Source organism: Cynocephalus volans, chromosome 13 (genome assembly GCF_027409185.1).
Source record: "Cynocephalus volans isolate mCynVol1 chromosome 13, mCynVol1.pri, whole genome shotgun sequence".
Classification (NCBI taxonomy): Eukaryota; Metazoa; Chordata; class Mammalia; order Dermoptera; family Cynocephalidae; genus Cynocephalus; species Cynocephalus volans.
In genome coordinates, this window is record NC_084472.1 from 2,014,777 (window position 1) to 2,086,865 (window position 72,089).

General features: G+C 38.7%; 1 protein-coding gene and 1 long non-coding RNA gene across 2 annotated transcripts; both read left to right on the plus strand.

Moving 5' to 3' along the window:
- Window positions 1-3,513: 3,513 nt before the first annotated feature.
- Window positions 3,514-15,914, plus strand: LOC134361518 (uncharacterized). The gene is made up of 3 exons (XR_010021465.1): window positions 3,514-3,598; window positions 6,218-6,364; window positions 15,597-15,914. It is a non-coding gene; the product is annotated as an uncharacterized LOC134361518 (long non-coding RNA).
- A 10,883-nt stretch (window positions 15,915-26,797) lies between these two features.
- LOC134362238 (homeobox protein NANOG-like) lies at window positions 26,798-27,709 on the plus strand. Its single transcript, XM_063077552.1, has one exon. It carries the CDS (start codon window positions 26,798-26,800, stop codon window positions 27,707-27,709), a length of 912 nt encoding a protein of 303 aa, XP_062933622.1.
- The last annotated feature ends 44,380 nt before the right edge of the window (window positions 27,710-72,089 follow it).

Below are 72,089 nucleotides of genomic sequence, written 5' to 3' on the forward strand. Positions count from 1 at the left end.
GCCAGTGAAAGGTCACCCAGGTGCTTCTTCCAAGAACTCAAGAGCTTGTCCATGTCTTCAACAAACCAGCACAGTGTCACTAACCTCAGCAAGAAATCACAAAGTGCCCCAATGGCTAGGCCACAGAGGCACTCACACAAAACTACAACACTGAATAGTACCCACAAAGAGACTACACTACTGAATCTACTCAGAACCAATACTAGAAAACACTTCTCAACAGTCAATATGAAACACATCTATAGGAGGAAGTCTCCCTCCTCAAAGTTCACTCCAGAGTAATAGAAGAAGGAACTGCTCTACCTGATGACCAGACATCAATATAAAGATACTATGAATATGAAAATAAAAACAAGAAAATATGACACCACCAAAGGAATATGGTGTTTCTCAAGTACTATGCCCCATAGAGCCAAAATCCTTGAAATGATTGAAAAGGAATTCTGAACAACAATCTTAAGGAAATTGAATGAGATACAAGGACACTCGGTTAGACAACACAATGAAATGAGAAATAGTATCCAGGGTATGAGAAGGAAGTTTGCAAAGAGATTAATACCTTTAAAAAGAATGTGGCAGAACTCCTGGAACTGAAGGATTCATTCAAAGAAATAAAATAAAATAAAATAAAAACATAACCAAGAGCTTAACCAGCAGGTTAGAACAAGCAGAAGAAAGAATTTCTGATGTTGAAGATGGTCTTTTTGAAGTAACCCAGGCAGACAAAAAAAAAAAAAAAAAGGAAAAGAAAAAAAGAATTTAAAAAAATAAAGAAAATCTAAGAGTTCTAGCAAACAACCTTAAGCACACAACCATTCAAATCATGGATGTTCTGGAAGGGGAGAAAAAGGCATTGAAAACCTATTCAATGAAATAATAGTGGAAAACTTCTCAGGTATAGAGATGTGGACCTTCAGATTCAGGAAGCTCAAAGATCCCCAAACAGATTCAATCCAAAAAGTATCCTATTTGAGACACATTACAGTCAAACTGGCAAAGCTAAAAGACAAAGAGAGTATCTTAAAAGTGTCAAGCCACCTAGAAGAGAGTCTCCTTCATATTTACAGCAGACTTCTCAACAGAACCTCTAAAGACCAGAAGAGAATGGGAGGAGATATTCAAAATACTAAAAGAAAAAAACCTGCCAGGCAAGAATACTATACCCAGAAAGGCTATCCCTCAGAAACAAGGGAGAAATAGTGTATTTCTCAAGCAAACAAAAACTGTGGGAGTTCACCATCACACAACCAGCCCTGCAAGAAATCCTCAAGGGAGTGCTGTACCTGGAATGTGAAAAATGAAAATCACTACCATGAATATACAAGGAGAAACAAAACCCACTGGTAGAACAAAAACACAAACAAGAGAGAAAGAAACTAAATCTTACCATCTTAAAAAACCAACAAACATCGAAGACAAAAAATAAAAGGGGAAGAAAGGAATGAAAGATTTTTAAAACATTTAAAGAAAATCAACAAAATGCCAGGAGTAAGACAATACTTTGCAATAGCAACCCTATATGTAAATGGATTAAACTCCCCACTCAAAAGACTCAGATTGATGACTGGATTAATGAGCAACACCCAACTATATCCTGCATTCGAGAGAGTCACTTACCTGTAAAGACACACACAGATTTAATAGTGAAGGGATGGAAAAAATATACCATGCAAATGCAAACCAAAAGCAAGAAGCAGTAGCTATTCTTACATTGAATAAAATAGACTTTAAACCAAAAAACCATAAAAAGAGACAAAGAAGGCCACTATATAATCATAAAGGTATCTATCCAGCAAGAAGACATAAAAGTCATAAATATATACGCATCCGACACCAGACAACACAGCCATATAACACAAGCACTATTAGGCCTGAAGAAAGAGATAGACTCCAATGCAATAACAAGATTGAACCAAGAAAAAATAGAAAATCTGAACAGACCATTAAAAAGCAAGGAGATCAAAGCAGTAGTCAACAATCTCACCACAAGGAAAAGCCCAGGACCAGACTGCTTTACTGCTAAATTCTACTAAACCTTTAAAGAAGAATTAATACCAATTATCTTCAAACTATTCCAAAAAAATTGAAAAAGAAGCCATTCCCCCAAACTCATTCTATGAGGCCAGCATCACCCTGATACCAAAACCAGACAAAGAAACAACAACAACAAAAAAAGAAAACTATAGGCCAGTATTTCTGATGAACAAAGTCACAAAAGTCCTCAATAAAATATTAGCAATCAGAATATGGCAACATACCTATAACACCTAATACAACATAAATGTTATGTAAATGGTTGTTATACTATATATACTGGCTGGTTTTTTTAGTATTACTTTTTATTTACTTATTAATATTTCTGGCCTGCAGTTGGCTGTATCCATACTGCGGATACAGGACCCGCAGGTATGGAGAGCCACCTCTACTGGCCCTTTTGGTGTCACAAGGCCTGACTCTAAACAACGAAGCTAACCAGCCAGCCTCTGTACTGGCCCTTTCGCCTGACCCGAGCCTGGCTGCGCCGACCCCGCCCGCCTCTGAACAAAACGCGCGGGGAGAGCGGAGGAAACCAGGACCGGGGGCGGTGACCGCAGGCACGGGTGGGGCCGGCGGACAGGGGAGCCCGCGCCCGCCCCAGGCCCCGCCCGCCCCGGACCGGCCTGCCTCGGAACAATACCCGCGCGGAGGGTCGGGACCCAGGACCAGTGAGCGGCGGCCCGCGGCGCAGGGACGGTTGGGGGCCGGCGGACAGAGGAGCGTGTGCCTGCCCCAGGCCCGAACCGCGCTGGACCCGCCTGCCTCGGAACAAGACGCGCGCGGAGGGTCGGGACCCAGGACCAGTGAGCGGCGGCCCACGGCGCAGGGACGGTTGGGGGCCGGCGGACAGAGGAGCGCGTGCCCGCCCCAGGCCCGAACCGCCCTGGACCCGCCTGCCTCGGAACAAGACGCGCGCGAAGGGTCGGGACCCAGGACCAGTGAGCGGCGGCCCGCGGCGCAGGGACGGTTGGGGGCCGGCGGATAGAGGAGCGCGTGCCCGCCCCAGGCCCGGGCCTGACCTACCCCGGACCCGCCGCCCGCCGCCCGCCGTGACCCCCAGCCTGCCCGCGCCTCTCACGGCCCACGCCCGCCCCGCATGGGCCTCACCTGCCGGCCACCGAGGCCGCCGTCCGCAGACCCCCGAGGGCTCCACCGTCGATCCCTCACCTCCCGCCAGTCCTGGCACCAGCGAGACAGCGCATCCCTGGGTCGGCTCCATCGTCGTTGATCTAGTCGTCGTCGCTGCTGCAGCCTCCAGCTCCCAGGTCTTCACTGCACTAACGGACACCTCGGAACTGGAACTGCCGCTGCCGAGCCTTCCAGGCGCCCACGTCCACACTGCGCAGGTGCTATGGGGCGGAGCCTAGCGCAGCTCACCTGGAGACAGAAGATTGACAGCGGGTCTGGGCAGCCACGCCCCCAGCGGTAATGGCGGCAGTGGAACCGGCCGCAGCGGAGCCCACGGCAGCATCCTGAGCGGCGGCAGCGGCGGCGGCGGCGGCGGCGGCGGCGGCAGCGACCGACGGGGTACACTGGTGAGGGGAACGGCGCGGCGGAGCAGGTAGGGCCCGGGTGAGGGGTACTATAGGTATTTGGTAGTGTCAATTACTTGCTGTTCAGCTTTGAGAAGATTATACAATTTATAGTTCTTTTCAAGGAAAGGTATTTTACACTTTTTCACTATTAAAGTAACAGAAATACATTTCAGGGAATCTGAGAGTACGAATGTCTGTAATTTCACAGCATTCTAATGTGGCTATTCTAGGATTTCACCATATTCTGCTTATTTCTTTCTCACCTTTTCCTTTATATATTTTTAATAGTTTTATTTCTTGCTTTAAAAAGAACACCTTTACTCAGAATTTTTCATACCTTAGAAGTCATAAATTTTAATTTACAGTCTTAAACATGCAGTTGTACAGACATCACCACAATCCAGTTTTAGAACACTTCCATCAACTCGGAAATTTTCCTTGTGCCCATTTGTATTTGATCCGTCTTCCTACCCCCAAGCCACAGGCAACCACTGATCGATTTTTTTATAGTTTTTAATCTTTTCTAGAAGTTTTATATAAATGGAATCCTATAATATGTAGTCTTTTGTGTCTGGCTCCTTTCCCTTAGCATATTTTTAAGGTTTATCCATGTTGTATTCCATGTCTGTAGTTTGTTCCTTTGTACTGCTCAGTAGTGCATTGTATGGATATGTCCCATTTTGTTTCTCCATATGTTTTCCTTTCTCTCGGATAGATACCAGGAGTGGAATTTCTAGATTGCGTATGTTTAACTTTCTAAGAAACTGCCAAACTCTTTTCCAAAGTGGCTGTACCGTTTTCCATTCCCACCAGCTGTATATAAGGGTTCCAGTTTCTCTGTATCCTCATCTGCACTTGTTATTATCTGCCTTTGTTACAGCCATTTTCGTGGGTGTGAGGTGGTGTCTCATTGGATTTTTATGTGTTTCCTTAATGACTAATGATGTTGATTATCTTTTCACATGCCTATTTGCCACTATTCATATATCTTCTTTGGTGAAGGGTCTATCCAAATTTTTTGCCCCCCCCCCACGCTTTTTTAATTGGGGTGAGATTCACATAGCATAAAATCAATTATTTTAAAGTAAACAATTAAGTGGCATTTACTCCATTCCCAATATTGTGTAACTACCCACCTCTTTCTAGTTCAAAAACAATTTTATCATTCCGAAGGGAAACCCCTATTTCTTGCTTTTTAGCCTAACAGCATATTTCCTAAGTACTTTCCTATGTCTTTAAAGTCTCTTTATAAACATCCAATAAATACACCATTTTGCTTAACTGAAAATACCATTGATGAACATTTTTGGGCAAATCTTATTCTTTAGTTAGATTCTGTTTTACTGGGAATCTAACAGTTTATAAAACCTCTCAGCCTTAGTGCCTTTTTTACTTAATAGCCCTGTATAAGAATTAAGGTGGAACACAAAAAACTGGACAAAACAAAGGATACAAAATAAGGGTACATAGATTAGCTTTGGTTGGTGACATTGTTACCATGAAGAGTTATCAGGTTAACAACGTGTTCTTATGTTGTTGCGTGTAAAAAATGTTAGATATACAGAAGTGTGAAACACATTTGTAAATGTGATTGGTGAACTCATGTTTATTTTCAGACAGTGTTTTTCCTGGGAGGCACCTAGCAAATTCTTTTGATGTTGAAATGCTTTCGGGCCTTTTCATCCTTTTTTTTTTTTTTTTGGTGTGGTGAACATGAAGAGGGTGTAGAATAGTAATTGACATTTTTCGTATATAAAGATAATGAGATACTTAGTTTTACGTTATTTTCTCAGGATATAAGTGTTTGGGCTTCTCTGTATTTGCTCACTGAATGCCTCTTTTCCTCAAATAGTCCATTGTCTAAGATCCATTGGTTAGGATCTTCTAAGCATTTTGCTGCTGTAGTTTCTATGTACTGTTAGGCTTTTGAAGCAGATAATTTTTTTTTAAATAGAAGAGTGCTTTTTAAAATTGAGCTATATTTTACATCCCATTATGTTCAGCCATTTAAAATATACAATTTAGTGATTTTAAGTTATTCAAAAAGTTCTGCTAACGTCACTATTATCTAATTTCAGGACATTTTCATCACCCCAAAAGGAAACCCATTTAGCAGTCACTTCCCATGTCTCCCCTTTCCCAGCCGCTGGTAACCACTAATCTACTTTCTTTCTTTATGGACTTTGAAGCAAATAATTTTGATTAATCTGATTTTATTTATTTTGTTAGGTAGATGTTTCCTGTAGAAAGAATTTGCAAGTTAAGAAAAATTGTGGACTCATAGAATATCTGTTGCAAAGCTTGGTTAGGCTAAACTCTGAAGCAAGTCTCCAACTGTTATCCCTGGAAGTAGTCAACTTTATTTGAATCGATTTTTCTTTATTAGTAAAATAATCGAAGAACTTGATTCTAGAAAGAGTGCAATCCTCAGTATAGAATATCCTCAAAAGGTTAAAGAATTCTGGAATTTAACTTTTTATTTAAATACTAAATTGAGTTTTACTTCTCCTTTAAAGAAGTAAAGATATCTGTATTCTTTTTCAAGTAAAACCTTTTATGTGTGAAATGTGAATGAATTCAGTTTCCACCCCCCTAGAATAAACAGGGCTATTGAATATGTGTTCTTTTTTTTTGTAATTCCCCAGACACACAGTGGATCTGTATGGCGTGTGACATGGGCACATCCTGAATTCGGACAGGTTTTGGCTTCCTGTTCTTTTGACCGAACAGCTGCTGTGTGGGAAGAAATAGTAGGAGAATCAAATGATAAACTGCGAGGACAGAGTCACTGGGTGAGACATTTGTTAGTATTCTGAGGGTGGGGAGGAGGAGATGTGAGCAGCCAGGGAGCATTAGTGTCATAACACCGTGCTCTAACCAACATAGCTAACAGGCCAGCAGGAGCATTAGTGCTTCTAAGAATACCTCAGGCACTTGCTAAAATGTCCCCTCTTTACTTACCAGTTCCACTTTTCTTTTTTCCATATTTTCCTCATACTTGTCTTTTAGTTTTGTCTTGGGCCTGAAGTGGTACTCGGGAGCACCCATGGCATTGTTTAATTGTAACTTTCATGATGAATCCAGAGTATTTACTTTGTATATGATTTTATATACTATATGTCTTATATGATGTTAATGTATGATTTATTTATTACTTTTTTTTTAACTTTTTTGCCTTTTTCTTTTTTGTCTTGTTTTTTTCTGGTTTGTTTTTGGTGGCTGGCTGTACAGGGATCTGAACCCTTGATGTTGGTGTATACGATCATAAGGATATGGTTTTAGAGTACCCTCTCAAATCCTTTAAAAACTTGCTCTGTTTTGTTTTCTTTTGCTTTCTTACAAAATGCGCTCTCCTTTATCTGCGCCTACTTTAAGCTCTAGCTCTGCCCTCATTGCTTGTTTGAGTTTGGGCAAGAACACACGTTGTGTGCTGCTCAAGTTCCTCGTCTGTGAGTGAGAGAACCGAGCTAGGTGATCTTTAAGACCTTTCCAGTGTTTTCATTTTAAGATTTTATCATCCGTATGCTTGTTCTTTCCCTCTGTAATTAGTTTTTTGTAATAATCATACACATGGTATAAAATCCAAAAGTGACAAAATGGTGTACACAGTGAGAAAATGCTCTCCTTCCCTCACCACCTTGGTCTCTCCCTAGAGGCAGCCGCTACTGCAGCTTTTTGTGTGTTCTTCTGGAATGTTTTTTTCTCCCGCCTTTTCATCCCACTTCCCCTCTAATGCATGCTATTGACACTTTTTTCTGATGCATTTTTTTTATTTCTGTAAATATACCTAATATAATAGTCATCATTTTAACTATTTATTTATTTTGGCATCGGGCTGGTACTGAGGATCCAAGCCATTGACCCTGGTGTTATAACACTGTGCTCTAACCAACCAAGCTAACCAGCACACCCCCATTTTAACTATTTGTAAGTGGTGTACTTCAGTGGCAGTAATTGTCCTTTTGTGACTGACTTATTTCACTAAGCAAAATGTTTTCAAGGTCCAACCATGTTCATATATCATGTTCATATATCAAGCATACATCAAGTTCATTCCTTTTTATAGCTAAATAATACTTCATTGTGTGTATGTATACCACCAATGGACATTTATGTTGGTTCTGTACCTTTGCTATTGTAAACAGAGCTGCAGTGAACATGGGAGTGCAGGTATCCCTTTGGCATGATGATTTCCATTCCTCTGGGTACATACCCAGAAGTGGGATGGCTGGATTGTATGGAAGATCTATCTGTAGTTGTTTGAGAAACCTCCATGCTGTTTTCCATAGTGATTGTACTAATTTACAGTCCCACCAACAGTGAGGGGCATTTCCCTTCTCTCCACACCCTCACCAGCATTTATTATTCTCTGTTTTTGATTATAGCCAGTCTAACTGGGGTGAGGTGGTATCTCAATGTGGTTTAATTTGCATTTCCTTGATGACAGTGATGTTGAGCATTCTTTCATGTACCTGTTGGCCATTTGTATGTATTCCTATGAAAAATGTCTGTTCAGCTCCATCGCCCATTTTTTACTTGGGTTATTTGTGTTTTTTACTGTGTATTGCTTGAGTTCCTTGTATACTATGGATATTAATACCTTGTTAGATGCATAGTTACCAAAAATTTTCTCCCACTCTGCAGGTTGTCATTTCACTCTGTTGATTGTTTCCTTTGCAGTGCAGAAGATTTTGAGTTAGATATAGTCCCTTTTATTTTTTTTCTTTTGATGCTTGTGCTTTCAGGCTCATGTTCATAAAATCTGTGCCCAGACCTAGTTCCTGAAGTTTTTCTCCTATATTTTCCCTTAGTAATTTTACAGTTTCAGGTCTTATACTTAAGTCTTTAATCCATTTTGAGCTGACTTTAGTGTATGGTGAGAGGTGCACATCTAGTTTCATTCTTCTACATATGGATATCCAGTTTTCCCAGCATCACTTATTGAAGAGGCAGTCTTTTCCCAAATGTAGGTTTTTGTTGCTTTTGTCCAATATCAGATGGCTGTAAGCCTGAGGGGTGATTTCTGGGTTCTGTATTCTGCTCCACTGGTCTAAGTGTCTATTTTTATGCCAGTACCATGTTGTTTTGGCTAGTATAGCTTTGTCATATAATTTGAAGTCAGGTAGTGTTATGCCCCTGGCTTTGTTTTTTTTGCTCAGGATTGCTTTGGCTGTTTGGGGTCTTTTGTTGTTCCATATCAATGTCAGGATTGTTTTTTATCAATTTCTGTGAAGAATGACACTGGCATTTTGATGGGATTGCATTGAATCTGTAGATTGCTTTGGGTAGCATAGACATTTTCACAATATTCTTCCAATCCAAGAGCATGGAATATCTTTCCATCTTTTTCTGTCTTCTTTAATTCCTTTCAGTAATGGTTTGTAGTTCTCATTGTAGAGATCTTTAACCTCTTTGGTTAAATTTATTTCTAGGTATTTTATTTTTTTCATGACTCTTGTAAATGGGCTTACTTTCATGATTTCTCTTTCTGTTAGTTCATTATTGGAGAATATAAATGCAACTGATTTGGGGGCATTTATTTTGTATTCTGCAATGTTACTGAAATAATTAACCAGCTCTAGGAGTTTTTCGATAGAGTCTTTAGGTTTTTTTCTATATAGAGTATCATGTCATCTGCAAATAGAGACAGTTTGACTTCATCTTTTCCAATCTGGATGCCCTTTATTTCTTTCTCTTGCCTGATTGCTCTGGCTAGTACCTCCAGTACTATGTTAAATAGAAATTTTGAGTGTGGGCATCCTTGTCTTGTTCCTGTTCTTAAGGAAAAAGCCCTCAGTTTTTCCCAATTCAAAACGATTCTGGTTGGTGGGCTTGTCATTGATACCTTTTATTGTGTTGAGATACTTTCCTTCTATACCTAATTTGTTGAGAGTCTTTAACATGAAGGGATGTTGAATTCTGTCAAATGCTTTTTCAGCATCTATTGAGATAATCATATGGTTTTTGCCCTTGAGTTTGTTGATGTGATGTATCATTTATTGATTTTCTTATATGGAAACATCCTTGCATTCCTGGGATGAATCCCACTTGATCATGGTGTATAATTTTTTTATGTGTTGCTGTATTCTGATTGCTAATATTTTGTTGTGGATTTATTCATCTATGTTCATCAAGGGTATTGGCCTGTAATTTTCTTTTTTGTGTGTGGCTTTATCTGGTTTTGGTATCAGAGTTGTGTTGGCCTCATAGATCGAGTTTCGGAGAGTATCTTCTGTTTCAATTTTTTGAATAGTTTGAGGAGAATTGGTATTAATTCCTCTTTAAGGGTTTGATAGAAATAATCTATAAAGCCATCTGGACCTAGAATTTTCTTTGTTGGAAGATTGCTGATTACCACTTCAAACTCTTTGCTTGTTATTGGTCTGTTCAGGTTTTCTGTCTCTTCTTGATTCAGTCTGGGAAGTTTGTAAGTGTATGGAAACATCCATATCTTCCATATTTTCATGTTTGTTGTCATGCACCTGTTTATAACAATCTGTAATGATTCTTCATATTTCTGTGGTATTGGTTGTAATGTCTCCCTTTTCATTTCTGATTTTTGTTATTTGGGTCTTCTCTCTTCTTTGTGTTAACCTAGCTTATGGTTTGTCTATTTTATTTATCTTCCCAAAAAATCAAGTTTTTGTTTCATTCATCTTTATTATTGTTTTTATGGGCCTCTATTTCATTTAGTTCTGCTCTGATCTTAATTATTTCTTTCTGTCTACTACCTTTAGGATTGGTTTGTTGTTGTTTTTCTAGTTCTTTGAGGTGTAGCATTAGGTCATTTATTTGAAGTCTTTTCCATTCTTTTGATGTAAGCATTTATTGCAATAAATTTCCTTCCTAATACTGCTTTTGCAATATCCCACAGGTTTTGGTGTGATGCATCTTCATTTTCATTAGTTTCAAGAAGTTTTTGATTTCCTGTTTAATTTATTCTTGGATCCATAAGTCATTCAGGAGCCTGTTGTATAGTTTCCATGTATTTGTATAGTTTCCAGGGTTTTGCTTGTTATTAATTTCCAGTTTTAGTCTATTGTGGTCTGAAAAGATACTTGGAATGATTTCAATTTTTTAAAATTTGCTGAGACTAGATTTGTGACCTAATATGTGGTCTATCCTGGAGAATGTTCCATGTGCTCATGAGAAGAAAGTATATTCTTTAGTTGTTGGGTGAAATGTTCTGTATATATCTGCCAGGTACAGTTGGTCTAAGGTATAGTTTAAATCCTGTGTCTCTTTGTTGATTTGTTGCCTGGAAAATCTGTCCCATACTGAGAGTGGGGTGTTCAGGTCACCCACTATTAATGTATTAGGGCCTGTTTCTTTCCTTAGGTCTGACAGTGTTTCCTTTATATATCTGCATGCTCCAGTATTGGGTGCATGTATATTTATGATTGTTACATTTTCTAGCTGGATAGATCCTATTATCATTATACAGTGGCCTTCTTTTCTCTTTTTATGTTTTTCGGTTTAAAGTCTATTCTGTCTGATATAAGAATAGCTACTCCTGATTGTTTTTGGTTTTCATTTGCATGGTATATCTTTCTCCATCCCTTCACTTTTAGTCTGTTTGTGTCTCTACAGGTGAAGTGGGTTTCTTGAAGACAGCATTTACTTGGGTCTAGCTTTTTAATCCAATCAGTCAGTTTGTGTCTTTTGAATGGGGAGTTTAATCCATTCACATTTGTGGTAGTTATTGAAAGGTACTGCTTCATTCCTGTCATTTAATCGCTTTTTGTTTAGATGGTTTAAATATCCTTTGATCATTACTTCCCCTTTTATTTGTCTTCTTCAATGTTTGTTGGAAATTTAAGGTGGCATGATTTAGCTTCTTTCTCTTTCTCACTGGCATTTATGTTTTAACAGCAGGTTTTGCTCTTTCTTGTGTATTTGTAGTAGTGGTCATCATTATTCAGTTTCTAGATGAGGTGGTCATCATTATTCAGTTTCTAGATGAGGGGCTCCCTTGAGAATTTCTTGCATGGCTGCCTGTTTGGTGGTAAACTCTCACAATTTTTGTTTGTCTGGGAAATATACTATTTTTCCCTCATTTCCAAAGGAAAGCCTTGTTGGGTAAAGAATTCTAGGCTGGCATTTTTTTTCTTTTAGTGTTTTAAATATACCATTTCATTTTCTTCTGGCCTTTAGGGTTCAGTTGAGAAGTATGCTGTTAGTCTGATGGGGGTTCCCTTACAGGTGATTTGACGTTTTTCTCTTGCTGCTTTTGGAACTCGTCTTTGAGCTTTGCAAGCTTAACTATAATGTGTCTTGGGGAGGATCTTTTTGGATTGAATCTGTTTCGGGACCTTTGAGCTTCCTGTATCTGAAGGTCTGCATCTCTCCCTGCACCTGGGAAGTTTTCTGTTACTATTTCCTTGCATAGGTTTTCAATACCTTTTCCTTTTTCCTCCCCTTCTGGAATACCCACAATTCCGATGTTAGAGTGCTTGAGGTTATCTGCTGTCTCTCTTAGATTTTCCTCATTATTTTAAATTCTTTTTATCCTTTTTTTAGTCTGCCTGGGTTATTTCAAAAAGACCATCTTTGAGATCTGAAATTCTTTCATCTGCTTGCTCTAGCCAACTGCTCAAGCTCTGTATTGTTTTTTTTATTTCATTGAGTGAATCTTTTGTTTTAGGATTTCTGCTACACTCTTTTCTAAGGTATTAATCTCTGTGTAAATTTCCTCCTTTATATTCTGGATATTTTTTCTTGCTCACCTTGGTGCCTGCTGTGGCTGTGGGTGCTTCCCTCTGGGGCCTAGGAGTGGGCCCCTAGTGACATGTGGGTCTCTGCTCACCTTGGTGCCTGCTGCCCTGGGTTGTTTAACTTAGGATAATATTCTCCAGGTTTATCCCTGTTACTGCAAATGGTGGAATTTCACTCTCTTTTATGGCTAAGTAGTATTCCATTGTATATATATACCACAATTTCCTTATCCAGTCATCCCTCAATGGATATTTAGGTTGATTCCATCACCTGGTTATTGTAAATAGAGATGCAATAAACATGTGGGGGCAGGTATCCCTTCGATCTGATGATTTCCAATCCTCTGGATATATCCCCAGTAGTGGGATTGCTGGAACATACAGGAGTTCTATCTGAACTTGTTTGAGGAAACTCCATACTGTTTTCCATAATGGCTGTACTAATTTACAGCCCCATCAATAGTGCAGAAGAGTTCCTCTTTCTCCACATCCTTGCCAGCATTTGTTATTCTCTGTCTTTTTTATAATAACCAGTCTGACTGAGGTGAGGTGATATTTCAAAGTGGTTTTGATTTGCATTTCTCTGATGATTAGTGATGTTGAGCATTTTTTCATATACCTTTTAGCCATTTGTAGGTTTTACTTTAAGAAATATCTATTCAGCTCCATTGCCCATTTTTAAATTGGATTATTTGGGTTTTTTTGCTGTGACCCTGAATAGCCAAAGCAATCCTGGGCAAAAAAAGTAAAGCTATAGGCATTACACTTCTTGACTTCAAACTGCATCACAAATCTATAGTAACCAAAGCATCATGGTACTGACATAAAAAGAGACACATGGACTAATGGAACAGAATAGAGAACCCAGAAATCCACCCACATGTTTACAGCAAACTGATCTTTGACAAGGGCACCAAGAACACACTGGGGAAGAGACTGCCTCTTTAATAAATGGGGCTGGGAAAACTGGACATCCATATGTAGAAAATGAAACTTGGTCTGCACCTCTCACCATATACCGTAATCAACTTAAAATGGATTAAAGACTCAAATATAAGATCTAAAATTTTAAAACTCCTAGATGCTGGAAAAAGAAGAACAAACTAAACATATGGCAAGCAGAGAAAAGAAAATATCAAAGATTAGAATGGTGATTAATGGGCCGAGCCCGTGGCGCACTCAGTAGAGTGCGGCGCTGGGAGCGTGGCGACGCTCCCGCCGCGGGTTCGGATCCTATATAGGAATGACCGGTGCACTCACTGGCTGAGTGCCGGTCACGAAAAAACGACAAAAAAAAAAAAAAAAAAAAGAATGGTGATTATGACATAGAAAAGAGAAAAACAATGGAGAACAATCTGTGAATCCAGAAGTTGGTTCTTCGAAAATATAATCAAAATTGAAAAATCTTTAGCTAAACTGACCAGATAGATAGAGACGACTCATATCACTAATATCAGAAAAAGTTGGTTACTACCAACTTTATAGAAACAATGAAAGATTTTAAGGAAAAACTACAAACAAATGTATGACAACATACATTTTAGATGTTGTTTAGATGTATGTTTCTAGAAAGACACAAACTAATGAAACTTATACAAGAAATAGAAAATTTCAATACAAGTTTACCAAGCAAGGACATTGAATTAGTTATTAAAATTTCCCTAAAAGTTCAGCCCAGATTTACTAGTCAATCTACTCAATATTTAAAGAAGAATTAATAGCAATTATTCAAAACTCTTCCAAAACATAGAAGCATAAACACTTTTTGGCTCATTCTATGAGGCTAGTATTACCCTAATACCAAAAGTGAGACAAACACATTGTAAGAAAAGACTACAGGGCTGAGCCCGTGGCGCACTCGGGAGAGTGCGGCACTGGGAGTGAAGGCAGCGACGCTCTCGCCGCGGGTTCGGATCCTATATGGGACTGGTCAGTGCACTCACTGGCTGAGTGCCGGCCACGAAAAAGACAAAAAAAAAAAAAAAAAAGACTACAGACCAATGTCTCTTATAAATATATGCCAAAAATTCCTCAACAAAATGTTAGCACACCTAACTCAATAACATTTAAAAATACTTATACACCATTACCAAGTAGAATTTACCCAAGAAATGCAAGGTTGGTTTAATATCTGAAAATTAATTAATGAAACACTCCATATGCATAAAATAAAGGACAAAACAACACAGTCATCTCAGTGGACAAAGGAAATCATTTGACATAATCCAACACCATTTTATGAAGAGTTTTATTAGATTAGAAATTGAAGAAAACTTCCTTAACCTGAAAAAATATCTACAAAAATCCCACAGTTTACATTGTATTAATGATGAAACAGAATGCTTTCCACATAAGATCAGAAATAAGACAAGACTGTCCACTGTCACCACTTCTATTCAACATTGTTCTGGATATTCAAGCCGGAGCAATTGTGCAAGAAAAAAAATGTCATTCCAATTTGGAAGGAAGAAGTAAAATAATTTCTATTTGCAGATGATATGACTTTGTGTATAGAAAATTCTAAAGAATACACTAAAAGCTTTTAGAACTACTAAATGAGTTAAGCAAGGTTTCAGGGCATAAGATCAATATACAAAAATCAATTGTATATTTATACACTAGCAATGGACAATTCAAAATAAGATTAACAATGGTATCTACATTTATAATAGTATCAAAAAGAATAAATCACTTAGGAATAAATTTAGCCACAAATATTTATGACTTATGCACTGAAAACTGAAAAAATTGCCGAAAGAAATTAATGAAGACCTACATAAATGGAAAACATACCACATTCATGGATGGAAAGTCTTAATATGAGGTGTTGGGCTGGGTCACAGACCCCAGAACCCACTCCTGTGCAGGTTGTGAGTTAGGTAAGCAAAAGAAAACCTGAGTAGACACCAGCAAAGTAGACATGCTTTCTTTCAGACACGAGGTCTGCCACCAGCAGTTTGAAGCTGCTGTCTCATATAACAAAGCACACAATAGTGGCAACGAGCCAAGGGGTAGATGGGCACACATGCGCACTAACACTACTTGTTTGCAACAGATATGCTGAATCATACTCAGCCAATATGAGGTGAAAGGGCCTGACTAAACTAATTCCATTTTCCTCACATGAGGGTACTTTAAAAAGTTCATGAAAAGATTTGTATTATCTTTAAACTATTTTTCCATGAACTTTTTGAAGTACTTTTGTATAGTTAAGATTGCAATACTCCCCAAATTGATCTACGGATTCCAGATTTATCACAATCACTATCAAAATTCCAGCTGTCTGGATGACTTTTTTTTTTTTTTGCAGAAACTGACAAGCTGATCTTAATATTCATGTGAAAATGCAAGGAACCCAGAGGAGCCAAGACAATCTTGAGAAAAAAGAACAAAGTTGGCGGACTCACACTTCCTGATTTCAAAATGTACTACTAAAGTATGGTAGTACTTTAAAGTATAATCCCAAAGGCACAAGGACAAAAGAAAAAACTGATAAGTTGGACTATAATAACATTAAAAACTTTTGTGCTTCAAAGGACACAATTGAGAAAGGGGAGAGACACCACCGAATAAAAGAAAATATTTGCAAATTATATATTTAATAAGGGACATGTATCCATAATATAAAATAAACTCTAACAATTCAATAATAAAAAGACAAATAACACAATCAGAAGTGGGTAATAATCTGAAAAGACATTTCTGCAAAGAATATGTATGTAAATACCAATAAGCACCTTGACATGGTGCTCTACCTCATTAGTCATTAGAGAAAAGTAAATCAAAATTTCATGGAGACACAACACACCAATAATAAAAAAGGACAGATAAAAATCTTGATGCAAATGTGTGGAAATTATAACCCTCATGAATTTATAGTGGGAATGTAAATATTGTAGATGCCTGGAGGACAGCTTAGCAGTTCTCAAAATGTTAAACATGGGCTTACCATGTGTTCCAGCTATTCCACACCTGGGTGCATGTCCAAGAGAAATATAAACATATGTCTACACGACAACTTGTACATGAATGTGTATTGCAGCATTATTTTAATAACCCAACACAATGTCCATTAACTGATGAATGGAGAAATAAAATGTGGTAGTTCTTCACTATGAAATATTAAACAATAAAAATAAATGAAGTATGGACACATGCTACAACAAAGATGAACCTCAAAAACATCATATGAAAGATACCAGTCACAAAAGACCACATATTATATAATTTGATACACATGAAAATCCAAAATAGGCAAATCTATGAAAACAGAAAGCAGATTAGTTGTTGCCTGTATTAGTGGGGAGGGTAGTGGGTGGATAGTGGAGGAATATGTACAGGGTTTCTTTTTGGAGTGATAAAATGCTCTAAAATTAGATTGTACGGACGGTTGCACGACTCTGAACTTACTAGAAGACACTGAATAGTACACTTTGAATGGGTGATGATATGGTAAGTGAATAATATCTCAATAAAGCCATTAAAAGAAAGCAATGTCCAGAGGGAAAGTTGGAATTGAAAGTGAAGTTTTTATTTCAAAGGAAATAATATAAAGGGGTTAACCAGAGAGGCTTCATCCAAAGGCAATGAAGACAGCATACTGTTCAGGGTGAACGCCTGGAGCCTAAAAAGAATACCCTAGGAATGGAACAAAACTGAAATCCCAAAGACCAAAACTGTTAGACACACGAAGTTACTAAGCACCATGTTTTACTAGTGATTAGCAAAGGAAATAAGCCATAAGCAGCAGCATACTTGGGAGGCTTGACTCTTTCAAACAGCTCTTTGAGCTCCTTTTCCAGTATTGGGATGCAGTTTAGTTTTGGGATGAGTAAATCTAACTGTGCATGTAAGGCAAGTTAGCAGAGGGAAGTCATTGAGTTCTGGAATCTCTTACTTTTCATATCTTGCTAGCACATAGACCTGTCTGTTATTCGGCATACCTGCAGCCCATAAATTAGAGGTTAATTTACAATAAATAATCTAGACAGACCAGGTATTTCCAGATAAGAAATCATTACAAAGCAATCCCTCGGGTCTCTCGTAAATCCTTAAGCCAGCAAATTCCATCAGTCATTATTTCTAAGGAGTTCTGATTAGGATCATTATTGCCTTAGGCATCCCTGAGGATAAACAAGTTACAGACTCATGAACCCTTTTCTTTGTTATAACCATAAGGCCTATTTATTAGGATACCTACAACTCTAGGTCGGTGGATAAGAGGTTTGAGCAGTTTGGGTGATTACTCTTCTATCAAATCTTTACTTAAATTTTGCATATGTATGTGTATCAAATAATAATCATTAGAGGATTTCTACATTGGCTCTATATTGTAAGATGGTGTAAACAAACTTGAGAGTCTTCAGATGTGAGCAACTATGATGATGAGAAAACTCAAAACCATGACATAAGACAAATCTTGAAAATCTGAAGGGTGTTTAATTTGGAGGTGAAAAACTTTGACCTCAGAAGAGAAAATGTGGTCACTAAGGCTGGAACGTGTTATATATCTTCAAACATCTGAAGGGCCTGCCTGTGGAAGAGGGTTTATGCTTTTATGTGTGAACTCAAGTAATAATGGGTAGAACTAACAGAGAGTATATTCAAATTGTCAAAAGATCTAAGATGCTGTCTTGGGAGACAAAGAATTTCTCATCATGCAGGTAATGAAGTGTACACTGAACTATTTCTTATCAGAAACACTGTAGATGTATTTAGCATTTGATATGTGGTAGAGTGACCATACCTCTTGGTTTTTCATGACAGTGGCTCTTTACTCTTTAATCCAGGTGTAATTATTAATGGGATCCTTTTCCTCTCAAAAGTTTTCCAGTACATGATATGGTCACTTACTTAGAACAGTGATTTCTCACTCCTGGTTAAATGTTATAGTAACCTGGAAAGCATTTAAAACAGTACTGCTGCCTAGACATTGCGTCTACACCATATAAAATCAGAATCTTGGGGATGAGATGTCAGCACCAGTAATTTTAAAAGCTTCCTGCGTGATTCTAATGTGCAGCAAGGGTTGAGAATCCCTTGCCTGAAGGATCCTTCTTTTCATTCCTACCTTAACTAGATCCTATTATTCTATCTTATCATAATATATATTGCACTCCATTAAGAAAGCAACGCTTAGAATTCTGCTACTATTATAAATACAGTAGGAAATAAAACAAACTGAAACATAAATTGTCAGATTTTTAAAATTCTATGTATATGCTTTTATTTCCAAAAAGCCTGATGATGTTTTTAAGCTTAAATGTTGTCTTATTACGTGGAAAATAGATTATATAAAGCTTTTATTTTCCTTGGGAATATCTGAGTCCATGAAGATTTCTAAACTACACTTGCACTCTTGCTTTAATGAGGTCATTATTTTGTCAAGTGTTAGGCTAAAAGGCTTACCATGTGAGCAGCATTGAATTGAATTGGTGCACAGTAGATATGGCAGTCATTTAGCTTTCTCATTAGTTTATTAGATTTGATCCTTTAAAATGTTTTACCACTTAGCCAAGAGCCTTTGAATTCACTTTAATGAGTCTAGCCCTTTATCAGCGGCTGCTTGAAAATGGTTTTGCTTCTTACTCTGGCCATCAGATGATTGTGGGCTATGTGCTAATAAAGTATTTTTCTTTTGGTAATTCTTCAGAGGAAAAATAAAACCAACTTCAGTCAATCACTTCCATGAAAGTTTCATTTAAATGATTAAAATGTTTGAAGAGGATAGGAAAATACTATGTATAAATCCAAAAGCTGACATTTTTAGAGGTAAAATTCACCAAAGATTTCTGAAATGTTAACATACAAGGATATATTTTCTGAAGTTGATTACATTTGATACACATTTTAAGAGATACTTCGTGCCTCCATTTTATTTTATTATGAAACATATTAGAAAACAGGGGCTAAGATTATTTAATTTTAAAAGAAGATTAATTATTATGTCTAGCTCCCAGGAATCACTCAGGAATCACTGTTCTCTAAGCTGGGGTCTTGGGCTGAAATGCCAAAAATCCTTTGCTTACTAATATTTGGCTTGAAGAATAGGTAACTCAGTCTAGAGAAACCAAGTCTGTTTTCAGTTCCTGACATAGATTATTTGGTTCTAACATCAGACATGGCAGGCAGCTGCCACTCCTCATTTCCTTCTCTGTGTGCTCAAATGTTTCTCATTTGCCCCAGAACCTCAGAAAACACATAAGCAGCCTGCAAATCATATGGTATAATTATTTAACAAAACAGAACAAAATTAGTCACCGAAACAACTGGCACTAAATAAACTCGCATAGGAAAGGAGTTTCATCCATATTTGTCTTTCAGATGCCTTTTCTGGCTCTCTCTGGCTCATCTGATGACAGAATACATCTTCTTCTATAAAAAAGACAAAAAGCCTGGATAACTGTGTGACATGGAGTGAAATAAGTCATGTCCACATGAAAATTCTGTCTTGCTGTTTGGTCCATATCAGTTGCTATAAATTTTGTGCTGAATAGATTTAAGTTAGGTCTTAGTAAAAAAGAATTATCATGACCAGAAAGATCATGCATATTAATGACTATTTCTGTTTTAGTTGGTTGAATAATATCACGTCAGTTCTTTGATTTCATGAACCTCTGGCCAGTAATCCAATATGTTTGTGCTTAGAAATCTCTTAAAGGAGGAATCCCTTTCCTTCTGAACTAATTCTGGAATAAGTACTAAATATCATTCTTGTTTCTTACTGATACCAATTTTCACAATCTTTTGTCAGAATTTTCTTTGACACAGAAACACAGATGAGCCATCTTAAACATTTTCCTTTTTAGTGTTCCAACTAACCCTTCTGTGTTTATGCATGTGTGTATATATGTGTGTATGCATGCATTTATTTAGTGGCTTGGTTATATATTTGTTCCCCCACCTTACTCTGGAATGAATAAAAGGCAGCTTGTGAGAATAAAGAACATATACCAAAATTACAGAAGTAAATAATGGCAATGAAAGAATAAATAAAAGAAAATATGGAACATAGATCGGAACTTAGTGATTATTATATGCATAACCTAATAATCTATAAACTTGTTAATGAGCTATGAATTTGACTGTAAGAAGCCAACTTAAAAAATGAACCTGATTAGTTACACAATTCACAGGGACCATAAGATAAAATCAAAGTAATTTCTCGAGGGGTGCACAATTAATTCTGATGCTGAGACCAGTCTCTTCCTTCTGGAGTTTTTAAAAAAGTGGATATGGTGCAATCAATAAATAATCTTGGGACATTACATCCATAGGTAAGCCTATTTTTTTTTACTTCCTAAAGCAAGAATTTTGGGGGGTATAAATTTATAATGTAGTTGTTAACACTGATGATGTTTCAACATATTATAATGATACTATTGATGATTATGATTCATGTATACATGTATAAATTTTTAAAAATGTAATTGATTATACATATTTGTGGAATATAGGGATGAATATCAATACCTGTATACAATGTGTGATGATCAAATCAAGATAATTAGCTTATTTGTCATTACAAAACTTAAACAGCCAACGTATAATGATCAAGGAAATCTCAAATACCCTAGATATGTGGGAAGTTTTGAGTTAGGATGATCTCTTTTCACCTACCCAAATATTAAATAGCCCTGTGGTATTTTTATGTATCATATTTACTGATATATACTTAAAAGGCCAATATCTAAGTTTCTGTCATCTACACTAACATGATATACAGGTATGAAAAATCCCCACCTTATTTTACTTTACTTCTATGTTTTATTTTGCATCGTACTGATAATGTTTAGGTCACCTCTCCACCTCAAACCAATCAAAGGCAATGCCAATAGGATTTCTTGCCATTTTAGATGTGGGCTGGAAGAGAAAGAAAATAATTGAGGATGACTCAGAGTTTTTGACCTGAGCAATGAGAAGGATGGAGTTACCATTAATGGAGACATGAAAGACAGTGGGGAGTGGGTGGGTGGGGAGCAGATTTTGGAGGGAAGATAGTTTTGGATAAGTCAAGTTTAATATGTTTCTGTGACATCCAAATGGAAAATTTGAGGAGGCAGCTGGATATGAGAATGTAAAGTTCAGGAGAGTAGTCTGGTCAAGAGTTACAAACCTAAGAGTCCTAAGATATAAATAGTATTTAAAGCCGTAGACTAAATAAGTGAGCAGGTGTAATATAGGGAAGAGAAGTGGTCCAAGGTCTGAACTCTGAAGCATTTCACTTTTAGGAGGTTGGACAAATGAGGACAATCAGTAAATGGGACTGAGAAATAACCAATGATGCAGAAACAAAACCAGAAAAGTAAAGCAACTTGGAAGCCAGATGACGAAGGTGTGTTTCAGGAGGTGTGAGTGATCAATTGTGTGAAATATACCAGAAAAATCAAGTGAAAGGAGAGCTGGGAATTAAACATTAAATTGAGCAACCTGGAAGTCATCAGTGACATTGGCAAAAATAGTTTGGGGTGGGGCAGGAAAGGCTGACTGGGAGGAGAGGAATTGAAAGCAGCAAATATCAACAACCTTGAAGGAAGTTATATTATAGAGGTGGCAGAAAGGTGGAGTTATAGTTAAATTTTTATGCTGATAAGGATGTTTTGGTAGAGAGACAATTCATCAAAGGGGAATTTCTGGATGATGTCCTTGAGTAAGTGTGAGGGAATAGGGCTGTAGTGGGGGCATTGTTCTTAGTGGGATACAGTCAGATCATTTGTGTTTCAAAGAGTAAGGGAAGAGAGGGGACTTGTAGATAATAGTGGTGAAATGGGAAACTAAGTCATCACCTGAGAGCAAGGATCTGGGAGGAGATGTTGCATGTTTGAAAAGACGAGGAGATGCGTCCTAGTTACCTAATGAAATAAAGTATGATTGCCTGGTTCCCGTAAGAAACTAATTCAAATTGATACTTGGAAATTTCAAGTGAGAGTAGTCATCCTCCTTGTGTGCCTTTCTCCAGCTGTGTCAACTGTCTGGGTTGGGGATTGAGGCATAGAAAGCAGTTGATTTTAACCAAGGGTGCAGTTTTTAATGTATTTATTTATTATTTTACATTTAGGATTAGTATCTTAGAAAAGTTCAGAAGTGATTTCACATTGTGCTTTACATAGCATCAAGTTATTTGTTTATTCAGTAAATACTAGTGTCAGAATCCATGGTTAGTAAAACAGACATGGCTCCTGCCCTCAGGGGGTTTACACATAGCCCAGGCTAGGTAAGTGTTTGTGGAAGAAAAGTGGCAGCCTGGATGACATAGATTTGTCACGCTGAAGGCAGGAACAATCCAGTTAGACTGGAAAATGAGTAACTGTTTTGAAAACGTTATGCACAGTCACAAATAAATTATACGAATGAGACACAATTATTTCTAATATTTTAAGTCATAAGGTCTCAAACTTTGGTCTCATGACCCTTTTCTACTCTTAAAATTTTTCTGAGGTCCCCACAGAGCCTTTGTTTATGTGAGTTATATCTACTGATAGTTACATATTAGAAATTAAATATAAATCCATTGTATATTATGTATGGTCACACAAATAACATACTTCTTATGAAATATTCTGTTTGTTCCCAAACAGAAAAAGGATCCAGCGTTAAGAGTGGTATTGTTCTACTTTTTTTTTATATATATATATACAAATCTCTGAGTTAGTAGATGCAGCTGGATTCTCATCTCTGCTTCCACACTTAATCTGTCCTGGTAGCATGTATCACATAGCCTCCGGAAAACTCCACTGTACAGCTTAGGAGACCATGAGAGCAATCAAGACCAAAAGCAACTTAGTATTATTATAAAAACTACTGTGACCTGTGGACCCTTCAAAGGGGGTCTCAGTGGTTTCTGGAGCACTTGGATAATGGCTACTATCAACAATATCTAATTAAAAAGTGAAACAAACATGCCCATTAGCTATAACAGTAGCCTTTGAGTGTTGCACAGGAAAACAAAATTGGCCAACAAGAGTAAAAAAGCATTGATTGATAATTTTTTTTTGTTTTATTTTGCCTTTCTTTTAAATTAGTACGTTTCTTAAAAACACGGAATTGTGAAATTTAAGGGAATATGAAATTGAACTATTTCAATTCTTCACTGTGCAAACCTGGAAGCTGAGTTCCAAAGAAGTGACAATCTGTGGTCTCAATGATGGCTAGGGATAACTACATGTTTTAACATAGAAAATGGAAATTGAGTTGTCAAGAGTTACATGCAGTTAGTATGAAAATGGAGTATTTCAAATAATATAATTTAGCATCCAGATTTGATCAACTATCCATTCTGAAACAATTCTAATTTTTTGACAGGCCATACCACTCACGTACTACTAATTACCCAGGGCAGCTGCTTTGAGATGGGGTATAAGGTCCAGAAGGGATTAAGAAGTTGTTCTTGAGTTTTACTAATCATGGTAATAAATATCCTATTGACAACAAATGTTACTTAATGGGCAACACACGGGGCTGCTATAAGTCTTCACTATGTATTGAGTATGTTAATTACAAAGTAAGAAAGCATAAATCCCAACTACATCTTTAAAAGAAATGCAGATTCAATATGGTTATTACCTAATGCTAGAAGCAGTTCTCTCTCTCTCTCTCTCTCTCTCTCTCTCTCTTTCTCACACACACACACACACACACACACACACACACACACACACACACACACACACACACACACACACACACACACACACACACACACACACACAATCCTCTCCTAAACCCCTTGTACATTTCAGGGATATGTCTGGAGAGAGAAGCAAATATTATTTGCTCTATTAAACAAAATGAGCATTCATTATTCAGTATATTATCATAGTGGAGGTAAGGTAGCTAGCTAGAAATTAAAAATGAATTTGAGAAAAAACAAGACAAACATGTCTTCTGTATCCTTTACCCTCAACTTTTTGAGATAGGAAATTTTTCTCATTTTTAAGGCAGTGGTACTTACATGAGCGAGAAAAGAGATAAACTGTAGTCAATTTTGTTCAGCCTTGAGCTCCTTGTCTATTACCATTTGCTTCTTTCAAGGTACAACAGAGTAATGTATCTTATTAAATGGCCACCTATAGGCTTTCCCTAAAGTTACAGTTGCATGTAAATGAAACATTTAGGGGAGTCTTAGAAATGCCTTGTAGAGCAAACAACACTGAACAAATATTTGAGCACCTTGTGGGTGATTCTCGATCCTGGATGCACATTAACCCCACCAGGGAAGATTTTTAAAAAACACCCATGCCCTGGCTACATCCATGGTAGATGAGAGCACAGACAAGTAATAAGCCAGTGCTGTAAACCACTGTGATTTGGGGTTGTTAGTTAGTACCAAATAATGTTGACCCTCCTAATACAACTAGGCATACAGGAGGACCTGCAGGACAGTCAGCATCAGAGACTCTCTCAGTTCTCACTTCTGTTTTCTATGGATGTCTTTTCCTTTCCCTTCATTTGGCAGCAAGCACAGTTCCTAACCTTTCCATCCCCCTGCATCTGTAACCTGAAGGGCACTTTCTTCCTCACTTTTAGGTCAGAAGCCTTGCCTGTGCTCATGTCTAAAGTGGAACAGTGGAAGGCTTTGCCCATTGCAGTCAAATAGGCACCCAGGTGTATGGAGCAGATCCTTCTCACACGAGTTTGCTCACCATACCAGAGAGAAATGAGCAAACTCTGGAGAGTCTCTCACCAATAATTAAATGTGCAAGCCCAGAAATGCCACTTACTTCTTTTCACAAATCATTGGCTGGTAGTAGTTACACTGTTCCCCCTAACCACAAGGGGGCCATGGACTACATACCAAATGGTTAAATTGGGGGACAACTAGAAAGTGGTGGATCTAACAGCATTAAGGACATTAACCTTCCCACAGATTGTTTTTTTTAATCTTTCATATTCCCTGAGAAGTGCTATTATCCTTCATATAAATTCTCCTTTTAATTTTAATTTAGCACATTATTTTTTACTTTCATGAGGTAATAAATGTCTATAAAGTAAATGGTGCTAAAAGGCTATTAAGAAAAATGGGAGTCCTCCCTGTCAGTCCCTGTCCTGATCGCAAGGGACAATCACTTTCAATTCTTTAAGGTGCTTCTTTTCTTTGTTGTGTCAATTACTGCTCCAACAGCTGCCTTCATTCTGCCCCAAATGTTTTGACATCTCTTATGTAAAATACGCTCCTGGGCCAGGAGTTTTCTTTTACTATGGATATGCCTGGCAAGAAATGTGACATCTTTGGTGTTGTCTTCTTTCCCACTTATCTTTGAGTGTTTATCCCTCTCAAAAAATTCTTTTCTATTGTATTGATGGAGTTTCAGGAGGAAACAGAAATATGCCACATACGTTTACATCCCCCACCTCCTGATCTTCCCTATATTCTAATTGGATTTTACTCAACTGAGATCAAAGAAGTCCCAACAAATGTGAAAGTCTTTAAGCCTCTAAGTCTGTAAACTGCAGCAGTAACATGGAGATGTGACAAAATGTTCATAGTTCTGTGGAATAAAATTTATTTAAAAGTGATACAAAAATTCACCCCAGGAACTGTGGTATATTTTCTTTTTGTACTAGAAAAGTCAACCTTGAATTTACAGGTAGAAAATTCAGTTTGGAGAATCTATAAAGTATTCTGAAATTATACTTATTTGTATTTTAGCATTTCTAGAATTCTTTTCACCGAATTCAAGAATTACAATATAAAAGCTCACCTAGCATTGGGACCTAAAGAGAGAAATAACATTTTTAGTCTTGTCAGGTCATTGATTTTATGACACCGACTTATTTTTCCCTAGGCTTCAGAAGTCTTTCCAGATTTTATCCCTCTTTTTCTCTGTTTTGTTTTGAGAATACCTCTGGGGATCTCTCATAGATATTTTTTTCTTCAATAAAGGTTAGAAACCTCTTGAGATTCTTTCAAGAGCACATGAGAATGACTGAGTAAAGGACAGAGTTTGTTCTCAGAGCAGTATACATACTCTATTGTATATACAGAAACTATTATTTAGATTATTATAGGTATTTGTGGATATTGCACAGATGATACTTAAGAGAAATGATATCCTTTTATTATAGTCATTGTGACTCAGAAAAAGTTTCTGTGATTGACTGTTATCCCATTTCTCAGAGAAAATTTTATAGGGCTGGGAATATATTTTTATGTTTTAACTTAGGAGCTTTGTTATGCTGATATGGTGTGTGTTCCTTTCTGTTTCCATTGGGGGTATTGTATTAATAGAAGACTTGAGGCATATGAAATGTAAATATTTATTTGCAACATACTACAATAGATTTTATGCACACCTACAATTGCACTTAATACTTTTATCAAAATATTGAGACACTAGGCTGGATAGGGCCTGTTACCTCCTGTTAGCTGCGGAGGCCACTCACTTCATCCCGGGTTTTGATGGTTTTATGTCTGGAGATCTGATTCTCTAAGATCCTCCATCTAGATATTTGTCTATAAAGGCTTAACCTTCTTTCATGGTCGAACTCTTTGATTTTTCCCCTCCCTTCAACATGAATGTGGATCCATCTTGCCCCCAAAGCCAACCTTGCCCCGAAGCAACAGATTCTAGAGATTCTTCACCAACACCTGTGATCTGTGGGCCTGAAGAAAAGTATCCATCCCTGCAGATGTCTTCTGCTGAGATGCCACATGCAGAGACTGTTTCTCCGCTTCCTTCTTCCACGGATGTGCTTATTCAGGACAGCCCCGGTTCTTCCACCAGTCCCAAAGTAAAACTGCCTGCTTCTGCAGAGAAGAGCACAGTGAAAAAGGAAGAGAAGGTAAAGAAACAGAAGACCAGGACCGTCTTCTCTCCCACCCAGCTGTGTGTTCTCAATGATAGATTCCAGAGACAGAAATACCTCAGTCTCCAGCAGATGCAAGAGCTTTCCAGCGTCCTCAACCTTAGCTACAAACAGGTTAAGAACTGGTTCCAGAACCAGAGAATGAAATGTAAGAGGTGGCAGAAAACCAACTGGCCAAAGAATAGCAACAGTGCGGCTCAGAAGGGCTCTGCACCTACAGAATACCCAAGCCTCTACTCTTCCTATCACCAGGGATGCCTGGTGAACACATCTGGAAACTTTCCTCTGTGGAGCAATCAGCCCTGGAATAATCCAGCTTGGAGCAACCAAACCTGGAACAGCCAGTCTTGGAGCAACCATTCCTGGAACAGTCAGACCTGGTGCACCCAAGCCTGGAACAATCAGGCCTGGAACAACCCGTTTCATAACTGTGGAGAAGAATGTCTGCAGCCCTGCATGCAGTTCCAGCAAAGTTATGCCAGTGATGTGGAGTCCACCATGCAAACCACTGGGGAAAGCCATAATGTAATACAGCAAACCACTAAGTATTTTAGTAACACACAAACCATGGATTTATTTTTAAATTACTGCATGAACATGCAGCCTGAGGCTGTGTGAAGATGGGTCTGTTATTCAGCTGCAGTCTGGGCAGTGGCTGGAACCCACCCTTCCTCATAGGACCTTCCTGATTGTAGAGCTGTGTCCCTCTGTCTTGGTATCCTGGTTCTTGAGCCAATTCTGTCAATCTGGGGGGTGAGGTATGATTGGAATCTAATCCAACCTCAAGTAGAAAGCAAGAAGTACAGAGATGTGTTATATATGAAGGGTTATTACTATTTTCTGGGATGGGGGGGCTTTACTTAAAAAAACTCAATTGTTCAGGTGAAGGGTTGAACTTATAATGTTGATTTCCTCCACCCCTTTTGTCCCTGTTTTACTACAACCTCTAATTTCCTTACTCTAATATTTGTAGAAGGAAGTTTTGTATTTTGCTGCATCATGATAATATCAGCCCCAGTTTGGCTGGTTTAATAAAACATCTATTTTACCTTTAAAAAAAAATATTGAGACACTAGTCTCCTTAAAAATTAAAATAAAATTAATTTAGATCACAAGAATTTCTTTGATCGTTGGACTAGTCCTTTCCTTCTTTCCTCCCTCAACACCTTTGTCAGCTGCTATTAAACTAGTACTTCATATTAAGAGGGCGTAAAAGATTTCTTAAGAATGATAAAACTACTTTTCCACTTTTTGTTGTCTAAATAAGTCTGCGACATTTCAGAGGTGTTGTAATTTTCAGAGTAAGGAAATTGTATTTTAGGAAAGATAAATATGGGTAGCAATCCTACCTGAAATCCCCATTCATCTGTATGAGAACAGTTTTATAAGTGTTACTTCAGGTCCTCCTATAATCATCTCCAAAGAAATAGGTGCCATTTAATTGCAGAACTGCAGCAAACCAAAATGATTTCCCTTTTAAATAAAGGCTTTTGTTATTTGGGTTTTATACACAGAAAAGGAAAAAATAAAGATTGCATCAATTACCCATGTGCTTCTTTCATTTTCACCCTGGCATGCAAGATAAAATGCTCTCATGGTTGGGGGTTTCTCTTTTAGTATGACTGGTAACAAGTGTGACCTCCCTTCTCCTGGACCATGACTTGCCTGCTCTTACTCTCTACCACCACTTGTTTTCTGTATTTTATTCATTGGGTAGATTATGAGGGCTCAAGTTGGAGCTCACAATGTTAGCTGAGCGGGGTGGGGGCCACAGCAGACCACTCGTTTCCGAAGTTCAGACTCACTACAGAGTTCTCCCTGCACACTCACGTCCACCAGAAGTACGTCTCCCTTTCATTGTGCCATTTTCCCAAATCTTCTAAGTCAGAATTACTTGCTTTTCCCCCCATCAGTATATTTATTAAAATTTAGTTGGGGAAGTGGAGAATTAATAAATATGAGCTCTATTGCTTTAACCTATTTAGTGAAACAAAATTTGGGTAATAGCAGAGATCACCAAATTTTCTGGCCAGGTCCTAATGACTGGCTGAAATTGTTATTATTATTATTTTCATTTACTCAATAAATATTCATTGAGGTAACCGTGTATCAGATGCTTTTCTAAGTACCTCGGGGACACAGTTCTGAACAGAAATAGATCCTGTCACCATTCTAAGGAAGATGCATTTTAGTGGGAAAGACTATATACATATATACACACACATATATAAAATGTTTATGAGACTATATACTTTATTTATACATGTATAATGTCAGAATGTGATAAATACTAAAAATAAAAATAGAGCAGGGGAATGGGACCAGACAATGATGTAGTGTATGCTATTTTGAATAACATCACCTGGGAAGGGCTCTTTGATAACTTGTCATTTGAGACAAAACCTTAATGAAGTGAAGAAAGTCATGCAGATATGGGCGGGGGAAGAGTGGTTGGGGGAGGACTCTGACAGCAGGAACAGCAAGTGGAAGGTTCTGAGGCAGGTGATTGTCCTAGTGGAAATACAGCGAGGATGCCAGTGTGGCTGAAGAGGTAAGTGTTAGGGAGATAAGTGTGACGGGTGAGAGGAAGGGGCAGGCAGGTGGGGAGACAGGTCTCATCATGTGGGCCATCATAAGGCTTTAGATTTTATCCTAAGCAGTCAAATGAGATGAGATCGGAAGCTTTTAGATTTGGAATTTCGAGGTCACTATGTCCTTTATAAAAAGTTTCGTGAGGGCCGAGCCCGTGGTGCACTTGGGAGAGTGCGGCAGTGGGAGCGCGGCAACGCTCCCGCCGCGGGTTCCGATCCTATATAGGAATGGCCAGTGCACTCACTGGCTGAGTGCCGGTCACGAAAAAGACAAAAAAAAAAAAGTTTCGTGAGATAATAAGAAAACAGACTGATTAGAGTAGGTTCAAGAGAGAATGGGGTGAATGTAAGTGGAGAAAATGAATATGGGCCATGCTTTGGATAAGTGTTTATTTTTATGATGGGATTATATCACAACACTTGTATTCTGAGGCAAATGAGAATAGTGATATATTGTTATTCTAAGGGAAAGAAGCAATAATTTATGGGGCTAGGCTCTTGGGTGTAGGTGAAATGGAATGGAATTCAGTGACCCAAGTGGAGAGGTTTGCCTTAGGAGTTAGGAAAGTATATCCATTGTAACAAGAGGAAAGGCAGAATATATGAGCATAGATGATGCAGGTTAGTAGTTGTGGGGTTTGGAGCAAGTTTTTAGCTCTTAGATACCTGAAAATAGATTTAAAATTATATTTTCTAGCTTTTCTAGATGTTCATGATGGGAAGGTTTTTATACAATATACAGTCTACCATTGCTGTAAGCTGAACTCCTCATGTATATTCTTTAAAGCATACAAGTCAGTAAAAAATTACGGTTGAAATCTAGAAGAGATGTGAGCCTGGTTGTAGTGCATTGAATTATGTGCCCCCAAACTCACTGAAGCTTGAATTATGTCCCCTAAGTTTTATGTATTAGAAACTTAGCCCCCACTGTGACTATTAAGAGGGTGGGAAATCCTATTATGGTAATTGAAAGGTGGAGGCTTCAAGAGGAGATTGGATTGTAGGACCGTGCAGTAGTGAATAGATTAAAAATGGTGGTCAGGGGCATGGTTCTCAGGGTTTTAAAAGAAGAAGAGTCTCTGTCGGCTCTCTCTGCTTCCACCATCTTGCAATGTGAGACTTCTGGATGGATTCTGGACTTCCCAGACTCAGAAACTGTAAGCGATAAATTTTTTTTTCTTTATAAGTCACCCAGTTGCAGGTATTTTGTAATAAGCAACAAAAATGGACTAATATACTGGTAAACTTGGACTTTGGGCAGATTTTCTCTACAGGGTATCTGTCAGTTCTAAAAGACATGGCCAAAGGGTTGAAACTATGAACAGACCTTTTGGCAATCTCATGAGACTAGGGGGAGTAATAGAGAAGGAGCTCCACTAACTGCTCCCCTTTCCTGTGTCTAATCCCCCAATTTGGGTTGAGACTCTGAAAAACTACACACGAGTAGAAAGGGAAAGCAGAGACAGACTAACTCTCATGGGGACGTAAGTCCAACTTCAAATCACCTCAGTTACAATCTCTATTATTGTATTAAGAACTTACAAGAACCAATTGTAAGTTTTCAGTGGAGGAAGATAACATATTGTGCCTAAAATTATTTCTATAATTTGTCATATAAAACGTCTGGCACTCAATCAAAATATCCAGGCATATGAAAAGATAAGATAATGTGGCTAAAACCAAATAAAAACAATAAAAAATAGGAAAAGATTAAGAGATGATTCAGATAACAATGTTATCATATAAGACTTTAAAACAACAATGCCCAGTATATTAATTGAAATAAAAAAGTTTGAGAACTCTCACAGAGGACTGCAAATAGCAAAAATGAACGAAAAGGAAATTATACAACTGTAAGAGTCACTATTTGACATTCAGAATAAATCTATGTGTTTAAAAACAAATTAATGTTGCTGAAGAGAGAATTAGTGAACTAAATAACAGGTCAAAAGAATGGATGAAATTATCATTCTGAAGCATAGAGAGACCAAATAATAAAATATATGGAAAAAATGTAAGAGATATAGAAAATATAATGAATAGAACCCCAGAAAGAATTTAAGAAATATCAGAAAAATTAGTGACATGTAGGCAGGAGAAACCATAATGAGAGAAAGAAAAAACTGCCTCTAAGCATTTTGGGCCGCGGCTGCTTTAAGGCCAGAGCTGATGAGCGCATGGAGCAGGAGCCCGCAGAAGCCGCAACTGTGCCCTTCAGATCGAGTTACTTGGAGATGGAAGGGGAGAAGAGGGCCTTGGTGGCCCCCAGGACAGCAAGACCACTAATAGGGTTCCCGTGGACCCATGCAGGAGCAAGGAGCCAGAACAGCTGAAAAAGGGGAGCCATTCAGAGGCTGGTGAGTCATCACAAGGGACTGGTGCAAGGCCTGTCCTGTGGGAAGTGTTTGGAGCATGGGCAGTGGGGGAGACAGGCCCACTAGAATACTGGGACACAGCAAGGACAGCCAATCCAACCCCAATCAGCAAAGGACCACTCAGAGGAGACTGGTCAGGAATGGAGAATTGCATGGGGTGCAGTTTGATGAAAAAACCCAGGCCCAAATTGGAGTTTCTACACAACCCAGGTGCACAAGGACTTTGGAGAGCCGGAAGTACCTATAAAGTCAGCTATTAAACCCTGAGCTTCACAAAAAGCTTTCCCTAGGGAAACAGCAGCAAAGCAGCAATTTAACTCAACCACACAGCTCAATTACTGGTTCCCACAGGAAGTTCCCCTGTTTTAGAAGTAAGCAAAGGACAAAAAATTAGTGCTGGCCCAGGCACACCACCAAGTGCCTTGGGGCCCACCAGGAGACACAAGGCTTGGAGTAAGGGACCAGATCCCCCTCACACACCCAGGCACACCATGCCAGCACCTCTGGGCCCATCCAGGGTCCTGAACCATGGAGAAAGGGACCAGACTCCCCTCCCACAACCAGGTACACTGTGCCAGCATCTCTGAGCCCACCCTGGGACCCAAAGTATGAAACAGGGTACCAGACCCTCCTCCCACAAGCAGGCACACTGTGCCGGCACCTTGGGGCCTGCCCAGGGACCCAAGGTATGGAGCCGGGGACCAGACGCCTCTCCTACAGCCAGGCACACTGTGTCAGCACCTTGGAGCCCACCTGGTGACCCAAGGCATGGAGCCAGGGACCGGACCCCCCCTCCCACAACCAGCCACACAGTGCCAGCACCTCAGGGCCTGCCTGGGAATCTGAGGCATGAAGAAGGGGACTGGACCCCCCACCCACAACCAGGCACACGGCCAGTGCCTTGGGGCTCCATCTGGGGGCCCAGGGTATGGAGCCAGGGCCTGGATCCCCTTCCACAACCAGGCACACTGCCAGTGCCTTGGGGCCTTGCTTGGGGACCTGAGGAATGGAGCTGGAGACCAGACACCCATCCCACAACCAGACGCACTGCCAGCACAAAGGAGCATGCCAAAAACAGCACCTCCATGTGGGTGGCCCACCAAAGCCACCACTATAAACATGGTTGCCAAGAAAGCAGCTGGATGCCACAACCACCATGCAGATGGTCCAACAGCCACTGGTGTATATTGACACAAGGAGAGTCACCAGCAGAGATAAAGAAAAGAAAAGCACGTCTCTCTCCACAAAGCCCATTTCCGAGTGACAGAAGAAGGATCTGCTCTATGATAATATTGGGGGACCTGATCACACCTCTCAGCATTGGACAGATCATCTAGGCAACAAATCAACAGAGTAACCATTATTCTTTCAGAAGGAGAGAAGAAATCTAGGGTAATTAGCGGGGGGAGAGGGGAGGGAGAGGGGGATGAGGAGAGGTTGGACAGGGGCATAAAGAATAAGTACGATTTGTAACAATATATATGCTAGTAATATTGATTTGATCAACATATCTCAATGTTGAACCCCCCAAATTTGTATAATCAATTTTGATTCAATAAAATTTTTTTTTTTAAATTAATGATTGGGAATTTAAAAAATATGATCAAGAGCAACAAACTACAAATTTAAGCCCTACAAAAGCTGGCAGAATAAATAAAAAGAAAAATACACCTAGGGATATCATAGCAAAACTTACAAAAAAGAAAAAAAAAAGAAAGAAAACACTTAGGAAAAGAAGAAAAGTATTAATAGTGGCCAAATGGAAAAGGACATATTACAATCAAAGGACAACAGTAAAACTTACTGCTGTTAAAACAAAACAAAACCAAAAAACAATGGAAACCAATTAACTACAAATTGCTGAGAGAAAATAACTGCTGAGTTCAAATTTTATACCCAGTTAAATTAAACTTCAAAAATTATGGCAACATAGATATGTGTTGGGACAAACAGAAGCAGAGAAGCCATCAACAGCAGACATTCCTGTAAGATTCTGTGAAGAATGACATAGGTAGATAGATGTAAGTTGAAACTGATCACACAAACAAAAGTGATAGTGTCTTTTAAGGCTTTAAATATATATGGAATTAAAATAAGCCACAATAAGTAGAAAGAGAGAGTAAATAAAATTAAAGAGTTCTAAAGCCCCTACATTGTTTGGGAAGAGATACAAGTGTTGGTATATATTAGACTTGAATAAGTAAAGGATGCATTTAATAACCTTACAGAAAACAGGTAAAAGATTAATGTAATACCTAAGGCCATGAGGGAAGGATAATAGCAATTATTACAAGAAAGTTACAAAAAAAAATTTACATAAAACAAAGAGAAAACCAATATAAGATATTAGATTTAAAAGTGTAATGTAATTATATTAAATATAAATTGAAGAACAGATACTGTTATATAGGACAATAAAACCAAGTCCAATAATATACTGGTTCGAAGAGATATTTAAAGTATTAGCATATAGAAAGATCAAAATAAAAAGATGGAAAAGGTATAGCATGCAAACATTAGCCAAAGAAAGATGGTTTAGCTATATTAAGATTAGACCAAATGTACTCAAAGGCAAAAATATTACTTATGTGATGCTAAGAGATTTAGGTCACCAGAAGGATTTAACTGTTCTAAATCTGAATGTACCTGATAATAAAATCTCAAAATATACAAAAACAAAGAAATACAAAAAAAAAAAAAAAGAAAGAAAGAAAGAAAGAAATTTGCAATCATAGTGGGGAATTTTAATAAACTTCTCTCAGGATCTGACAGAACAAACAGACCACAAATCAGTAAGGTTATAGACTATTTGAACAAAACAATTAGCGAAATTGATATTACAGAGCAATGATTCTAACAACTATAGCATGCTTAGAAAATTTATCAAAATTGACCAAATGCTGGGTCATAAAGAAAGTCTCAACAAATTTCAAAGTACTAGAAACATTAAATACATGTTCTCTGATCATAAAGGAATTAGTCTAGAAACAAATCACATAGTGATAACTAAAAAGTCAGCATATGCCTGGAAATTAAAAAATAATTCGCCTCTAAATAATTCATGGATCAAAGAAGAAGTCACACTGGTAATTAGAAAATATATTGAAGTAAATGATAATAAGAATAAGGCATCAAATCTTGTGGGTAAAACCAAAACAGTGCTTATAAGGAAACATGTTAGATAAAAGGCAAGACTAAAAATCAACGATCTAATTATCTACATCAAAAACATTAAAGAGGGCAGACTAGAGGTGCCCTGGGAGCATTCCTCTCATCAAAAAAGACCAGAACAACTGGCAAGAGAGCATAGGAGTGTGGCAGGAGACTGGTGAGATCCCTGTGGAGCATGAAAGCCCAGGATGGTGCCATACAGAGGAGAAAAAGGCACACAACCTCAGCTGCCACATCTCCAACACTGGGATTGGCACAGGAAGAATTTTGCTTTGTGTCAGAAAGATAGGCAGAGGATCCGTACCAACCCCACCCTCATCACAGATGCTTGCAGATCCTTTGGCAGACAAGGCTGAAGCCAAGTGTAGGAAGCATCCTAGAACACACACACTGCATCACTCTAGAACACTAGCACAAACTTTGCACTCCCCAGAGTCCACCCTCATGACCCAAGCTGATGCAGGATGTCACCATCCTTAAACCAGAGATGTTGCCAGGAGTACAACCTGCCCTGAGGCAAATAGCCATGGCAGTTCCCTAGCCTTAAGGCTCTCCTCTCATCCCAGTGCACTCACAAGAGAGGCTACAATGGCCTAATCCTGGCATCTTAAAGGCTGGGCTCACAGTAGCTGTGATTCCATTTCTGCAGTTTGGGGAACCAACCATAGTCCTGCTGAACTGACACCACCACCCCCCCATCCGTGGCAAGAGATCAGACAGGCAGACCATCCACAGGTGGACCAACCCCCATTCCTCTCCCTGTGCTCCCAGCCCTCCCAGCTGACTGAGTTGTGTGTGCTTGAGCCTCCAACCCAGAAAAACAGCTCACAGGTCTCTACCTTAATGAATACTCCCTCAGGCCAGTGGACATAAAGTACATCTGCCTCTCCCAGAGAAGTGGCCAGTTGGTTCTGTGCTAAACAATCTCACTTAATAGCCTTTCCAACAGTCCCAGAAGTAGTTACACTAGCCACTTCACTACAGACCTGCTTATTAGCCCCACCCACCACTCAGTAGCAGTTGGATGGGTCACTTCACTGCATGCCTGCCTAGTGACCTTTCCCACCGCTCAGAAGCTGCTGGATGGGTCACTTCATTGCAGGCCTGTCTACCAGTGCCACCCACCACCCAACAGAAGCTGGATGGGCCACTTCACTGCAGGCCTATCTATCAGTACAGCCACAACCCAGAAGCAGCTGGATGGGTCCCTCCACTTTGCAGCCCTGCCTAATGGCCTTGCACACTTCCTCAGAAGCAGCTCAGCAGCTCTGCTCTTGGCAGTCTAGCTCCTGAACTGCAGGGAGAAGCACGACCTCACATTGGGCACCAAGAACTGGTAGAGCAGAAGGGTCACCAGCAGACCTGCACTCAGCTAGCCAAGCCAAAGTGCACCCATGCTCCTGGCTCAGAGAAACAGTGCAGCTGTCGTGGAAGACCCACCCCCAAGTCTTTGAGCCATCACACACACATGCATCTGAGTGAGAAACAGCTTGGCTGATGTGCCTATGGTGGGCCTACCCCTGTTCAGAGAAGCAACACAGTGATCCTGCCACTAGGAAACCAGTCCTGGAGACCTTGACACACCATATATCCATACCACCAGCTTGAGAATTATTCCAGCAACTGCATCCCCAGTGAGCCAGCTGCTGAGACAATTGACCCATTATAAATATTCTCAGCCTGTGAACCAGCCCAGCAATACCTCCCTAGCAAAGCCATGCCACCACTGCCACAAACATTCAGAGCATAGGCCACTGAGTCACGCACAGACATAAGGAAAGTGGAATACAGCTGAGGAAACTATACAGAGTCTACACTACTGCATTGATCTGCATCAAGGCCATTGCATTCTACCCAGTTGACACCTTTGGATGCATTTGCAGGTGAAAGTCTTTTCATATACAAGCCACTCTACAAAACTCAAAGAGGTGACTCTTCCACCAGATGCGTAGATATCAATACCAGGGAAACAAGAAACATGAAACAAACAAGGTAACATGATGCCACTGAAAAAACCAAAATAATGCTTCAGTAACTGATCCCAAAGAATCAGCAATTACCAACTTGCCAAAAAAGGAATTTAAATTAATTATCTTAAGGAAACTCACTGAGATACAAGAGAATACAGACTGATCCCAAAGAAGCAGCAATTTACCAACTTGCCAAAAAAGGAATTCAGATTAATTATCTTAAGGAAACTCACTGAGATACAACAGAATACAGACAAACATTTCAACAAAATCGGAACAACAATTCATGATCTGAATGAGAAATTCGACAAAGAGATAGATATCATTTAAGTCTTAACAACAGACTAGATCAAGCAGAAGGAATAATTTCTGATCTTGAGGAGAGCAGTTTTGTAATAACACAGGAAGACAAGACAAAAAGAAAAGAGAATAAAAAAAGAACAAAGCTTACAAGATCTATGGGGTAGTATTAAGGAGATAGATATTCAAATCATGGGCATTACAGAAGTAGAAGAAAACAAAACAAAACAAAAAAGATGTTGAAAACCTATTTAAAGAAATAATAGCTGAAAACTTCCTTAGTCTTGGGAAAGATGCAAACATCCAAATCCAGGAAGTTAAAACCTCCCCAAATAGATTCAACCCAAATAGGTGATTTCTAAGACACATATAATCAGACTATCCAAAGTTAGAGACAAAGAGAGTATTCTAAAAACAGCAAGAGAAAAGCATCAAGTGACTTCTAAGGGAATCCCCAGCAGACTTCTCAGTAGAAAACCTACAGGCTAGGAAAGAATGGGATGATATATTCAAAGTACTAAAAGAGAAAATAACTCCCAGCAAAGAATATACCCAGCAAAGCTATCTTTCAGAAATGAAGAGGAAATAAAGTCTTTTTCAGACAAGTAAAATGTAAGAGAATTTAGCACTAGCAGACTGGCCTTACAAGAAATGCTTAGAGGAATTCTACATCAAGAAGATAAAGAACAATAACAGCCGTCATAAAAATACCTGAAAATAGAAAACTTACTGGTAGAGTAGATACACAAATTAGAAAGAGAAAGGAACCAAATCAATACAGAAAGACATCAAATTGCAAGGATGAACATTAAAAGAGGAAAAAGGGAACAAAGGATACACAAAATAATCAGAAAACAACCAACAAAATGACAAGAGTAAGACCTCACATATCAGTAATAAGCTTGAATGTAAATGGATTAAATGCTCCAATTAAAATACATAGACTGGCTGTATGGGTGAAAAAACATGACCCATCCGTATGCTGCCTACAAGGAACCTACAAAGACACATTTAGACTAAAAGTGAAGGGATAGAAAAAGATATTCCATGTAAATGTAAAACAAAAAGTTTTATCCCCTATACCAGTATCAGATAAAACAAATTTTAAATCAAAATCTGTACTAAGGGACAAAGAAAGGCACCATATAACAAAATGATCAATATAGCCAAAGGATATAACAATTATAAATATATAAGCACCCAACCCTGGAGCACCCAAATATAGAGAGGAAATATAATCAGATCTAAAGGGAGAGTTAGACACCAGCACATTAATAGTTGGGGACTTTCACACCCCACTGTCAGCACTGGACAGATAATTAAGACAGAAAATCAATAAGGAAACATTGGATTTAAATGGCACCATAGACCAGATGGACCTAATAGGCATATACAGAGTATTTCATCCAACAGCTGCAGAATATGCATTCTTTTTATCAGGACATGGAACATTCTCAAATATTGACAATATGTTAGGTGACAAGATAAGTCCTGACAAATTCAAAAAAATCAAAATCATATCAAATATTTTTTCTGACTATTATAGAATAAAACTAGATATCAATAATAACAGAAACTTGTGAAACTACACAAATACATGGAAATTAAACGTGCTGTTGAACAACCAATGTGTCAAAGAAGAGATTTAAGGAAATCAAAAAATTTCTTGAAACTAATGAAGACAGAAACACAGCATACCAAAACCTGTGGGATATAGCCAAGGCAGTATTAAGACGAAAGTTTATAGAAATAGAGGCTTACATAAAAGAAATAGAAAGATTTCAAATAAACAGCCTATAAATGCACCTCAAAGAGCTAGAAAGGCAAGAGCAAACTAAACCCAAAGTAAGTAGAAGAAAAGAAATACTAAAATCAGAGCAGAAATAAATGAAATTGAGACTAAAAATACAATACCAAAAAGTCAAGCATACAAAAAGTTTGTCCTTTGAAAAGATAAACAAAATCAACAAAACATTAGCTAGAGTAACCAAGAAAAGAAAAAGAGAAAAAACTCAAATAAAATCAGAAATGCAAATGGAGCCATTACAATAGATAGCACCCTGATACAAAGGAGGCTCAGAGACAATCACGAACAGCTATACACCAATAAATATAAAGACCTAGAGGAAATGGATAAATTCCTGGACACGTATGCCCTACCATGACTGAACCAAGAAGAGAGAGAAAACCTAAATAGACCAATAACAAATAATGATACACAGTAAGTAATAAAAATTCTTCCAACACAGAAAAGCCCAGGACCAGACGGCTTTACTGCTGAATTCTACCCCAATTTTAAACAATTAATACTTCTTAAACTATTTCAAAAAATTGAAGTGGATGGAATTCTTCCAATCTCATACTATGAAGCCAGCATTACCCTAATGCCAAAATCAGGCAAAGACACAACTAAAAAAGAAAACTTTAGGCCAATATCCTAAAAAACACAGATGCAAAAATCCTTAACTTGTATTACTGGCAAACTGAACCCAACAGCACATCAAACATATGGTTTAACATACACAAATCAATAAATGTAATACATCACATCAAGAGAATAAAAGAAAAAAAACCAACGATCATTTTGGTAGATGCAGAAAAAGCATTTAATAAAATTCAACATCCCTTAATGATAAAATTTCTCATCAAATTAGATATAGAAGGAAAATATCTTTTTTTCTTTTTTTTTTTTGTCTTTTTTTTCGTGACTGGCACTCAGCCAGTGAGTGCACCGGTCATTCCCATATAGGATCCGAACCTGCGGTGGGAGCGTCGCTGCGCTCCCAGTGCCGCACTCTCCTGAGTGCGCCACGGGCTCAGCCCGGAAAATATCTTAATACAACAAAGTTTATATATGACAAACCCACAGCAACATCGTACTGAATGGGTAAAAGCTAAAAGCTTTTAACTTAAGAACTGGAACAAGACAAGGACCCCTGCTCTCGCCACTTCTATTCAGCATAGTACTGGAAGTCTTAGCCAGAGAAATTAGGTAAGAATAAGAAATAAAGGGTATACAAATTGGAAAGAAGGAAGTCAAGTTATCCCTGTCTGCAGATGACATGATTTCACATATAGACAAACCTAAAGACTCTACCAAAAAGTCTTAGATCTGATAAACAAATTCAGTGAAGTTGCAGGGTACAAAATCAACATACAATAACCAGTAGCACTTCTATATACCAACAGTGAGCTAGTAGAAAAAGAATCAAGAAGGCTATCCCATTTACAATAGCAACAACAAAAAATACCTAGTAATACACTTTACCAAGGAAGTGAAAGATCCCTGCAATGAAAACTATAAAATACCAATTAAAGAAATTAAAGACACACAAAAAGGAAAGATATCCCATGCTCATAGACTGGAAGAATCAATATCCTCAAAATGAGCATACTACCCAAAAAATCTACAGATTCAATGCAATCCCCATCAAACTGCCAATGACATACTTCACAGAAATAGAAAGAACAATTCAAAAAATTCATATGGAACCACAAAAGATCCTGAATAGCCAAAGCAATCCTGATCAAAAAGCACAAATTGGGAGGCATCACTCTTCCTGGCTTCATAATATACTGCAAAGCTATAGTAATGAAAAAAGCATGATACTGGCACAAAAACAGACGCATAGACCAACAGAACAGAGCAGAGAATCCATAAGTAACTCCACATACAGCCATCTGATTTTCAGCAAAGGAGCCAAGAATATACACTGTCCATTAAAAGGTAGAAATTAATGAAGTGGTAATAGAAAAGCAGATCAAAACAATAAGTCAAAATCCTGGGTCCTTGGAAAAATCAAGTAAAAAAAGGCTATAAAATTTAATGAAGAAAGGGGAGAAAAATATATGAAATACAAAATGACAAATGGAAAGTGATGATTGATAAAGATGAAATTTTTAAAAAATCACAAGATACTACTCTGCACATCTCTATGCAAATAAAATGAAAAACTTGGGTGAAAGAGATATTTTCTTGGGAAGAGGCAGTTTGCCAAAATTGATCTCAGTAAAAATAGAGAACTTAAATAGACCCATTTCTATAGAAGAAATAGAGAAACTACCCCATAAAAAAACAGCAGGGCCAGATGATTTCACAGAATAGTTCTAAAAACTTTACAGACCAATTAGTGACAATGGTATATGAATTACTTAAAAGAGAAAATAAAGAAAAACATATATATTCTTCTTACAAGGCAAATATAACATCTATGATTAAATCTGCTAAATGTAACATAAAAAGAAAATTATGGATAAATTTTACTTATAAATATTGATTTAAAAGTTATAAATCATGGGCCAACCCTGTGGCTCACTCGGGAGAGTGCGGCGCTGGTAGCGCCGAGGCCGCGGGTTCGGATCCTATATAGGGACGGCCGGTGCTCACTGGCTGAGCGCGGTGCAGACCACACTGTGCCGAGGGTTATGATCCCCTTACCGGTCAGAAAAAAAAAAAAAAGAGTTATAATTCAAATATGAGCAAAGTACAACACTTCATTTAAAAAGGGATATACTATGACTGAGTGGAATTTATACTAACAATGTAAGGATGGTTAATATTAGAAAATCTACTAGTTTAATTTGCCATTTTAATTGGCTGAGGAAGAAAAATCATATGATTTTCTCACAGATGCTGAAAAAGTCTTTGAGAAAACAAACTCTCATTCCTAACAAACTTTCAAGAAAATAGGAATGGATGTATGGTTCCTTAACACGATAAAATATATATGCTACTCCATCTTAAATGCCATCAAAATGAAAACGAAGTCACAGGGAGAAAATATTTGCAACATATATGTGGCAAAGGAGATAGATCTAAAATATAAAGACCTCTCATGACCACAATGTAATATTAAAAAGATACAGCTTAATAAGAACATTTGCCAAAAATTTGAGCAAATACTATATAAAAACTATATAAAAATGAAGCCTAAAAACATGAAGTGCTCAGCAGCACTGGTCACAGAAAAATGTGAATTGAAAACCACGATGAGATACCATTTATACGCATTAGGATGGCTAAAATTTAAAAAACCTTCTAGCAAATGTTGGTAACATTGTGAAATATCAGGTACTCTATACACTCGGGATAGGGGTGCAAAATGGTAACAATTTTGGAAACAGTTTGGTATTTTCTAATGAAGTGATCATACTCTTGCTATACGACACAACAATTTCATTCCTAGGTATTTATTCAAGAGAAATGAAAACACATGTCTATGCAAACACCTGTTGGTGACATTTCTTTCATCATAGCCCCAAACTAGAAACAGCTTAGGTATTCATTAGGAAAATGGAAAGACAAATTGTGGTATATTTGTACAATAGAATACTACTCAGAATTAAAAGAAACTACTAACACATGCAAAACATGAAAGAATCTAAAACATGTTCTGTTAAGTGAAAGAAGTCAGACACAGAAAGGTACATACATTCCAGCTATGTAATTCTAGAACAGGCAAAACTAACCTATAGGGATAGAAAGCACATCATTAATATATGTTAATAATGGTTATTTTTGGACAGTGTGATTCTTTTTAGTTGGTTAAGTGTTTTCTTATTGTTTTGACTTTTTCAATAGTGATTATATTTAATTCAATACACAAAAGAGGATTACATGTTAAAGTATTTATATATCTGTATTTTCTACAGCATTTTCCTCAGCCAAGTATCAGTGTACTAGCATGTGCTTTAATAGGACAATGAGGCTGAGAATATGTGAGAAATGCTTGAATTTCTCACCACATAGCATCAAACTGTATACAACGTATTTCCAAGGAATTCTTCTTTGCACATAAAAGCTCTCTATTGTCCTTTTTATGTTTTTACTTTTTTCACTTTAACACTTTGTCAGACAATACTCAGGACAAACTGCAGCTACATCAAGGTCAGATTTATTTTAGGTGCAGGTCTAAAGGGTTCAAATATTCTTTACTGATGCTAAGTGTTAAATAGATTAGTTAATAGAGTTGTAGAAAACAGTATCAAATTATATGTCTTCTTACTTGTTAGACTTAAGAACTAATTAGCACATTAAAATTTTTTATTAATCTTCTAACTTGTTCAATTATATTTTACTGAACAGAATCTATGTCAGCTTTCCTACTTGCCTTCTCTTTGTGTTTGTGCTAAAATTGGACCTGGGAAATTTTCTCAGGTATTAATCCTCAGTTATTAAAAACAAAGCAATGGCTGACTGGTTAGCTCAGATGGTTAGAGTACAGCCTTATAACACCAAGGTCAAGTGTTTGGATCCCCTATACTGGCTAGCAGCCCCAAACAAACAAACAAATAAATAAATAAATAAAAACAAAGCAAAACAACGCAAGAGTTTAGACATTACTACTCTCTTACTGTGTGGGGCTGACTAGTCATGAGATTTCAGATAAAGAAGAGCCCTGTAGCAAATTTTGTAACTAATTAGATGGCTTATTTGGGGGTAGGAGAACTTACATTTTCAAAATACTCTTTCAAAAAACCCAAATTATTTTTTCCCATTTGTTTATAGTTTATAAAAATGCTGCTCCCACCATTTTATAATCATTGTAATAATTAGTTTGGAAGATGGGAGAATTTGGTAATTGTGTAAGTTGTACAATATATTGTGATTCCTGTGCTCATCAGCTTAATTTTGTTAATTATATTGCTTCACAACCAAAAATTTAAATATTCATATTTTATTTCCAAGGTTTTACAAAAATCATTATTGCTCTGTCATAGCTCTGCATGCTTTGCATTTACCGTCAATGATCTCCTCTGCACTGAGGCTGAGCATAATATAAACACATTACTCAATGTCTCCGGAGAAAAAGCTTTCCTAGCATGTGAATATTAAGTATATGCTGCATATACTTTTACATAATAAACTTTATTTTTTTTAGAAATTTAATGGAGATATTGTAAAAATAGTATTGTTATTTCTACTTTTTAAGACAAAATGTCCAGAACCTAATTTAATGATGATGCTTATACATAATCCAACGTAACAACTGGTAACATTCTCAAACCAGTCTTTTAAAATTAACATTATCATGATTTCTGTTATGGTTATCATTTGATGCACGGAATGTTATTACTTCAATTTTGATTTTTAATTAATTTTAATTTCAAAAATGAATTTTGAAACTAACTGAAAACTTTTGTTTTTTTTAAATTTCAATTTTATTTGATTAACTTAAAATGTTTTCATTTGTGGTAAAAAACACATAACATAAACTTTAGCATGTTAACCATTTTTAAGAGTTCATTTTTAAATGTACAGTTATACTTCTTAAGAGTACTTAGTGCTAAGCATATTCAACAACAGAGCTCTAGAATTCCTGGAGTTTTTTAATGGCCTCATTATAAAGTCACAACTAAAATCAAAATATTGAGTTTTAATTTAGAGATTTAATAGCCAGTCTAACTGGGATGAAATGATACCTCAAAGTGGTTTTGATTTGCATTTCCCTGATGATTAGTGATGAGCATTTTTTCATATACTTGGTCATTTGTATGTCCTCCATTGAGAAATATCTGTTCAGCTCCTTTGCCCATTTTTTGACTCAATTATTATTATTATTGTTTTTTACTGTAAAGCTGTTTGAGCTCCTTGTATATTCTGGATATTAATCCCTTGTTGGATGCATAGTTTGCAAATATTTTCTTCCATTCTGTAGGTTGTCTTTTCACTCTGTTGATTATTTCCTTTGCTGTACAGAAGCTTTTTAGTTTGATATAAGCCCATTTGTTTATTTTTTCAAAAAGATAGAGAATAACAAATGCTGGCAAGGATTCAGAGAAAGGGGAATCCTTCTGGGACTACCCTTGGTAGGACTGCAAATTAGTACAGCCATTATGGAGAATAGTATGGAGGTTCCTTAAACAACTACAGATAGATCTACCATACGATCCAGCAATCCCTCTACTGCGTATATACCCAAAGGAGTGGAAATCATCATGCCAAATGGATACCCGCACTCCCATGTTTATCACAGCTCAATTTACAATAGTGAGGCTATGGAACCAACCTAAATGTACATTGATGGATGGCTGGACAAAGAAAATGTGGTATATATGCACTATGGAATACTACTCAGCCATAAAAAAGAATGAAATTCTGCCATTCACAGCAATGTGGATGAGCCTGGAGAAAATTATGCTAAGTGAAACAACCAGGAGCAGCAAGAGAAATACTGCATGTCCGCACTCATAAGTGGGAGCTGAACTCATAAATAAATAAATAAAGAATAAAAGAGAGAGAGAAAGAGAAAGAAAGAGGCCAAGGGTTAGGATCCCTACATAGGGATGGCCAGTTAGCTCACTGGCTGAGCGCAGGGCGGCCAGTCACAAAAATGACAATAAATAAATAAATAAATAAATAAAATAAAATAGTTTGCAATAAACATGAGAGGATTTGAAGATTTTAGTATAACAAAATGTTCTTCTTTATACATATCTGAAACAACTAAATTAAGTAGGTTAATCTATATCAAAAAATCTTCATGCAACTAATCGAATTTTGAATATAATTAATCTATTTATTACTTATATTTAAATCGTTATGACTTTCAAAACTAAATAAAGGAAAGTCGGCCAACTAAATGAAATGTTTTTAATGTGTAGAATGATCTATAACCAAATCTTAATTTGTTCCTAAATGTATAATGGTTGCATTTTCAAATATATTTTAAACTGAACTTTTAGGAAAAAGGTTATTGGTTTGGAGCCTGAAGCTGAAAGGTTACATGGACAACATTATATTTTTAAAAATCTAATTTAAGTACTCTATTATTTTCAACAAATAATATAATCCTCTTGAAGCAGAAATAGCATCTTTTATTAAACTGAAGACCTACTATTTCTAGAACATAGTACTATTTTTAAACACCAAAAATGATGTGATCTGTACTGAGCTCTTAATATGTACAAGTATTACGGTACTTAATTTTAATTATTTCTCCCAACACACGTCGAAGAAGGCAATACTATAATATCCTTTCCACGGATGAGAATATTGAAGCTAGAGAGATTAACTATACCAAGATACACAGCTAAGGTGACTTTTGCAAAATGAACATAATAAGACATGTCTTATCATTCAAAGCAGAGGAAAAAAGGAAAGGGATAGAATTTGGAGGCCTTGACTATAAATGCACTTTTAACATCTATGCCATACTAAATTAGTGTTCATTTTTCTATAATTTTTTATTATGAAGTCTAGTATTACTGTAATTAAAGCAAATGCTACCTTTAAATAACATGATAATAGTATAAATATTTTTATTTGTTTTAGTTGGAAAAATGTAAGTTATACAAATAACAAAACTTATATACTTACAATATTTTAAATGGAATTTCCCTATTACAAAAATTATATATTTACAATATTTTAAATGGAATCTCCCTATTACCTGCCAGACCACTAAAATGCATCGGGCAGTTTTACCTATCAAATTTAGGTAAAGCAAATGTAATGTTACATATATGATCACATTTAATAATACATATAATACTTTAATAAAGAAGGTATTAAGAGAGCTACTCAAGACAAAGTGTTCTTACATTATATAAACAAAAATAATTAAAACAAAAATTAATCCAAAGACATAATAGACCATATTCCAACTAACTGATATTTCATCATAGCATATGAAAACCAAACAGGATGTAGGGATCATTTCTTCTTGCTAACTGATTCAAGAAAAACAATGATCAAATGTGATGGATTTAAGAATTAATGCATGTTGGGTAGAATAAAGTTTTATTCTCCAACATACTGAGATTTTGACAACATTGTTCTTGGCTGTTTTAAAGACAATGGACACTTTTATTAATGCTGTCACTTAAACAGGAGTTTACAAAATGTTTGCTTCAGGGATTATTTGGCTCAATTAATGCTTTATAGTTGACACGAATAAATATGATATTACCATAATATTGTCAAATTTAGAAGAAAAATAATTCACTGGGCCAAGGATTAATTGAATTTTATTTAAAGATCAGATTTCATTAACTCGCCCTTGCAGTACATTTTCTTTTTACTAGCGAAAAGGATTTGCAGAGATGCTAACACATACTCTAAAACTATTTTGATATACTATTTTACTTGTCTGTGTTCTTTCACATTCTTATGATATATACACATGTGTATATATGTATGAGAGCAGTTCAGCAGGTGGTGGAAAGATGAAATTAAAAGAGAATACAAGTCTTTCCATGAACGTTTTGTATTGGAAAGATTCATATTCTCTTTCAGTTTTATTTTTTCATGAATGTTTTGAAGTCCCCTCATATAGTCCCCTTATATAGGGGTCTTCAAAAAGTTCATGGACATCACACACACATGCACACACACACACACACACACAGACACACACAGATACACACACAGAGAGAGACACACATACACAAGGGTAGGTACTTCAAAAAGTTCATAGAAACATTTGTATTTTCTTTCAGTTCTATTTTTCCATGAACTTTTTGAAGTACCCTTGTGCGTGTGTGTCTCTCTGTGTGTGTATATTCCACTAAGAAACAAATTTAAAGGACTATATGCATCTTATACACCTTTTTTATATCAGTAGCATCTATTTAGCAACCCAACTTGTCTGAAGTTCTTTTGGTGGGTGTATTTATATGTGTGCTGTGTTTTCTTTTTCTCTCTACCCCCTTCTCTCCTTCCCTCTCTTTTATTATTATTATTTTTTTAAATTTCAGATGTTTCTAACTAGAGAAAAATTCTACTTTTATATTTTCCTTAGGTTTGAGCCTTACTACCTAGTGGCTAATGTAACAGAAACAAAACTTGATGATCTCTTCTATTGACACAAGTAAGGAAATGTGGCAATGCTCCTCATTTGGTTCTTAACTGATGACACCATGCTTATGCAGCAAATATCAACACTTAAAAATAACTCGGGGGTCGACCCTGTGGCTCACTAGGGAGAGTGCGGCACTGGGAGTGCAGCGGTGCTACCGCTGTGGGTTCGGATCCTATATAGGGATGGCGGGTGTGCTCACTGGCTGAGCTCGGTGTGGGCGGCACCAAGCCAAGGGTTGTGATCCCCTTACCGGTCACAAAAAGACAAAAAACAAAAAACAAACAAAAAAACCGTTGGGATTAACATCTGCATTCCAAGGGTTTTTTCTCTATTTATATCAGAAATTAGATGCATAGATTTTAATCTGAAATGTCTGAATTGTGAGATGCACCATTTATCAAATGGAAAAAGTAAAGGAGAAGCACTCTGAGCTTTCTTGAGTCTCTTTATACTTCTTCCACTGACTCACTGTGACTTTCAGCAAATAGAGCTCAGCTGAGCTGGCTGTAAAACGAGGATAGTTTACCTTGTGTGGAGGATTTCCATGGATTTATCCAGAAAGCAGCCAAGCAAAACTGATGTAATGTGAATCAGTAGTCTCCCATATGTGCAAGAAATCCATCGAAAAATTCAGTCTCTCAAGGGTGAATTCAGATTATTTCTCTAATGGATTGAAATAAACTGTGGGCTTCAGTTAATAATAATGTACCAATATTTGTTTGTCATTTGTAACAAATTTACCACATCAATACAATACGTTAATAATAGGGAAACTGAGGATGGGGAAGGGAACTCTGTACTTTCTGCTCAATTTTTCTGTAAACCTAAACCTGCTCTGAAAAATAAAGTCTATTAATTAAAAAAACAAATACAAAAACGTGGGGCTGAGGAACCAAGTAGAGTTAGTAGAACTGTGTTAGTTTGTGAAGTAACTCACATACTAGAAATAGTCTGGCTAAAAACTACTTGAGATATGGAACCATTTGCATATTTTAAACATTCTCTCTTCCTCATAACCTTCCCCACCTACCACCATCACTATAAAAATGCAAATTAAAAAATTCATTGCGACACTGGATGAGAACAGAGCCCTTGTCTTCAGCTGAAGTGCTCAGAGAGCAAACGTGCATGGGGGACCTCCTGAAGGTGGGCTCCTCCTGTACCTGGGCCTGCCTGGCTGCCTGCGCTTTCCTTTCAAGGGATGGGAGGCTGCACTTTGGAGTTCCCTTTTCTCTGAGAGAACTGGGAAAGGTTTTCTTTGTTTTCCACATTGATGGAGGGGATTCATTTCTGCAAATAGTTTTCTCTCAAACCTTAAAACTCCTCCTCCTGAGGGGGTGTAGCCAGCTTCTGGCAGCAATGACTTCATCTTATGGAGTCACCACCGTGTTTTACGGCCATCGTCTTTTCCCAGCTTTCCCACCTCACTCCATGTGGATGTGTAGGAAGCAGAGGTAACTCCATTTTCCCTGCATTTCCCATTGGAATCTTCCTGTTTCTTACTAGCCCTGCATTTTCTGGCCTGCAGTAACCTTTTTTTGACTAAAATTTGGATTCTTATTGAACAAAAAATGGAGAGAGTATAGTAGTGTTTCCGTACATCTACTGTTCCTTTAATAGATGCTTCAAATCACCATATTTACCCTTTGAGTATAGTGTTTGCCAAATTGTTGGCGGGGTTTGGAGGCCTGTGCACTGCTGTGCTGCTATTTGTGGATCTGCCATTGACAGCAGCCAGACTGCAGTGAAGCCCTCAGAGTGACAGTGTAGGGCAGGCATGCTGTTGCCCTGGGCAGACTGACTCGGGACGTTCATTCCTCCTGCAGTGGCTTGTCCTTTCTGATGATAGATTGAGGGAGACAAGCAGCACATGGGTGGACGCCCACCTCACCCCGGCAGTTGGTGCCATTTAGCAGTTTCCTCCACTCTTGACATTTTCATCTCTCTCCTTCACCTCGCTCATCACTAACAGTTTGTGTCTTATTTTCTATACACAGCAGTAATGCAGAGTGACAGAGCCCACACACAAGCTCCATTCCTCATTTCATATGTATACTCTAGTCAGATCATGCAGTGGGTTTACACACTGCTCCATGAGAGGGGCGCACGATGCGATTTTAATTGTACACTGGCCTCATGCAGGGCATCATTCAAGATGGACTGAAATGTTCATGCACCGTCGCTGCTCAGAAATGTGGCGGACAAATGAAATGGTGTTTCATTTATGATTTGCTCATGCCAGCTTGGGCTCGCTCTGTTTATTAGGAACAATGACGATTTTTACCAGGGAATAATGAGGATTTTTAATCCATATTTCTGTGGGAAGAACACTGTCTTGTCACCTGTTCATATTTCCCACAGCTTTATTAAGGTATAATTGATAAATAAAAATTGTAAATATATAAGGTGCACAAAATGATGTCTTGAGCACACAAGACATGATTCCAATGTATCACCTCACATAGTTATCTTTCTTTGTGTGGTAAGGACATTGAAGATCTGTCCTCTCAGCAGATGGCAAGTATACTCATACAATACAGTATGATTAACTATAGTCACCATGCTGTACATCAGGTCCCCAGAAATTATCCTGCATAACTGAAACTTTGTGCCCTTTGACCAGCATCTCCTGACATGTTCATTATTGAGTGCTGTTCTGGGCTCTGGGTGACCCAAATGTAGTAGCTACACAGAATTTGCCTCTTTTTCTCCAGCATGATCCTTAAAAAGCCCGAGAATCTATTTGAAACTTTGTTACTTCCTAAAATAAAGGTTGCTTTTTTAATGCCTGTATGTATGCTTAAAAAATGAATAAGTTTCATGTAGGAGGTGGCAGAATGCTCAGTGATTGATGAAACATTTTTCAATGATTTTAGCTTCAGACTTAGGTGGAATTAACTGGCCTCTCTACTTCCTTTTTTCTATCATATCCAGTCTCCAGCCGTATTAGGGATCATACAACTGAGACCATCGGTTGTATTTTGAGTGGTTGCTTTCTCCTCCTCGTGAGTACTTTTTCGTGGTAGGATGGAAGGTTGGACCTAAAGCCTGACATCACCTACAGAAAGTGCAGCACACAGTGTCTGACTCACAGTGGGTCCTCAGTGTAATATTTGATTGATTTAGTAAACAGCCAAGGGCATGAGAATGTGCTGTTTCACATGAATTTTTTCTGGTAAATAGACTGGTGAATATCAGCAGAAACTTTCTTCTTTCCCTTTTCTGTTTTGGGAGTGCTTTTGTGTTGGTCAATTACTGGTCTCATCTCCTTCCCTAATTCTCCTAATTCTCTTTGCTTCAGTCGCAGTGATGACATTTCCAGCCTTTTAACTTGCCAGCATTGCTTCTCCCTCAGGGACTTTGGACATGCCATCCCTCTGGTGGGAGCTCTCCCCAGTTCCTTTGACAGCCAGTGTTGCCATATGCAAATCTCCACCCAAGTGGGACCTGGTTGCTAATGTGGCCTTATTTGATGAGCTTATTTAAAATTGTAAATGCGCACACACACACACACACACAATCTCATTTTTTCTACACTCTTCTTCATCTTACATACTGAATATTTTCTTTCTTTTTTGTTTGCCTCCTCCTACTAGAAGGTGAGTTCATGAATTCAGAAGTCTCTCTGCTCTGTATTCTCTTCTCTAAACTCACTTCTGTGTTCCCAGTGTCTAGGACAATGCCTGGCTCTAAGGACATTAATAAACCTTTATTGAATAAATGAATGAACGGTGGCCATCCCTGACCACCTGTCTACAGCACCACCACCCTCACCCCAATTCATTTCCGATGCAGGCACTTACCTACAATCTAAACTTACATTATTCATTCGTTTGTTTCCTTAATTATCACCTGCCTCTCCTTTCCCCAAGTGAAAAGTAAGTTCCAAACTGGGATGGGGCCCAGCCTTAAATGACATTCTGGTACCTACAACACTGCTTGGCAGACAGTAGATGCTCAATAAACAGCTTGGCTCAGTGAAGGGTCTACTCTTCCTGCTCCCCATCTTCCTTGTTCAGCAGTTTCCCATCTTGTTCTCCACAGCAGTAGCTCCACTGAATATGTCTTTTTCACATTTGTGACATGTGTTTTCTTTGATTTTGGGATACTCCCTAGACAAGAAAACTCAAGGTTAGTAAGAAGTGGATAGGTTAATGAGAAGGTTAGTGGATACGTTAGTGAGAAGCCTGGTGCCAAAAGAAATGGCCCAGTCTTTGTAGACTAGCTTATCTAGTGGAGAAGACTTAGGTTTTCCCAAAAAGTTAATGTTTTTTGACTCTTCTCATTTCCAAGCTATCTGCTGCGTTTCCTCATTCTGTGGAGGTCAGAGGTCTCTGTGGACAGTTGGGCTTGAAAAGCTTTTCTCCACCTAGCCAGTTTCTTCACCCAGGAGGGCGAAAGTGCATCCCAGGAAGGTGCTATGTGAGCTCACAAGGAGGATTGGTGGCAGAGTGTCTACAGAGGGAGGCTTAGAGGAGAAGCAGGAGCCTTCAGCAGAGACTCACAGGGATGGGCAGCATTCTTGAACATAAGGTTTAGATCATCTTCACCAAATACTGCGAGGCGACCTAACTTCACTGGGCGCAGGAACACAAGGAGGACCTGCAGCTCTGTCGTCACCTCCACTAGAGCCCAATGGCTTTCGTGAGACCATGGCAGACACATCGTCTAACATACCAGAGTTGGCTTGATGGCAGGATGAGTCTCTGGAAGCAGCAGGAGAAGTAGGTTTTTGAAGAGCAGGACTGTCTGCATGGGGCAGAGCTATGACGAGGTAAAGCAAACAATCTGTTGGAGAAATCATTGGTTCATTTGCAACAGAATTAAAAAAACAAAACAAAACTGTGATTTTTCTCATGAGAATTGACGTTTAGGATCCTCATTAGTTTTCCGACATTCTGAATATTCATAATGCCAGCTAATGTGACACTGATGTGGCTTCTAGAAGCTCCCATCACAGATGTGGTTGAATTTCTGAATTCTGCTAAGAAGACCCGAGATGTGTAACTGGTTCTGCACTTGCCTCAGCTGCACCTATGAACCATGTAAACTGCTCCTGTCGGATTCTTGCCTGGGGATTTGCTGTCCTAATGATCTTAGCCTGAGTTCTCAACAGGGAAAGTTTGGGAAGAGTCCTTGGGAAGGCAGTGACAGTGGATGTTCCAAGAGGAGAGAGGAAATGGTCTCTCACCAATTTGCAGGCTAGTAAATGGAAATATAATCCACACCAGGTCATAAGAATGCCTCACCCAACCATTCATAGAAATGGAGTCATGGATAAAAACCATCCAGGTGTTTTAGGAAGACCCAGGAACCCTGTGGAGGTGAGCAGTTTGCGCTGCAAACTTGCAGCTCCTGCTGCATGGAAAACCCTCTGCACTGCCAGCGTGTAATACTCCTGATAGACTCCTGGTGTTTACCTGCTTTGTCCTGGTTGAGTAAGTATTGAGTGACATGTGAGGGTGAGGGACAATGTGGTATCATGGAAAGAAAACTGGGATAAGGCTGAATAATAATTATTACCATTAATGGTTTTATTTTTGAGCAGTAATATAGTTTGGCAAGAAAGTTCACATATATAATCTTAATTGAAGATTAGTGCTGAGGACCATGGCATGGTCATATGAGTTTGTACCTCCTTTAATTGCCCAAGATACTTCTTTGTATCTAGTAGGTGTTTTGTCCGTGTTTTCAGAATAAATGCATTATCCTCTCTGCTACTAAGGGCAGGCTTGTGTAATAGGCACAGTGATCATGGGCAAGGACATTGTGCTCTGAAGGGTGATTGGCTGATCAGGATGGGGAGGGCAGTCCTGTGTGCACACTCATAACTCGGTGCCCTCTTGCCAGAACCACCAGACCACTACCAGACGTGGAAAAAGACCACTCCCTTACCATGCATGCTAGCCGTCAGCCACTTTTCAACTACTTACTCTCAGTATGGTAAACTAGTAAAGTTTCCTATACTGGTGACCCACTTATTTATAGCCTTACCTAAAGTTTAATCAAAATGGGACTTCAGTTTCTTGAACAAATATTTATTGGGTGAGTACTATGGGCAAGGCAGTGTTCTAGGTACTGGGAACCCAACAGTGAACAAAACAGCCTCACAATCACTGCCCTCATGGAGCTTCCAGTCGACCACATGCATTTGCATGCACGTGTGTTGGGAGGAGTAAGAAAAGAAACAGTTAACTACCTTTTGCACTACAAGCCATCTCCAGACTTAGTGACTTGCAAAAATAGCTGCCTTTTCTTTTGCTCACAAATCTGCAGTTTGGACAAGGCTGTGGGAAAGGCTTGTCTTGGCTTCAGGTGGCATCAGCTGAGTACTGGAGCAGGGTCCCACTCACAATGAAAAGTAGGGGGAAAGTGTCATTAATGGTAAAATATGAGGATACTTCAGAAAGTTTGTGGAAAAATGGAATTAAAAGATAATACAAATCTTTCCATGAATTTTTTGAGGACCCTTCATATAAAACATTTTTTCTTCCTTCCATGGTCTCTTTCTGGAAATGTTGTCTATTTGCTTTGTAATGATGGGTTCCCTTGGGCAAGGGGATACTTGCTGGGCAGTGCAGACCTTCACACGTACCTGGGGGCCCTGCCTTAGTGCACGCAGCCCACCAGCCGCCAGGTCCTCCTCCCACCAGATCATCAGCTCTGGGACAGATGATCCTTGCCCCACCTGGGGGTGGGGTGGTCAAACCAGACTTCTCCCCTTCCCTTGGGCCTGCCACCTCACCCACAGTAGACTGGTGACCCTGGAGGGATTGCACCCTCCTTGCAGGATGTGCTCAGTACCTGTGTTGGGGGTGGGTGAGGGCTTTCTCACACCTGCTTGGGTGCTGCTAGTCCAAGGTGGGGATGGTCCCCACCATGCTGCACCCAGAAACTCCAATGGACGTGTATACCCAACCTTTCCTCTGTTTGCACCTAGGCCTCTGCCAGGAGCAGAGGACACAGCAGTCACTGTGGGGGAGCCAGATTTGGGCCAGGGGACCAAGAGGTAGGCAGCTGAAAACCTGTCTCAGGGAGCAGCATCATGCAGGAGCTGAGGCTCCAAGTCCCCAGCTCATGCTCCATTGGCCCATTGGTATTAACTTACAGAACACATATTCAAAGATAAAATTGTTAGGGATTTTAGGACCGTGACCATAGAGTGTTAAAATCTCAGACACCAGCCCTTGTGAGCACAGAGCCCTGGTGACATCCCTGGTCCCACATCTGCGGCCCTCTGCTCGAGGAGGTGTTTCCAGAGGACCCACTTCCACGGCCGGCATACTGGTGCTGGCTGTGGGCTGGGAGCTCAGCCTGGGCGAGCATTGAGAGGATTGGCTTTCCTCCATAGGGGCCTCTTCATGTGGCTTGGCCTTCCTTGCTGTCTGGTGGCTGGGTCTAAGCGAGTGTCCCTGGAGACCCAGGCAGAGACCCACTGCATATATATTCTAGCTATGGAAATCACAGTCACTTCCAACATTCTCTTGTTTGTTGAGGCAATCACAGGCCCACCGGGATTCAAGGGCAGAAGGTATAGACATCTGGACTTATTGTTGAAGCTATATTTTTAGAAAATCAATCTGCCACCATAAGATATTATGTGATGGGGATAATGTTACAGAAATAAAATAAAGCCAAGAAGAGCAGAAAAGGTGCATTGGTGGCGGTGAGGTGGCTTGCAGCTTTGAATAGCCTGGTCATTTACTGCCTCCAACATTTGAAGAACGTTAGGGATGGAGCCATTAGGTATTTGGGAAAAAGTGTTTGAGGCAGAGGGAAGAGCCTGTCTGGAGGGGGTTAGGACACCCAGGCAGCAGCAAAGTGAGGGTGCAGGGAATAGCAGGAGAGGGAGGGATCCAAAAGGGCACAGCACCAGTCATCTCAAGTCTAGTAGGACACTGTAGGCTTTTACTCACATATGGAAAGGCTTTGAAGGTTTTTGAGTCATGGTGTTACATGGACTGACTCACTTTTTAAAAAGTCACTCTGCCTTCTTTTTATAGAATAGACTGTACAGAGACAAAGATGGAAGCTATTGGAATGGTCAGTATAAGGTCAACAGTTGTTTGGACCAGGTGGTGACAGTGGAGGCGACGAGGAGTGATTAGTCTCTGGATATGTTTTTAAAGGTAGAACCAGTAAGATTTGGTGACAGATTGGATTTGAGTTTTGAGAGGACTCCAAGGCTTTTGGCCTGAGCAACTGGATTGTTGGCGCTGCCATTGATGGAGATACAGACGTTTGTGCGAGGAATAGGTTTGGGAGATGGGGTGTGGTGGGAAAAAGGAGTTTGGCTTGTACATATTAAATTTGAGATGTAACAGACACCTAAGTGGAGACACTGGATGTGCACTCGGACCTACAGGTTGGGTCTATGGAAGAGGTCTGTGTTGGAGATAAAAATTAGGGAGTCATCACCATGAGGTCAGTAAGAGAGTGAATGTATTTCCTCATAGGAAATGCCGTTGAAGATGAGACTTTTTTTTACAATTATATTGATGAGTAGGTGTTATTATCACATTTCCTCAACTTAGTTGGATAAAAATGACATTCAGTCAGCCAATTTTCCTTCTGTGGGGTGTGTGCGTGTGTTTGTGTGTTCCTGTGCATGTCTGTATATGTATTGCATTTTAGACATTTCAGCCATGATCTTTCCTTTGTGATGTTGTACAGTAGTTTATGGTTTTGTTTTAGCTTATCAAGATGTTTAAGATATTCAAATTTTTATTTAAATAGGTGTTTTGTATACATTTTATTTATTACCTTGTAAATTTGGTCAGGTATAATGTATAGAACTCAGATTCCAGCTTAAATGGTGCTTCAGAGATTGGGAGACCAAGTTATTCAAATCCCTCTGTCTTCCAGTGATCTGACTTTTTTTATGGAAGTATCATAATTTAAAAGAGCTCTTAAATTAGGATGTTTGGAGTTATTCTTTGGATCAGTATGCTTACCCTACTTTTACTTGAATCAGGGTTTTATGGATTTATTTAATTTCATTTATGAATCATAAGTTGCAAATGTTCTATTAGATTCAAATGAGATAAATTAATAGCAAAATGATAGGATGTGTTTTGATCTTAGGAGAAAGACATGCCATCATAAAATATTTTAAATGTATATCATTAAAATACATTTCATTTAGTAAAAATATTTTCATCAAAAACAACTTGATGAGAGGCAAAGCTATTAATGAGAGATCTGGTTAAAAACTTTTTATTCCTAAATTCAGCATTCCCTTTTACTTGGGGCTCTGTTCTCCTTTCACAAACCTTTTCCCCTTTAGTCTCCTATATATTCCCTTCCTTTCCTTTTCCTTCTTTTCCCTTCCTTGGCCTTCTCTTATTAGAACAAAGACCTGGGTTTTTGCTCGCAAGGGGGAGATTGAAAGCCGATGGAAAGGGAAACACACGTGATGTCAGGAGTAGCACTCCTATCTGTGTGACCCCCACCACTCCCACTGTAAATGAGCCTGAGGAGGGCAGCGCTGCTGGGCGCTTTTGCTAGGATGGACACCGTGGCCTTATGCCTTGGCTAACAGGGCTGTTTTAGTTTTATTAAGGGAAAGGCTCAAATGCCTGAAGAATCTTCACAACACTTTGTCCCAACACTCAGGGCTATTATATAGATTTAATTCCACCCCCACTGGTTCCAGGATCAGTTTTCTAGAAATCCAACAGGTTGTTCTGTCCTGGTCTTTCTACTTCTCGGTGCCCTATATCAGTAATGCAGTCTTCAGCCTAAGGCCCTGGTGTTCTTGGCTAAGCACTCTCATTTTTATTTATTCCCTTCAACTAGCATATTCCTCAGTATTTCCGACAAACAGTTTGCATGGCAGTTACAAAAGACTTGTAAACATTGTATTTGGACATTCCAAGAAAACCAGCAGACATCTGGAGGGGACAGGGTGTTTGGCAGGGTGAGTGGGAAGGTATTAAGAGGAAGTAAAAAGCTGTGAGTAATGATTTCGTCTTTGGGGTGGCCTGGGAGGCTGATGCTGGAGGAGAGTCTGCAGTTCTGGGCCGCAGCTCAGGGGCACGTTAATTGTTTCATATTGAAGCACATGTTTGGTAAATGATACTAGGGATCAACTCTATTAATATGTCCAGCTGAGAGAAAATTAAGCAGTTACTTGACTGATAATCATGCCAAATGGTTTCAGGTGTTGGAATTTTATTAATACGGTTTGTTGTCTCTCACTGTACTGTTTACATTTTGTGTCAGGCATTTCAAATTAATCATGAGCATAACTAATAGTCATAATAATTAGATTCCAATTTTATGATGATCTACAACATTACAGAATGTGAAGAAGCAAGAAGAATGAGGGGGACCACTCATGTCTACATAACCGGTGTTCTTCTGTGCTGTTTGACTTCAGAACCGCTCATCTCTGAGGATTAATGTATTTACTGATGCTTCACTACAAGTTGGCTTCTTATTATAACAGCTAAAAATGGAGACAATTTCAATGTGAAGTAGGACTCTCCTAGGACCATTCGGTACCAAAGCACCAAAACTGAACTGTTTTATGAGGATGGTATTTTAACAATGGTTCTAGCTGAAGTGTAGGTTACTTTTGATAAGTGTAAAGAAACCAGGAAATAAATATATGGTTTTACATTCTGTAAAATTCCTTAATTGAGCTAAGGATCAGTATGTGTAATAAGTTAAGGAAAAAGGAAGTTGGCATTTTAGAACTTTAATGAATTATTGAACATATTTCAGAAAGAAGATTTTTAAATAGATTTTTGAATAGCTCTTGTTAATTTAAAGATAGTAAAACTATCCATAGGCTGACAGGAAAAGGACATTTGCATGGAAGTTAGTTTTCAGCTATGGCTTGCCCTGGAATGATTTCAAATAATTGCATAATGAGGGCAAAAAGTTGCAAAACTGCATGCTACTTAATAAATTATTCATATTAGCCCAAAGGTATAATTATTCAGTGAAATGGGAACTAAGAAAATTAGTTCTGTATTAATGTTTATTTATACTGATACTTTTTTTTTCTTCACATGCTCACATTTTCCTGCTAGTAGAGGTTATTGAAAGGCAATCCACATACCTTCCACCTTTCCTGCCTAACTGTTGAATCAGTGTGGAAGTCCCAGGGCTAATTGTGTTCACCCTTTTTTCATTCTGTTGTTGTTGTAATGTGTTTGCTTTTGGAGAAATAGTTTCTTTCACGTAAAAGGGAAAGTCGAACTCTTGTGAAAGCAGCCCTTCTTCAAAGACAGGGTTGGTAAGGAACCGTGCCGCAGTCCTGTCCGCAGATGGTGCCGAGTGGCTTCCACACCTGCCCTTGCAGGAAGAGTCACAAGGACAGCATTTGGGGTCCTGGTAATGGTGGGCTTTCCCCACTTCTCTCTCACTCTCCCCACAGCCATCCTTTTTAGTCCAGATCAGAAGCCATCGTTTTATCCTTCTGTGTCTTGATGGTTATTATTTAGCTTCCAGTTGCAAGAGTATTTAACACGTTTTGGTTAAATAGTCCTTGTTTCTACCCTTGACGCCTGGAGTCGATGCTCAGAACAGCAGGCAGAGTGATTCTTTCGGAAGGCAGAGCAAATCAGTCCTCCAGGCCTAAGTCTTTCCAGGGGTTCTTATCTCAGTAAAAACTGCAGTCCTGATGGCCTCTGAGTCCTACGCGGTGACCTGGCCCTGTTACTTCTGTGACCTTCTGTTGCTCTGTCCCTCCCCCAGCCGCCTCCTGCTTGGGCCTCCTCCCTGCATGGGGACCTTGCCAGCTAGGTCCCCACCCGGGCCCTAATACCTCAGCTCCCTCCCCTGGAGGCGGCATCCTCTTCCTTTCAGGGACCTTCTCAGGGTGTGGCCACCCCACCGAACCTCTGCTCCTGCAAAGAGAACCTCAGGACTCCTTTTGTCTTCTTTTAGCACTTACCATCTTCTTGAACTCTATAATTTACCTTTTTATTGTATTTGTTGTTTATCATCTGTCTCTGCTTCAACAGGAGGTCTTTGTCTCTTGTTTAATAATGTGTGCTAAATGCCTTAGAACAATGCCTGGCACATATTAGGAACTCTGTGAGTATTTGCTGATGAATAAATGAATGAATGTCTTGGAACTCTTTGGTGCAAACACTGAATCTGCTGCCCCCAAGGTGTATTAGAGAGTGTCTCAGCCCATGTTGTGAATGCTCAGGGATCAAGAGGAGTCTCCAGTTATCCTGAAACCTAGGGAAGTAAGGGCTGGAAGGTGTGAGTGAAGCAGTGGAAAGCTTTAGTAGGCTCGAGGTGGAATTCAGCGGGGGGACCCTACCATTCATAGCACAGAATCCACTCCCCCATCTCTTTGTGGTTCCTGATCCACCTCTGCTTGGTGGTAGTGGTAATACATGGAGAACCACACACATGGCTTGGGTGTTGAGTGGGGTGGCCTGGTTTGTGTTGAAGCCCTGCTTATATTTAACCCGAGAGGGTTTCATGCAGTCCCACCAGTGTCTGCTAGTTGAGTACCTGTGAGGGTACCCGGTTTCTGGAGCAGTGGTGATGATTGCCATAGCTCAGCTGGTCTGTAAAGCATTTGCTTACTTCCTGGGAGACTGGGGTCATGGATTGCCTGGAAACTCTTCACAGCAGGAAGTAGTGGAGCAGAGGAAATTTTTGGAAGAGTTAAATGTCAGGGATAAGGCTCAAGGCAATGAGCCGAATCTTTTATTTCAGTAACCCCTCTGATGGACAGCCATGCTGTTCCTCTCCCCCTGCATGGCACACAGGATGAGAGTTAGGAGAGAATGCATGTTATCTTACATCTTAATTTTAATTTAATGGATGGTTGAACTGACTCATAGGTATTTCAACATTAGTTGTTAAAACCACACTGTCCAATAGAACTATAATGTAAGCCACAATTTTAATTTAACATTTTTTAGTAGCCAGAGTAAAAAAATAATAGTAAAAAGTTTTAATATATTTTAATGTTTTATTCAACTTAAAAATACAAAATATTATTATTTCATTATGCCATCAATATAAAATTTATTAATGAGATATTTTACTTTTTTACTAAGCTTTCAAAATTTGAGGTGCATTTTATACTTACATCTCAATTTGCATTTTAATTTATTTTTTAGAAATTTTATTTTTTAATTGACACATTGATTGTACATATTTATGGGGTACAGAATTATATTTCAGTACATGTATACAACGGGTGATGATCAAATCAGGGTAATTAGCATACTCATCATTGCAAAAATTTATCTTTTCTTTCTTTACATCTCAATTTGGACTACACACTTTTTCAAGCCACATGTGGCTGTTGGCTAATGTATTGGACAGTGCAGCTATACAGAGTTCCATGATAAGATAAAAAGCTTACTGTACACAGATTGTTTCTCTCTTCATTTAAACAGTTTGCTTTGATTCAAAGTATTTATTTAGTCTATAAATTATGTTGTAGCATGCTTGTTATTATGGAATTGGACTATAGAGCACAGAAAGAAAATGTGTATTACTCTAAAGATGATCATGAACATAATTTTTAGTTGTGACAATTGTATTTCCTCCTTAATAATTGGTGAATCATGTAGCTGTAGAGGTGAAGAGAATTTTTTCTCCCCTTCTGAAGGTTTGAGTACAGTAGACAGATTAACAGGAGGAAAGGCATTTAAATTTATTAACATGCCTAGGCATGGGAGTCATAGAAAATATGGAACTCACAGAAGGGCCAGATGTCATAAAGAAGCCATCATCGTTGGCCCCTAAGGTCTATTATGACCCTTCACCAATTCAATAGAGCTGTTTATTAAGGAACCATTACAACCACTAACATCTTCTGTACTTCTTATGCATTATTGCACCCACCCTCGCCCTCACTGTAGCGCTTACTATGTGAATCCCACTACCTCAAGATTTAAAACGAAAAATTGTTGCTTAAAAAAAGACGCTAAAATAAAGATTTAAAATGTTAATATTGAAGGAATCCCCGAGTTTCAGCTCTCTTTCTCATCAGGTCTTTAGTTTATTGCCTTCTTTAAACACTGTGCATCTCCTTGTGCTGGTTTCCACTCCCTCCCCAAATCAGAGAGACAAGTAATTATATACACACACCAGCTAAATGTCTGGTAAAATCTCCAGGCAAGACTGAGCTGACTTGTGTGGAACTGAATTTAAAAATACTTGATGGAATATTGCTCCAGTCTCTGAATACTTGTCAGGTTGCATTTATTGCAGCGGCCTCCATTTCCAGGATGTGTGCTTTGGTCCTGAGAGACACTTTCCCTGCCTTTCCCCTTTCTTCTTCCTCCTGACTATATAACTCTAGCTGCGCAGGAGTCACAATCTAGCAGTTATTCATTTTGTCACTCTCACTTAAAAAAAAAAATAGCCTAGCTGATATTTTTGTTTTATAACTAGACAACTTTTTATGAAGAAAATGTTTAAATTATAAAATAGAGGAATGTTTCAATACTTGTATAAATGGAATATATAATAATATGAACTATATGGCCATTATTATTTATAAAGTGTTCTTCCAAAAGCAAATAATTGGATTTAGAGAAAATTAGTGATTCACTTATGTCAATTAAATTTATAGTTAGCCATTGTAGTTGGTTGTGATTTTGCATTTGGGCTTGTGATAGCTCAGTGAGGGGGAAGGGGTGGGGGGAGAAAGACAGATTTTTAAAAGCCTATAGGATTGCTTTCGTTTTACATTTTTTTTTTTGTTTGTTTAAAAAAGACATAAATAAAATACTTGCAACAAGAGCTGGCTGGTTAGCTCAGTTGGTTAGAAAGTGGCATTATAAGCACCAGGGTCTAATCCCCATATGGCTGGCCACCAAGAAAAAAACCAAAAACCAAAAAACTTAAAACATAAATGGAGGCAGGATTTGAATTTTATATGATAAACTTTTTTTGGCTGGTGTACCGAAGTCTAAACTGCACAAGTGCTGCAGTTTATAAACGCTTCATTCCTACTTAGCAAGGTTAAGAGAGGAAGGTGGTCATCTAGAATAAACATATATTAACTTTTAAATTTCTTAGGGAAGAAGCTTCTTCCTCAAAGCACTCAGCCAATTTATTTAGGATTAACTTAAATAAAAGATAGTGGCATTGGTAAGAATCATAATTTTCTAAGCATCTCTTTCAATAACTCATTTTTTAAAATGAAGTTCATAATCTCTTAACAAATGTAGGGATCCATAGTCACTGAAATGGGTGGAGTGCTTTCTCATGAGGATAATCAGTAGAAAGCGAAATATATATTTATGATTTACATATAAGGTAATACAATGAAATTTAGCAAAAATAATATTCTGTCTTTTAAAATGATTCCAGTCTTTGGAAATATTAAGAATAGTGATTTGCAGGTTAAGCTTTTTATTTTTCATAATTTAATCAGATTAATATGAATTTTGGGAAAGCTAATATTTACTTGGCTTTACTAAAAGAAAAATGTTCATTGGCCTTACTTTAAACTGTTTAAAATTAAAGTCTTAGTTAAAGATAATGGTGTAAAGGCATCTTTCATTCAATTTTTTTTGCCTGGAAGCCCACAAAAGGAACAAATAGTAAAAAAAGGAGAAAACTCAAATGCTTTCTTTTGTTAAATAGCTACAACCTCAAGCCACAAACTATAATGAATTTCTGCCACATAGAATGAAATTTGGACCAAAGGAGAGAGGATGCTGTGAGCTTATACAGCCCTCACATTTGGGGCAGGATACAGTTTTCTCAAGGAGCCAGGCCTATAGAAATTAAGTGGCTTCACTGAAACAGTAGATAGTAGTGGTGGGACTGTCACTCTGCACCTTGGTCATGCACCACAGAAAACTGGTGGACATGGAGCTGGTAGAGAAGAGCCACTGTGTAGCTGGTAGGTTGTGAACTAAACAACGCTAAGGACTCGATGAACATCAAAGTGTAGGCAGTGCAGTCCCCTGAAGTCTGTCCAACTCGTGTGCCCACCTTGGCCACCATGGTGACTGTGTACCATCTTAATATCTAGTACAGGTTCCTAAAAGTGGGGACTCCTCCCAGTGAGGCTGGAAGAAAGGTCAGGTAGGTGGTGGTCATGAGGTCACCACCCAGACATCTGTGACATGAGGGTCTTCCTTCTAACCTACATCGACTTGCTGCCTAAGATGAAGGGGGTCCCACCAAAACTTGAGAGTGAAAGACTCCTGGGCACAGGACTTGACAGAGGTGCAGAGAATGTTGGAGATCACTACTCTTCCCACACTGTTCTTTGGCAAATGGCTGATTATGTGCATTCCAGCAGGAATGGCTTCTAGCTGTACCACACCTTGGCAGAGAGACAGCAATTCATAGAAGGAGGAACCCAGACAAAGATGGAGGAAGAATGTATATCAGAAGGAAACTGTCTCACCAAGAGAACAACTCAGACTCAGTTCTTCATTCTTAAAGGAATCATGATAACTGGGTTTCCTAAAAAGAGCTTATAGAAAAGATACATATGATGAAAGAGAAGAGAAAATAAAGGAGATGGAAAGGAACTAATCCCAGTAAAGAAGGAAATTAATCCCAGTAAAGAAAGAGAAAAATAGAACCATTAGAAAGAAAGTCATATTCGAAGCCACCAAATATGATACGCATAAGTGAACACACAGGGATATACAGTCAGACATGAGAAACTCCCACAAAACAAAGTGAAAAAGATGAGATAAAAATGAATTCTCTGAAGATGTTACATAGAAAAAAGTAAGGGTTATTAATCACATATTTGCTTGCTTTTCCAAAGGAAAATAATAAAATAGGGGAACAAAATGATAGAAGGAAACTTTACTGATAAGGATACATGTATGCGGATCATAAGGCCGCACTATTTACTAATTAGAAACAGTGAATCACAAGAAATGTGCTGTTGAGCCAAGGCTGCCGGGTGGTCAAGGACGGCAGGAACAGTGGAACTGGGAGGACCACTAGGGTGAGCAGGGGCCCTTGATGGCTGAGGCAGTTCCCGTGGAGCAGCAGGGCAGAAGTTGGCAGGAACTGGGTGGAGGTGAGGAAGTGGGGAGGAGTATAGACAGATCTTTCGAGAAGTTTCATCCTGAAGGAAATGAGGGAGATATGGAGGTACCTAGTTGGGGACATGAGATTGAGGGAAGCTGTGTGTTTTAAGACAGGAAAGACCTGCAAAATCTAAATGCCTTCATGGAGTGTGAGGATAGAGCAGGGGTCTCAGCCTGGGTGGCACATTGGAAGCACTTGAAATCTTTAAAAAAAATACTGATGGTGGGTCCCACTCACAGAGGTTGCTGTGCAGTTGGTGTTGGGCATGGCTGGTGTTGAGATTTTTAAAGCTGCCCAAGTCATTCTGAAAGGTAGCGGAATTTGAAAACCATTCTCATAAAAGATGAAATGGAGTGTCAAGAAGATGGGAGGGAATTTGATCCTCAGCATAGGTAGAGGTCCCAAAATAACAGCAGGGTTTCCTCTTCTATTGTAGCTAGAGGAAGAGAGGGCAGCACTTGCCAGTAGACACATAGGTTTTTCAGGCAAGAGCTGAGGAGACCCTTGAAATGGCTTCTGTGTTCTCTCCAAGGGCCGGGGTCAGGGAGCCTGCCAGGAGGAAGATGGGAAGGCGCCGAGAGGACAGGCACAAGTCTGCAGCAGTTTTTATGGAGGGTGAGGGATATTCCTAAGACCTGCTCAACGGAAGGATGGGCAGGCAGTGTTGAGAGGGCTGAAGGGGAGATCATAATTTCATGGAGGCAGTTCTGTTTCCTTCCTAGGTATAGACAAGGCAGAATACAGATGAGGGGAGTGGTGATTTTTCTAGCAAAGAGTAGAGAAGTTAGTTGCTTGTGAGTTTTTCTTATTTTGTATATAACATAAATCAGACATTGATAGGAGTAAAATAAATAAATAAATAAAAATAATGCATTAGATTATAATTTTGTCTAGCTCTGCTTTGTTAAGCTCTTCATTCTATTTCTGTAGATACATAGAAATGAAGCCAGCACTGTTGTTTTGCTCAGTTAAATGGAAAACCAATGACTTTTAGTCCTAGTGGTTCAAAAACACAAGCAGGAATTGCTAAAGGCCCTGAATCTCTCTAAAGTGACATTTCTGTTCTAGATCTAGTGTGTGGTTTGCCATAAGGAGTGTGTGTGTTGACGTGGCATGAATTAAGTGTTGAAACAATGTGCTTTCCCAAGCTGTATCTTCAAACACAATTTGAATCAACTTGGAGGAAAACATAAACTAATCAGTCTTAATGAAATAATCCTGCTTTATTAATATTGCAAAGATAATTTTATTTTTCTTTTTGAGTGTTGTTTATGGGGTCCTTGGATAAGAGGTTTTCATTTTTGTTAGGGTCTTCATTCTTTCACTGTTTTAAAAACACTATTTCAGTAGTTCAGGTAGTTTACATTTTAAATCATGTAACATAACTTGCTGGAAACTGAAGTTGACGCTGAGAACATTGTGACATTTTAAGGGAAAACTGAATAGCGTCCGATGCGTGAGAGCCCTTATCTGTGAGCGCACTGGAAGAGCACCACGGCTTAAATCTGTGAAGAGCCTGTTGAGAGCCCATAGAGTAGACATAAAAATTAAATCCAAAGTGGGCAGTCCAAAACATGTCTGGAAGTTCATTAGTGTCACCAAGTCCTTTTAATTTCATTGGTGAGGACACAGTAAACACTGACTACAGTACACATTTTCAGAGCACTTTCCAGAGACTCTCTTGACTTGGTTAAAATCTACTGACACTCGTTCACTCTGCATCTAACCTTTTTCATGCAGTAACGTTAGTAGATTATTCAGCATTATAGTATACTTGGTGGTTGATGGGAGAAATTTTGTTTACTCTTTCATTTGCCATTTTTTAAACTGTGAAATTTATGTATAGGCGATTCTGTGCTAGGCACTATGGGATTAAGTCATAATTAAGATATGGCTCTGTTCTCAAGAAGTGTGTTCTAAGCTTTTGGAAACCCAGGGAAGCAAAGACATTTTTCTTGGCTTACTTTTCAGTGTTTTCACAGTATTCCCAGCTGTTAGAAAATAGAAATTGTTGTTGCAATTGTTAGAAAAAGTCATTCATCTCCTGATTAGCTTCTTTAGTGACAGGTCAATAGACAGATAACCTCTTGCTCACCCTGGAATCCTGGCATTAAGGACAGAAACATTTGGTGGCTGGTGATTAGTTTCAACTGTGGGGTTTAACTGTCTCCTCTTCCAGTGTTTTGGTGAGCTTTAACCTCTTATCTCTCTTATCCTTTTTCTTTGGCCTGGCTTATACTGTATTTAGCTTGCAAAAGACAGCTGTAAAGTAGTAACAGGAAGCCCAAATCAATACTCCTGGTTTTTATAACTAAACTGTCATTACCCCTGCCATACCATCACCAAAATTTCATGTCTTGGATAACTTTTTGAGGACAAATGGTTAGTCGATGTCCGACCCGGGCAGGTTTCCATCAGCCACAAGGTGATTCTAGCCGTTTTTGCGCACGTGTGTGTGTGTGTGTGTGTGTGTGTGTGTGTGTGTGTGTGTGTGTGTGTGTGTGTGTGTGTGTGTGTGTGTGTGTGTGTGTGTGTGTGTGTGTGTGTGTGAGAGAGAGAGAGAGAGAGAGAGAGAGCGATTAAAATGTTAGAACAACCAAATTTAAAGATTTAACTCCACAATCTTACTGACAAATGTTTTACTGATTTGAATGTGACAGATTATTTAAAAACTATAACAATATAAAAGAGATGTTTTTAAGTTCTGAGAATATGAAAATATTTTTTAAAATGTAAGTACATTTTTAGTTCTTTGATAGGTACTTATAAATATCTCTGAACTAATATTAATTTTCTGTGTTTTGAAGTTTTGCCGTCAAAGTCACTGATCAGCCAGTCTAGGTCCAGCCATAAAAATTATATGCGAATTTAACTCAGGATTTAAAGAGTGGCATTTTCTCTTTCATTATAGTTGACACTTTCTAGGTGGACTGAATTTACTATCCTCATTCCAAATAATCTACTCTTTTTTTGTCCTAAGATCTTTCTCTTTCAAATCTGATGAAGCAGTTGTGTAAAACCAACATGTTATTTCTAGAATTGCTCTGGGGTAACTGATCATATGTGCATTTATTACAGTTTATAAAATGCTACCAGAGTCTTCTCATAATATGAGCTTTTGGAATTGTTTGGAGATTAACAAATGCATTGTGTAAAGGAACTACTTTTCTTTTTCAGCAGTGATACTGGATGTTTGCAACCAAAACTGACCAGTGATGACTGGTCTAACAGGTGTGTGTTTCAGCAGATATAGCATAACAATAAGTTTCAGTGTCTACCTGTAGTGATGGCAGACCACCAGAACTGAAGCCTGCACACACACACACACACACCCAAACTTGAGCAAGAGAAGCAGAAGGGCCACCGTTTAAAAGGAAGAGATCAGAGCACCTTCCTTTCTGGTTAATTTACAGCTTACTGCCCACCTTAGATGGATCCCATTAAGGCAGAGACTGTTGTTTTTGCTCACCGTGTGGCTGAGTCTTGGTACATGGGACTTGGCTTGTTTCTCTGAGTAAAACCCAAAGCCTTCTCCTGCAGAACAGGCCCACCACTTCTGTCTTGCTCACTCCTGAGGATCATGTTCCTCCTCCAAGACCTTTTCTGCCTTTCCTCCTGCCTGACGCGCTCTGCCAACTTTCCTTAGATCTCTGCTTAAACGCTGCCTTATCATAGAGGACAACCCAACCCCATCTAAAGAGCGGCACCACTCCCTCCACCCTACATTCCTATCCCTCTACCCTGCCCTATTTCCCTCTGTAGGGCTTATCACCCAACCTATTGGGTAGCTGTTTATTTTCCATTTGCTCCAAGCAGAGTGTTACCTGCACAGAGACAGGGTCTCTGTGCTCCTTGCTGTCACATTCTTGATGCATGAGTGTGCAGCAGGCACTTGGTTATGTAATGAAAGAGTGAATGAAGGAGTAGTGGAATGGTGGGGAGGAAGGAAAGATTTGGCACTAGGGCACCTAAGTGTGGAAGGACTTGAGACAGTGTCCCTGAGAAAGTGGGTGTTGATTGTACTGGATAAAGGAAGACACCCCTCCTTAAAGAGGGGTCACTGTGAGCATCGGGGGTTGTTAGCCAGTCATGGCTCTGTGCTTATGGTAGGGTGGTTATGTGACTCCTTTTCTGTGGGGATTCCTATTGTACACCTGTTTCCCCAGCCTAATATTTAATAGCACCCTCTTCCATTCTCAGATGTTTCTCAGTTTGAATGATAAAATATATGGTCATTCTACTTAAGGGATTTGATTGCATCCGGGGTGGAGTTCTGTGCATGAGAACTTTGAGCATGGAGCACTAAGAGCGGCAAGGTAAGAAGCACGAGCGTGCTGCCCCCTCCAGTGGACAGGGCTCAAAGGAGTGGGAGGCCATCCTTCAAAGGTCCACCAAGCGTCCTGGACCAGCACACACTATGGCAATGGCACTGGCACAGCTGCCAGACCCTGACGGAGTGGAATTCCACTATGACTCGAGAGAGAGCAGGCTGAGGGGATTCTAGTTTGTCTGCCAGGCCCGGGCAAGCCAGAACCCCCCTGCCCTCCATTCCCTCATGCCACCCCAGCCCACAAGGCCAGCTGGAGCTCTGGGGCTGCTGGGACAGTGCTGGGACAATTTGGCCGTGGTGTTAGACTTGTTCATAGGGTACTTGTGCCAATAAATAGAAAGACTAGTGTGATGTGACTGGGAGCATATCCTGAGACTGGGGAGCAGTTGATGTCAGACAGATGCTTAAGAAGAATAGCGTGGGGGCTCTGTTTTTCAGGTTGCTGTTGATGATAATTAATGAAAGAATTTACTACATGTGGTGTTTACTACACATGTGTGTGCCCATGTGTAGTAAACACAGTATGACTGTCTAAACTTTATTCTGTACCTTTCAATGCTTCTCCTTATTTCTATTGCAAAAATAATTTGTTTGCTGTTGGAATAGTTGTCTTTTTTCTTCTGTCTCTCTTAAACCCGCCTCTCTTGAGGTTTCTGATGTTAACCCTTTGGTTTGAGTCTTTCTCCATATTTCTCTCTATACAAAGGTATAGAAATATAAATACATACATACTTATGAAGTTCATCCTTCTGTTTTATTTTTACAGAAATGGTATTAGGTCATACCCAGTGCTTACCAAAGTCTTTTTTAGTTAGTATTTCAGAACATCTTTGGCCATCAGTATTGATCTCCTACATTCTTTTTAATTGCAGCACAATATTCTATAGATGGACATATCTGATTTATTCAACCGTGCTCTTGTTGATTTACCTTCAGGCTATTGCCACTTTTTACTATTACAAATAAAATTTTTTTAAACAGAAGATACATATATGCATCTCTTCTTAAATGCTGATGAATTTCTACTCAAAAATGTAGAAAAAAGTAAAAGATCATCTCATTTTTCTTGATGGAGTGGATGCTCAAGTCTTTTGTTTCCCATCCATCAAGTAAAAACTGAGATTATTTTTTACTTTTGTTCTACCTTTTTGAGTGTTTATTTTATCGTATAGTCAAGATGCATTCTGCACCTCCAAGATATGTAGCACTTACTAACTGCTGGCATTCAGTAGTTAAAATTTAGACTATTGGGACGATATCCTGTTTAAATGTTGAAATAATTGAATTCATCTTCTTGCACCATATTTTATCAGTTATTTTACATAGGAGGTTTTTCACACGTTTTTAGTTTTGATTTCTAAGTATGGCTAGTAAGGAACCTTTAGGTCATGGTTTGTAATTGGGAATGCTTTTATTTTCTGAGAGATCTATATGTAAAATTTTTGCATTCAAAGTTTTACGGTGGGTTCTGATTGTCTCTATTAGATTTTGTGTGTCTAAAACAATGTGGAAGAGTGTGCTCATGTAATTTTTAATCTTGACAATAGGCTTTATTTACTCATTTATCGAAGTATAATTAAAAGAAGCTATAGATGCTAAATATTTCAGATATGAAGGAATGAAAGGTGAGGGGGCAGGTTGATGAGCTCCGGGTGTGATTCTGTGCAGTTTGATAATGGCGTCTCTGTCCCTTAAACCAAAGACAGCAATGTAAACAGCAACGTGCTTACAGCAGTGTGCCATATTCAAGGTGGCATGTTTCTATCTCCAAGGGCCTTCGAATGTTGTGAAAACATCATTGATTGATGCTCAGAAACATCGCAGCACAAAATAAAAATACATTGTCCTTGGGTAGGAATGAAGAGAATTGTGAAGGATGACATTTCGAGGAGACATTTGTCCACATGCTAGAACTATTGTATATGTCCTCTGTCCACTTGCACATGGACAAGGAACTGATGCTTGTGGGAAGTGCTTCTTTACTGCTTTACCTGGGAAATTGGGTATTTTGTTTAGTTAGGGAAAACCGGGGAAAAAAAGATGTGCATAGATATTTATTGTTTTTCAGCATTATGGTGTAAGTACTCTTTGAAAATAATGAAATGTATCATTCTCTTTGGTCCTCAAACCCTGCACCGCCCATGACCTCATCTAACTGTGTGCCGTGGAGGAGGGTTGTCACCTTCTTTCCCCTACCCTCACCCATGCCTGCCCCTGGGTCGCTGGCTCAGCAGGTGACTCTCAGTGGTGAACCTGCCCTGCTTCTGTGACATCATCATTCCCCATTTTCTCTGACAGTTGCAGATCTGTTTGGATCTGGCAATGAAGCATGGAATGTTTGGTAGTGTTACAGGAAAATGTGGTGGACAGAGTGAAGATGTTGCCCGTGAGCTCAGACGAAAGGTTTGATGTGGCACTTTAGAAACCTTTAACTTTCTCAGGGTTACTGTAAGTAACA

Coding starts and splice junctions, on each gene's coding strand:
- LOC134362238 (XM_063077552.1), top strand. CDS start 26,798: ATGAATGTGGATCCATCTTGCCCCCAAAGCCAACCTTGCCCCGAAGCA.